Source organism: Tursiops truncatus, chromosome 4, assembly GCF_011762595.2.
Source record: "Tursiops truncatus isolate mTurTru1 chromosome 4, mTurTru1.mat.Y, whole genome shotgun sequence".
NCBI lineage: Eukaryota > Metazoa > Chordata > Mammalia > Artiodactyla > Delphinidae > Tursiops > Tursiops truncatus.
In genome coordinates this window covers 132,345,887-132,416,839 of record NC_047037.1, presented here as the reverse complement: position 1 = coordinate 132,416,839, position 70,953 = coordinate 132,345,887, and the positions used below count along the sequence as shown (strand labels likewise).

General features: G+C 45.4%; 2 protein-coding genes and 1 pseudogene across 8 annotated transcripts; 1 reads left to right on the top strand and 2 right to left on the bottom strand.

Annotated features, from left to right (window-relative positions):
• Positions 1–18,045: 18,045 nt before the first annotated feature.
• IL10RB (interleukin 10 receptor subunit beta) lies at positions 18,046–40,594 on the bottom strand. Of its 5 annotated transcripts, none has more exons than XM_004317373.3 (7): positions 40,433–40,591; positions 39,044–39,167; positions 35,744–35,901; positions 34,333–34,499; positions 30,341–30,488; positions 25,395–25,552; positions 18,046–18,886 (listed from the first exon to the last, which is right to left on the bottom strand). In XM_004317373.3, the coding sequence occupies exons 1-7, from the start codon at positions 40,479–40,481 to the stop codon at positions 18,605–18,607; spliced, it is 1,086 nt and encodes a 361-aa protein (XP_004317421.1). In that variant the 5' UTR covers positions 40,482–40,591; the 3' UTR covers positions 18,046–18,604. The 5 variants fall into 5 exon arrangements, 4 of the variants coding, with proteins under 4 accessions (XP_004317421.1, XP_019778455.1, XP_073660557.1 ...); XM_019922896.2 differs by having other exon boundaries at positions 34,333–34,433; XR_012331589.1 differs by lacking the exon at positions 18,046–18,886 and adding an exon at positions 26,645–26,755 and having other exon boundaries at positions 25,416–25,552.
• Positions 40,595–41,381: 787 nt separating this feature from the next.
• On the bottom strand, positions 41,382–67,586 carry IFNAR2 (interferon alpha and beta receptor subunit 2). Of its 3 annotated transcripts, none has more exons than XM_004317374.4 (9): positions 67,309–67,549; positions 61,215–61,306; positions 59,705–59,746; positions 58,190–58,313; positions 56,668–56,840; positions 54,476–54,636; positions 52,685–52,853; positions 47,188–47,318; positions 41,382–42,823 (listed from the first exon to the last, which is right to left on the bottom strand). In XM_004317374.4, exons 2-9 carry the CDS (start codon positions 61,267–61,269, stop codon positions 42,116–42,118), a joined length of 1,563 nt encoding a protein of 520 aa, XP_004317422.3. In that variant the 5' UTR covers positions 61,270–61,306; positions 67,309–67,549; the 3' UTR covers positions 41,382–42,115. The 3 variants fall into 3 exon arrangements, with proteins under 3 accessions (XP_004317422.3, XP_019778454.2, XP_073660555.1); XM_073804454.1 differs by lacking the exon at positions 41,382–42,823 and adding an exon at positions 42,834–44,793 and having other exon boundaries at positions 67,309–67,586; XM_019922895.3 differs by lacking the exon at positions 47,188–47,318 and having other exon boundaries at positions 42,712–42,823; positions 67,309–67,586.
• A 2,456-nt stretch (positions 67,587–70,042) lies between these two features.
• On the top strand, positions 70,043–70,939 carry LOC101330793 (mortality factor 4-like protein 1 pseudogene; annotated as a pseudogene).
• The last annotated feature ends 14 nt before the right edge of the window (positions 70,940–70,953 follow it).

Genomic DNA, 70,953 nt, shown 5'->3' with positions numbered 1-70,953 from the left:
AGAAACAGAACCAATAGGATATAATACACACACACACACACATATATATATGTATGTGTGTATATTTGTATAAATGTATGTATATATAGATATATGTATATATACATAAAGAAATTTATTATAGGAATTGTCTCATGTAACTCTGGAGGCTGAGAAGTCCCATGATCTGCTCTCTGTAGGCTAGAGACCCAGGAAAACTCATGGTATAATTCCAATACAAGCCTGAAGGCCCGAGAATCAGGAGAGCTGATGATGTAAGTTCCAGTCCAGGTGCAGGAGGAAAGACCAATGACCCAGCTTGAAACGGTCAGGCAAAGAGAATAAATTCTCTCTTTTGTTCTATTCAGGCCTCCCGTGGATTAGCTGAGGCCCTTCCACATTGGGGAAGGCGACCTGCTTTACTCAGTCTACCTACTCAAGTGTTAAATCTCATCCAGAATCCTCACAGGCACACTCAGAACAATGTTTAGCCAAATATCTGGGCACCCTGTGACTCAGTTAAGTTGACACATAAAATTAACTATCACATCTATCTCCTGTCACTAAAATACAAGCCCCAAGAAGGAGGGGACTCTGTTTCCTTCTCTGTTGTATCTCCAGCACCTAGAACTGCATCTGGTTCTGGTTCTGGTTCTGGTTCTGCACCAGATAGTTGCTCAGTAAATATCTGTTGAGTGAATGAATGAAACGAACCCATCTCTCACTGAGAGTATGAGGAACTTGAGGCCCAGGATGGTGCATGGTCAGTGGGCTTGTGGCTGGCTGAGGTAGGACTCAACCCCAGGGGGCTGTATCAGTTATCTATGGCTGCATAACAAATAACCCCAAATGTAATAGCTTAAAACAACATTATTATCTCTGTTTCTATGGGTCAGGAATCCAGGCAGAGCCTGGCTGCTCCTCCGTTTAGGGTCTCTCAAGGTGTCAGCCAGGATGAGGGTCCACTGGAGAAGAATCCACTTTTTCTTTATTTTTTTATTGAAGTATAGTTGATGTACAATATTATATAAGTTTCAGGTGTACACTATCATGATTCACAATTTTTACAGGTTAGACTCCACTTATAGTTGTTTTAAAATATTGGCTGTATTCCCCGTGTTGTAAGGGAAGAATCCACTTTTAAGTTCACAGGGTTGTTGGCAGAATTTAGTTTCTTTAGGGCTGTTATGATCTTGGAGAGAGAGCAGTGAGCGGTCCTGAAGAGAGATCTTAGTTCCCTGTCTAGGAACTGAAGCTGGGTAGCTTGGATGAAAAAAGTAGGAATCTTAGCCGCTAGACCACCAGGGGCTAGAGGCTAGAAGCAAAGTGGCCCTGGCTCTTGCCCCTGTTTGAAAGCAAGAATGTTTCAAGGAGGCAAAAACTGTAAAAACAGGTAAACAGTTTGTTATTAGAGACACAGCACAACATATGGGAGAGCACACAGAGAAACAGTTTACATATTTAAGTCAGAAGCAAGGCAGAAATACACACATGGAGAGAAAGGGTGTGGGCATCCTGAATGAGGGGTGCAGTAAAGAGGCAGTTAAATCATTTATATAGGGCGGTTCTTCCAGGTCTTTATTTACCTTTGGCCAATTATCTTGTTTCTTTTCCCACAGCTGTCCCGTCCTAGGGTCCTCCCCCATCTGCCTGTGCATCTTTCCGCCAAGATGGATTCCAGCATGGGGGCCTGTGGGAGGCTTGACATCACCTATTATGGGGTGGCACCCCTCCCTTTTTGACCCCCAAGGAGCCTGCCTGAGCACGTGCAGCCAGGGAAGTTTTCCTTGACCTCCGTAGGGGTCATCTTATCTGTTTACTTCAGCAGAGCTCAGCTCTCACCACTAACTGTCCTTGGAGTGTCTAGGGAGAACAAAGCTTCAATTTTACTCCGTTTGACAAACACCAGCTGTCCAGCCCAGGGGTCCATCTACCTCCTACCTTCGTTAGCCTGAGGATCTCAAGTCCTTGCTGGCTAGTGACTGGAGGCCGCCTCAGGTCCTTGTCATGTGGGCTTTTCTTTTTTTTTTTAATATTTATTTAATTTATTTATTTTAATTTTTTGGGGCTGCGTTGGGTCTTAGTTGCAGCACGCGGGATCTTCGTTGAGGTATGCGGGCTTTTGTTGTGGTGCGGGGACTTCTCTCTAGTTGTGGCCTGCGGGTTCCAGAGCACGTGGGCTCTGTAGTTTGCGGCACGTGGGCTCTCTCATTGAGGCACGCAAGCTCAGTAGTTGTGGCGTGTGTGCTTAGTTGCCCCACGGCATGTTTGATCTTAGTTCCCTGACCAGGGATCGAACCCTTGTCCCCTGCATTGGAAGGTGGATTCTTCACCACTGGATCACTAGGGAAGTCCCCATGTGGTCTCTTCTACCCTCAAAGGGTGCAAGCTGAGAAGGCACTACAGAGAGTCTGCCAGAAAGATGGGAACCACAATCACCTGTAACCTAAATACAGAAGCAGCATCCTGTCCCCTTTGCCGTATTCTATTAACTCATAGGTACCATCCATACTCAAGAGGAGGGGATTACTCAAAGGTGTGACTACCAAGAGATGGGGAACAGGGGTGACCATCTCAGAGTCTGCCTGGCATAGGTGATTAAGACCACAGACTCTGGAGCCAGACCACCTAGCTTCAAATCCCTGCTCTGTCACTTCTTCCCTGTGTGATCTCAGGTAAATTACTTAACCTCTCTGTGTTCTGGTTTCAACATTTGAAAAATGAGGCAAATAATAGTATCTGCTTCATAGGGTTGTTGTGGGAATTAAATAAAAATGCAGAAGGGCTTAGAACAGGGCCTGCACACAGGATTGGCTCTTACTCCTTCCTGCTCCATCAAGGCAAGTACACACTGTCACCCTCAAAGGAAAGGAAGTCTCAGCTGCCTTGGCTTTCCTGTTTTTTGTAGACCTGTTCAATCCAATCTAGAGTCTGTCCTTGCCCAGATTTCTCCTGCTCAGAGACTTTATCCCCATAGTTTTAACCTTCTGGGCATATTTTTAGTCACAAACCCAGGGCAATAATCCAGCTCATAGAGTGCCAGCCTGTACGTTAGTGGCTGTTGAATGAAGAGTTCTGATCGGCGTGGAAACTAAGGCCGTGTTTGATGTCTTCTTGGCCCAGACACGAGTGGTGAGGTAGCCAGGAGACAGAACGTGAACTTGACTCAGGGAGAAAAATCACACTGAGTCTTTGTTGCATGAAACAGGCTTTTTTTTTTTCCATTTTTTTCCCCCCCAGGGAGTGGACTGACTTGAGCATTGTCTGAACTAGAGTTCAGGATACGAGACAGCAGGCAGTCAGTCCTCAGGTTAGTACCTTGCTGAGGAGAGGGTGGTATCAGGTTCCCATACAATCAGCTGCTTGCCCTCCTTCCCATTTTAAATATTAAAAAGGGGTTATAAGTCTGCGTCTTTATTCCCTTCTTCTTATGGCTGAGTGATATTCCATTGTATATATGTGCCACATCTTCTTTATCCATTCATCCAATGATGGACACTTAGGTTGCTTCCATGTCCTGGCTATTGTAAGTAGAGCTGCAATGAACATTGTGGTACATGACTCTTTGAATTATGGTCTTCTCAGGGTATATGCCCAGTAGTGGGATTGCTGGGTCATATGGTAGTTCTATTTTTAGTTTCTGAAGGAACCTCCATACTGTTCTCCATAGTGGCTGTATCAATTTACATTCCCACCAACAGTGCAGGAGGGTTCCCTTTTCTCCACACCCTCTCCAGCATTTATTGTTTGTAGATTTTTTGATGATGGCCGTTCTGACCGGTATGAGATGATATCTCATTGTAGTTTTGATTTGCATTTCTCTAATGATTAATGATGTTGAGCATTCTTTCATGTGTCTGTTGGCATCTTCTTTGGAGAAATGTCTATTTAGGTCTTCTGCCCATCTTTGGATTGGGTTGTTTGTTTTTTTGAGATTGAGCTGCATGAGCTGCTTGTAAATTTTGGAGATTAATCCTTTGTCAGTTGCTTCATTTACAAATATTTTCTCCCTTTCTGAGGATTGTCTTTTCATCCTGTTTATGGTTTCCTTTGCTGTGCAAAAGCTTTGAAATTTCATTAGGTCCCATTTGTTTATTTTTGGTTTTATTTCCATTTCTCTAAGAGGTGGGTCAAAAAGGACCTTGCTGTGATTTATGTCAAAGAGTGTCCTGCCTATGTTTTCCTCTAAGAGTTTGATAGTTTCTGGCCTTACATTTAGGTCTTTAATCCATTTTGAGTTTATTTTTGTGTATGGTGTTAGAGTGTGTTCTAATTTCATTCTTTTACATGTAGCTGTCCAGTTTTCCCAGCACCACTTATTGAAGAGGCTGTCTTTTCTCCATTGTATATTCTTGCCTGCTTTCTCAAAGATAAGGTGACCATATGTGCGTGGGTTTATCTCTGGGCTTTCTATCCTGTTCCATTGATCTATATTTCTGTTTTTGTGCCAGTACCATACTGTCTTGATTAAAGACGCAGACTTACTAGAGAATGGACTTGAGGACACGGGGAGGGGGAAGGGTAAGCTGGGACAAGGTGAGAGAGTGGCATGGACATATATACACTACCAAAGGTAAAACAGATAGCTAGTGGGAAACAGCTGCATAGCACAGGGAGATCAGCTCGGTGCTTTGTGACCACCAGAGGCGTGGAATAGGGAGGGTGGGAGGGAGGGAGACACAAGAGGGAAGAGATATGGGGATATATGTATAACTGATTCACTTTGTTATAAAGCAGAAACTAACACACCATTGTAGAGCAATTAAAATCCAATAAAGATGTTAAAAACAATAACAACAACAAAAAAAACCAAAAAAGAGGTTATAACTGGTCAGATTAAAACAAGGGAGCCATTCACTACTCTGTTAGTTTCCTGTGGCTGCCTTGACAAATTACCATAAGCTGAGTGGTTTAAAACAACAGAAATCAGTCTCCCACAGTTCTGGAGACCAGAAGCCTGAAATCCAGGTGTTGGCAAGGCTGCGCTCTTCCAGAGGCTCTAAAAGAGAATCTGTTCTTTCCAGCTCTGTGGTTCCAGACATTTCTTGACTTGTGGCCACGTCACTCCAATCTCTGCCTCTGTGTTCACATCACCTCTTCCTCTCTTATCCAAGGAATATGCCCCCCCCCCCATATAAGGACACTTGTAGGGGCATTTAAGGCCCACCCAGATAATCTAAGATAATGTCTTTATCTCAAGACCTTGACCTTAATCCCATCTGCAAAGACCCTTTTTCCAAGTAAAGTCACATTCACAGGTTCCAGGGGTAAGGACCTGGATATCTTTTTAGGGGGCTATTTTTCAGTCTATCCCATCCCTACCCTATCCCGTCCTGCTGCCTGAATAATTCCACAATTGAATGATTGAATGATGCCCATGTGGACAAAGTGGAGATGATGGTCCAGTCATGGAAAAGCTGAGAGATGCTGAAATCGTAGACCGTATGAAGGTCATTTCCAAATGTTTTAGAACAAATTAAGGCTGTCACCAAGGCCCAGTAGAGGAAGAGGCAATGCACGAAAGTGAAGAGGAGTGTAACTAAATAATATTCACCCGTTAATGTTTTTGGAGCTCAGACTCAAAGAGGATCCATTCTAAAGGTTCAAGGTGGGCACACAGCTCCAGGCAAACGTTAGTGACTAGAACCTGCTAACGAGAGTGCCAGGGAGACTAGAGCACCAGAATGAGCCCAGTATCTCCTAGAGGAGAGTTTCTGAGAAGCCACGTTTGCAGCAGGAAGAACAAGCAGGGGCAGGCCCTCTGCTTTGGGTAGAAGGGGTTTTTGAAATGGAGAACCAGGAGGAAGCAAAACTATTTACCTGCTATTTTTGCTTCTGGCTTCACCATCAAAGCGACCTCAGACAGGAAAGCACAGATGGGGTGACAACGTGCTGCTGGGCAAATCAAAGCCGGCGATGAGCATAGTTAAGGGCCCTTTGGAAGGAGCTCTGGCCTCCAAGGCTAGAAGACTTGGCAGACTTCACTGTGGACCAGTGAGAAATACAGGTGGGGAGGCTGGAGAGGCACCTGTGGAATGAGGGCGAAGGAAGCACCAGGAACCCATGAGCAGATCAGGGTCCTCAGATCATGAAATTCTCCAGTTTGACTCATAATGTAGAGAATCCGTTAACCATGGCCCAGAGGATAATTTGAGTTGAGGGAGATTTTGGGGGGTTGGAGATATTTAGTTGAAAAAGTACTAATGAAATTTATCCAATACTGATCTATAGAGCCAGCTAACCAGGCAATCCTCTCTTTGCATGTTTATTCTCTGTCCTTTTCAAGGAGAATCAATAGTGTATATCTCTCGAATCCACTGGATTCAATTCTTGGGCGTTCCCTCCTCCCTTCCCCCTCCCTTAATTCCCTAACCCAGCCTAGACACAGATCCTGTTGCCTACACTCCCCTCACCCCATCACTTTTCCCACTGAGTACGAATGAGGCAGATGAAGACATGGGACCCATGAAAAGAAATCCTGACAGCTCTGGACCAGCCAAGGGCTGACAGCAGAAATTATAAGAGGAAAGAGACTAATTAAGGAAGAGGTAACGCCGAGTTAGCTTGTGGAGGGGGAATAAAAGCATGCAAAGCTTTACCAAGAAATATTTCTCTGTCTCATCGTGAGTGTAAAGGTCATTAGTGGATTGATGGGACCTGAAGAATGGAGAACTTTAAACTCAGCAACCAACTAGTAGCCCCTTTGTTGTTCTAAGTGCTGGGGAAGACAAGGATGTGGTCCCACCACTTTAATAGCTAACAGTGTGAAACCAACGCTGTGAAAAGACAATGTTAAAAGGTGCTAAACTGCTTGGGGAAACAGTCTGGCAGTTCAACAAAGAGCTAAACATAAAATTGTCCAACGACCTAGCAATTCCAGTCCTGGTTATACACTCAAGGGAACTGAAAACACATGTTTACACAAAAGCCTGCTCTACACAAATGTTCACAGCAGTATTATTCATACTAGTCAAAAAGTGGAAACAACCCAGTTGTCCATTAACTGATGAATGGATAAACAAAATGTGGTAAGTCCATACAATGGAATAGTACACAGCAATAAGAAGAAATGAAGTATCGCTACATGCTACAGCATGGATGAACCTTGAAAACATGCTAAGTGAAAGAAGCCAGTCACAAAGGGTCACATACGATATCATTCCACTTATATGACTTGTTCAGAATAGGCACATTCTGTGTCCATTGACACAGAAAGTAGATTAGTGGTTGCCTAGGGCTGGGAGGTGACGGGAGGAATGGGGAGTGATTGCTAACGGATAGGAGGCCTCTTTGGGGGGTGATAAAAATGTTCTGCATTGATAGGGATGATGGCCATACAACCTTGTGAATATACTAAAAAATTTCGGACCCTACACTTTAGATGGGTGAATTGCATGGTACCTGAATTATATCTCAGTAAAGCTGTTATTTAGTTTTTGTTAAATGCTGAAGTTGCAGTACACACAGGATGCTAGGGCAGGACTGAGGAGGGCCACTAATGTGATTTAGGGGTTGGCTGGGAACTTCCTGTGTTCTTTGCACCAATACCGCTAGCGTCGCTTCTCTGTACAGCTTCCTGGAGTCCGCCGGCATTGTGATTAGCCACAAAGTCTTCCTCTGGTTTAAAATAGAAACCATCTGTGTGTCGTTCTCTTGTTTTATTTGGCAAATGCAATCTGTTGTCATTCTTTAAGACCATATTTTCTAGCCGTGAGTTCTACATAGAATCTCTGGTAGGCTAGAAAAAGAACGGGAAAATATTAATTAAAAAAAATTGAAGTATAATTGACCTACAATGCTATGTTAGTTCCAGGTGTACAACATAGTGATTCTATATTTCTCTACAAATATAGATTACAAAGTGATCACCATGATAGAGCTAGTTACCATGACCATGTAAAGTTATTATAATATTCCTGACTATATTTCCCATACTATGCGTTTCATCCCCAAGACTCATGTATTTTGTAACTGGGAGTTGGTACCTCTCAATTTCCCCTACCTATTTTATTCACCCCCATGGCTCCTCCCCTCTGGCAACCACCTGTTTGTTCTCTGTATTTATGAGTCTGTTCCTGTTTTGTTATATTTGTTCCTTTGTTTTTTAGATTCCACATCAAAGTGAAATCATATGGTATTGGTCTGTCTTTGTCTGACTCATTTCACTCAACATAATACCCTCTAGTTCCACCCATGTTGTCAAAAATGATAAGATTTAATTCCTTGTATGGATGAGTAATATTCCATTGTATATATGCCACATCTTCTTTATCCATTCATCTATCAATGGACCCTTAGGTTTTTTCCATATCTTGGCTATTGTAAATAATGCTGTGACGAACATAGGGGTGCATATATCTTTTCAAATTAGTGTTTTTGTTTTCTTTGGGAAAATATCCAGGAGTGGAATTCCTGTATTGTATGGTAGATCTATTTTTAAGTTTTTGAAGAAACTCCATGCTGTTTTCCATAGTGTCTGTACCAACTTACATTCTCACCAACAGTGCATGAGGGTTCCCTTCTCTCCACATCCTCACCAACAGTGTTTTTTCTTGTCTTTTTGATAATAGTCATTCCGACAGGTGTGAGGTGATACCTCACGGTTTTGATTTGCACTTCCCTGCTGATAAGTGATGTCGAGTATTTTTTCATGTTTCTATTGGCCATCTGTATGTCTTCTTTGGAAAAATGTCTATTCAGGTCCTCTGCTTATGTTTTAATTGGGTTATTTGTTTTTGATGTTTCACTGTATGAATTATTTGCTTATTTTGGATATTAACTCCTTATCAGATATAACATTTGTAAATAACTTCTTCCATTCAGTAGGCTACCTTTTTGTTTTGTTGATACTTTCCTTCAGTGTGAAAATGCTTTTTAGTTTGAAGTAACCCCAGTTGTTTATTTTTGCTTTTGTTTCCCTTGCCTGTGGAGACAGATCCAAAAAATATTGCTAAGACTGATGTCAAAGGACATTCTGCGATGCTTTCTTCTAGGAGTTTTATGGTTTCAGGCCTTGCATTTAAGTCTTTAATCCATTTTGAATTTTTTTTGTGCATGGTGTGAGAAAGTAGTCTAGTTTGATTCTTTTGCATGTAGCTGTTCAATTTTCCCAACACAATTCATTGAAGAGGGTGTCTTTTCCCCATTGTATGTTCTTGCCTCCTTTGTCATAGGTTAATCGCCCATGTAAGTGTGGGTTCATTTCTGGGCTCTCTATTCTGTTCCATTGATCTGTGTGTCTGTTTTTGTGCCAGTACCATACTGGTTTTGTTTTTGTTTGTTTGTTTGTGTGTTTTTTGCGGTACGCGGGCCTCTCACCGCTGCGGCCTCTCCCGTTGCAGAGCATAGGCTCCGGACGCGCAGGCTCAGCGGCCATGGCTCACGGGCCCAGTTGCTCCACGGCACGTGGGATCTTCCCACACCGGGGCACAAACCTGCGTCCCCTGCATCGGCAGACGGACTCTCAACCACTGCGCCACCAGGGAAGCCCTGTTTTTGTTTTTTTTAACCATACTGTTTTGATGACTGTAGTGCCTTTTGAAATCAGGGAGCATGGTATCTCCAGCTTTGTTCTTCTTTCTCAAAATTGTTTTGGCTAATCAGGGTTTTTTGTATTTTCATACAAACTTTAGAATTGTTTGTTCTACTTCTGTGAAAAATGCCATTGGTATTTTGATGGGGATTGCATTGAATCTATAGATTGCCTTGGGTAGTATGGTCATTTTAACAATACTGATTCTCCCAATCCATAAACATGGTATACCTCTCCATCTGTTTGTGTTGTCTTCAATTTCGTTCATCACTGTCTTATAGATTTTTGAGTATAGGTCTTTTACCTCCTTAGTTCAATTTATTCCTAGGTCTTTTATTCTTTTTGCTGTGATTGTAAATGGGTTTGTTTTCTTAATTTCTCTTTCTGAAAGTTTGTTGTTAGTGTATAGAAATGCAACAGATTTTTGTCTATTAATTTTGCACCCTCGTACTGTACTGAATTCATTGATAAGCTCTAGTAGTTCTTTGGTGGCAACTTGAGGATTTTCTACGTATGGTATCATGTCGTCTGCAAACAGTCACAGTTTCACTACTTCCTCTCCAATTGGATTCTTTTTAATTTTTCCTGTCTGATTGCTGTGGTTAGGACTTCCAATAATATATTGAATAAAAGTGGTGAGAGCAGGCATCCTTGTCTTGCTCCTGATGTTAGAGGAAATGCTTTCAGCTTTTCATCATTAAGTATGATGTTAGCTGTGGGCTTATCATATATGACCTTTATTATGTTGAGGTATATTCCCTCTATACCCACTAGGTTGACATTTTTTATTATGAATGGATGTTGAAGTTTGCCAAAGCTTTTTGTGCAGCTATGGAAATGATCATATGATTATTATTCCTCAATTTGTTAATGTAGTGTATCATATAGATTGATTTGCAGATATTGAACCATCCCTGCATCCCTGGCATAAATCCCACTTGATCATGGTGTGTGATCCTTTTAATGTATTGTTGAATTCAATTTGCTAATATTTTTTGCAGATTTTTGCATCTATGTTCATCAGGGATATTGGCCTGCAATTTTTTTTACATGTGGTGTCTTTGTCTGGTTTTGGGATCAGGGTGATCCTGGCTTTGGAGAATGAGTTTGGAAGCATTCCTTCCTCTTCAATTTTATGGAATAGTTTGAGAAGGATAGGCATCAACTCTTCTTTAAATATTTGATAGAATTCACCTGTGAAGCCACCTGGTCCTGGACTTTTGTCTGTTGGGAGTTTATTGATTAGTGACTCAGTTTCATTACTGGTAATCAGTCTGTTCATATTTTCTATTTCTTCCTGATTCAGTTTTGGGAGACTATACATTTCTAGGAATTTATGTATTCTTTCTAGGTTGTCCATTTTATTGGTGTAAAATTGTTTGTAGTAATCTCTTATGATGCTTTCTATTTCTGTGGTCTTTGTTGTAACTTCATTTCTGAGTTTATTGTTTTGTGCCCTCTCTTTTTTTCTTGATGAGTCTGACTAATGGTTTATGAGTTTTTATTTTCTCAAATAACTAGCTCTTAGTTTCATTGATCTTTTCTATTTATTTTTAGCCTCTCTTTAATTTATTTCTGCTATGATCTTTATGATTTCTTTACTCCTACTAACTTTGGGGTTTTGTTTGTTCTTTTTCTAGTTCCTTTAGGTGTACGTTTAGGTTGTTTGAGATTTTTCTTGTTTCTTGAGGTAGGCTTTAGCACTATAAACTTCCCTCTTAGAATGGCTTTTGCAATGTTCCATAGATTTTGGATCATTGTATTTCCATTTTCATTTGTCTGCAGGTAGTTTTGATTTCCGCTTTGATTTCTTCAGTGACCCATTGGTTGTTTAATAGCATATTATTTAGCCTCTATGTGCTTGTGGTTTTTGCATTTTTTTCCCTTGTAGTTTATTTCTAGTCTCATAGAACTGTGGTCAGAAAAGATTCTTGATATGATTTCAGTCTTCTTAAATTTACTGAGACTTGTTTTATGGCCTAGCACATGATCTATTCTGGAGAATGTTTCATGTGCACTTGAAGAGAATGTGTATTCTGCTTTTGCATGGAATGTTCTATATATTAAGCTCATTTGGTTTAATGCGTCATTTAAGGCCAGTGTTTACATAGTGATTTTCTGCCCGAATGATCTGTCCATTGATGTAAATGTGGTATTGAAGTCCCCTACTATTATTGTGTTACCGTCAATTTCTCCCTTTATGTCTTTTAATATTTGCTTTATGTATTTAGGTGCTCCTATGTTGGGTGCATATATATTTACAGTTGTTATATCTTCTTGTTGGATTGATCCCTTGATCATTATGTAATGTCCTTATCTCTTGTTACAGTCTTTATTTTAAAGTCTGTTTTTTCTGACATGAGTACTGCTACCCTGGCTTTCTTTCCATTTCCATTTGCATGGAATACCTTTTTTCATCCCTCACTTTCAGTCTGTCTGTGTCTTTAGATCTGAAGTGAGTTTCTTGCAGGCAGCGTATAGATGGATCTTATTTTTGTATCTGTTCAGCCACTCTGTGTCTTTTGATTGGAGCAGCAAGTCCATTTACATTTAAAGTAATTATTGATAGCTATGTACTTAGTGCCATTTTGTTAATTGTTTTCTGGTTGTTTTTGTAGTTCTTTTTTGTTCCTTTCTTCTTTTGCTCTCTTCTCTTGTGATTTGATGACTATCTTTAGTGTTGTGTTTGCATTTCATTCTCTTTTTTTCTGTGGGTATCTATTAAAGATTTTTGGTTTGTGGTTACCATAAGGATATATATAAAATTATTTTAATTTGATGTTCTGTTAAATTAGAATACACACCAAACCCTGCATTTTCACTCCCTCCTCCCCCGTTTAATGTATTTGACCTCAAATTGCATCAATGAGGTCAATGTATTTGACCTCAAATTGCATTGACCTCAAATTTTTGTTTTGTGTATCCCTTAACTATTTATTGTGGATATAGATGGTTTTAATACATTTTTCTTTTAACCTCCTACTAGCTTTATAAGTGGTTGATCTACTATCTTTACTGTATATTTGCCTTTACCAATGAGATTTTTCTTTTTATAATTTTTATATTTCTAGCTGTGGCCTTTTCTTTTCTGCTTAGAGAAGTCCCTTTAACATTTCTTATAAAGCCAGTTTAGTGGTGCTGAACTCTTTTAGTTTTACTTGTCTATAAAACTCATTATCTTTCCTTCAAATCTGAATAATATCCTTGCCAAGTACAGTATTCTTGGCTGTAGGTTTTTTCCTTTCATCACTTTAAATATACCATGCTACTTCCTTCTGGCCAGCAAAGTTTCTGCTGAAAGTCAGCTGATAGCCATATCAGAGTTGCTTTATATGTAACTAGTTGCTTTTCCCCTGCTGCTTTTAAGATTCTCTCTTTATTTTGCCATTTTACTTACAGTGTGTCTTGGTGTGGACCTCTTTGAGTTCATCTTGTTTGGGACTCTGTATGCTTCTTAGACCTGGATGTCTGTTTCCTTTCCCAGGTTAGGGAATTTTTCAGCTACTATTTCTTCAAATAAGCTCTCTTCCCCTTTCTTCTTATCTTTTCCTTCTGGGACCTTTAATATGCAAATGTTAATATGCTTGATGTTGTCCCAGAGGTCTCTTAAACTATCCTAATTAAAAAATTCTTTTTCTTCTTTTTTGTTCTGTTCAGCTTGGGTTATTCCCACTACTCTTACTTCCAGTTTGCTGATCCATTCCTCTGTATAATCTAATCTACTGTTGATTTCTTCTAGTGTATTTTCTATTTCAGTTACTGTGTTCCTCAGCTCTGTTTGGTTCTTCTTTATATTTTCTAACTCTTTGTTAAAATTCTCACTGTGTTCACTCATTCTTCTCCAGATTATTTGTTGTTGTTTTTTTTTTAATATTTATTTATTTGGCTGTGCCAGGACTTAGTTACAGCATGTGGGATCTTTGTTGCCAAATGGGGGATCTTTAGTTGCAGCATGTGGGATCTTTTAGTTGTGGCATGCAGACTCTTAGTTGCAGCATGCAGGATCTAGTTCCCCAACCAGGGATCGAACCCAGGCGCCCTGCACTGGGAATGAAGAGTCTTAACCGCTGGACCACCAGGGAAGTCCTCCAGAGTTTGTTGATCATCTTTATGATCATTACCTTGAAATCTTTATTGGGATTGCTTATTTCCACTTTGCTTATTTATTCTTCTAGGTTGTTTTTTTTTTTTTAAATAAATTTATTTATTTATTTTTAGCTGTGCTGGGTCTTTGTTTCTGTGCGAGGGCTTTCTCTAGTTGCGGAGAGCAGGGACCACTCTTCATTGCAGTGTGCAGGGCTTCTCACTATAGTGGCCTCTCTTGTTGCAGAGCACAGGCTCCAGACGCACAGGCTCAGTAGTTGTGGCTCACGGGCCTAGTTGCTCCGCGGCATGTGGGATCTTCCCAGACCAGGACTCGAACCCATGTCCCCTGCATTGGCAGGCAGATTTTCAACCACTGCACCACCAGGGAAGCCAATTTTTTTTTAATTTTTAAAAATTTTATTTATTTTTAATTTATTTTTAAATTTTTAATATTTTTTATTGGAGTATAGTTGCTTTACAATGTTGTGTTAGTTTCTGCTATATAGCAAAGTGAATCAGCTATACATATACATATAGCCCTTCTTTTTTGGATTTCCTTCCCATTTAAGTCACCACGGAGCACCAAGTAGAGTTCCCTGTGCTATACAGTTGGTTCTCATTAGTTATCTATTTTATACATAGTAGTGTATATATGTTAATCTCAATCTCCCAATCCATCCCACCCTCCATTCCCCCCCTTCTCCCACTTGGTATCCATACATTTGTTCTCTATGTCTCTATTTCTGCTTTGCAAATAAGTTCATCTATACAATTTTTCTAGATCTCACATATATCCGTTAATATATATTTGTTTTTCTCTTTCTGACTTAACTTCACTCTGTATGACAGTCTCTAGGTCCATCCATGTCTCTGCAAATGGCACAATTTCATTCCTTTTTATGGCAGAGTAATATTCCATTGTATATATGTACCACATCTTCTTTATCCATTCCTTTGTTGATGTACATTTAAGTTGCTTCCGTGTACTGGCTATTGTTGAATATTGTAACTAGTGCTGCAATGAACATCGGGTGCATGTATCTTTTTGAATTATGGTTTTCTCAGGGTATATGCCCAGGAGTGGGATTGCTGGGTCGTATGGTAGTTCTATTTTTAGTTTCTTAAGGAACCTCCATACTGTTCTCCATAGTGGCTGTATCAATTTACATTCCCACCAAGAGTATAGGAGGGTTCCCTTTTCTCCACACCCTCTCCAGCATTTATTGTTTACAGTTTTTTTTTTTTTTTTGGCGGTACGTGGGCCTCTCACTGTTGCGGCCTCTCCCGTTGCAGAGCACAGGCTCCGGACACACAGGCCCAGCAGCCATGGCTCACGGGCCCAGCCACTCCGCGGCATGTGGGATCTTCCCGGACTGGGGCACGAACCTGTGTCCCCTGCATTGGCAGGCGGACTCTCAACCGCTGCGCCACCAGGGAAGCCCAATGCTGAAGTTTTATTTGACCACCCAGAAAGTGTGATTTGGGGCTACAAACCTAGTTTTGAGATTGTAACTTCTCAGGAAAGATACTATCTTGCCTCTCCACTCAGAAATAAAACCGAAACCAAAAAGGTTCACTTGTAGTCCCTGGCGAGGGTGTGTAGTAGGCTGAATAAAGACCCTCAAAAGTACCAGGTCCTAGTCTCTGGCATCTGTGAATGTGACCTTATTTGGGAAAAGGGTCTTTGCAGATGGGATTAAATTAAGGATCTTGAGTTGGGTAAGTGATCCCGGATAATTATCTGTGGGGGCCTTAAATGCAATCACAAGTGTCTCTATCAGAGAGAGGCAGAGGGAGACACACATACAGAGGAAGAGCAGGTGATATGATTATGGGGCAGAGATCCGAGTGATGCTGCCGCAAGCCAAGGAATGCTGGCATTTGGATGAGGCAGGAACAGGTTGTCCCCTAGAAACTCTGAAGACTTTTTCGACACATTAAATTCAGCCTAGTGATACTGATTTTGGACTTCTGATGTCCAGAACTGTGAGAGAATAAGTTTCTGTTGCTTTAAGTCACAAATTTTGTGACACGTTATTATGGCAGCCACAAGAAACTGATATAAGGGTGGGATGGGATTCACTTATTCCTGGTTCACCTTCTACAGGGTAGCGGACACTCGTTGGGATTTCAGATTTATGGGGAGGTCTCCTTTACGTCCCACCTTGAGTGAGCCCAGAGCTTTGTCTTCCGTCTCCTGAGTCCTTGTGAGGGGCTGACATCTACAGGGTTTGTCAAATGCCCTCAAGGTGAAAGGTGGTACTTGACAAACTTCTCTAGGTTTCGGCCTCTGAATATTCCTTCCTTCCTTGCTAGGAAACATCTGAAGTGTTGTTTTCCAGCATTTTAGTTGACTTCACCTGAGGGTCAGGGAAATTGCCATCCTGCGGGACAGGGAAGTCTAGATGTAGTTCCCTAAGACTGCTGACATCTTGGGGGCCAAATGGTAGACATGTCTCCTTCTTATTCGTCGTGCAGAGACATGAGCAGATTTCATCATTAAAGAGGCGATCAAGAGACACACAGAGTCATGAGGAGGATAGAATACGAGGGAGACCTCAGCAAACAGCCATCAGTGGTGGGAGTTGGGGATGTATGACGCGGGAGCGGGGGAGGCACTCAGACAGTGGACAGTGCATCTCTCAGTGTGGCTAGAGACCCTGGTGGCTGAGATGCCTCTGATTCCACTCCCACAACACAAAATATGGGGCGGGCCAGGGCAGCACCTCGGGTCAGCTCCTGGCCCTGGAGGACCTGTGCCTTTCCTCGCCCCCGTCCTAGCCGCACCGTGTCTCCCACTCTTGGTAGGAGGTTGTTACACCTGCAGTCTCCAGCTAGTCATTCTCAGGCTTCAGCTGGTCCCCCGAAGGCCTCCAGGATCTCCCAGCCCTGGGGGACAGGTGTTGCTAAAAATCCCTCTGCTGGGGAATCATGCAGAGATGTGATGACTCACTCCTGTCTTTCTCCTGTGCCCACCTGGGTGGGCTTTTAGGACTGGGAGATCCACATCCACTCTGTTTTGCTTTTGGAGGCCTGCTCGGGGTTTGAGTTTGCAACCACTGGAAACTGACTCTGGCTGATAGAAGCAGGAAGCGAGTGTCTCAACCTGATCCTGGGGAGCTCACAGAATCTCAGGAAGGGTTGGAGGAAGAGCCTCGGGAGGACACAGGCAGGAACAATGTCCAAATCAGACCTAGTCTGTTGCTGATGCTAGTTCCCCCTGGCTACTGGATGCTTCTACCAGAACCCCTGCCTCTACTGCTGCCCTGCACCCACCTCCCCATCTTCCAACTGAAAGCTGGACTGGCGCCCCGGTTGTGTGCCTATAGTCCAGCAGCAAGGGGGCTGGAAAAGAGCAGGTGGCATTTTGAGCCCTTAAAAAGGGCTGGAGGGGCTTCCCTGGTGGCGCAGTGGTTGGGAGTCCGCCTGCCGATGCAGGGGATGCGGGTTCGTGCCCCGGTCTGGGAGGATCCCACATGCCATGGAGCGGCTGGGCCCGTGAGCCATGGCAGCTGAGCCTGCGCGTCCGGAGCCTGTGCTCTGCAACGGGAGAGGCCGCAGCAGTGAGAGGCCCGCGTACCGCAAAAAAAAAAAAAAAAGGGCTGGAAATGAGCAGGTGGCATTTTGAGTCCCTTCACACTTGCCAAGATGGAGATTCCTCAAACATATGAAGAGGGGTTTAGGCAGGGACTGGATGAATAATGGGGTATCTCCTTTCCTTCTCTCCCAAGTTAGGTGTATCTACACGTGTACAACTTGACAGCCCTCCCGTCACACCTCCTTCAGGGAGGCAGAGCTGAACTGCGGAAGAGAATTAATTTCTCCCTTGTCGTAAGACTAGCCCCAGATTACAATCAGGGGCGCTAAGAACCCAAAACATGGTGCTCTCTCCTTCACATTATTGAAAGAAATTTAAAAATACTGAACAGGTCAACAAACTTCTGACCTTTTCCCCCATGTTGTCTCTTTTAAAAAATGTCAAATTATTTCAAATAGTGGTTTTTCTATTCTGGGGACTTTTGATGAATCTGCTTTATTTGTCTGCTAGGACATTTGTTGCTGACCGAGGTTTGTGAAGTCAGCCACACCCATGAGATTATGTAGCTGGTAAGGCCAGCTACCGTTTATTGAGTGACTGCTATGTGCTGGCACTGGGGTGGGCATTTTTCACCAAGTGTCACTAATCCTTACATCCCCAGGTACAGATGAGGAAACTGAGAGGTTACAGGCTAATAAGTGTCCGAGGTAGAATTCAAAGCCCAGGGCCTTCTATTCTCTGAAGCTTCCCAGATGCTGTCGGGCCCCTGCGCCTGGCACAGTCCCTGGCTGACAGCAGGCAGGGACTGAGGAACATCCGCTGAATCAATGAACATTAAAGATGGCACACGAGAGCCTGGTTGACTCTGACAATCACACAGATGTAGTGTCATTAAACGAACGCACACGGATTAAACGGAGAATAAGACTTTAATTGAGCACCAGCATTATATACATAAAATGTGTCCGCATAGAAAAATAAATCCAGTCGAAGTGTCCCTGAGAATCCACAAAGTCTGTGCTCTGTACGTGTACAGTGTTTGCTGACGGTTACTTTTGGGTCGAGGCCATTTTTCACATCAGTCTATCGGCACTCTGGTCAGGTTTTACGGCATCTTGGTTTTTCTTCCTCATTTTAAATATTTTTGTTTCTCACCATTTAAAACTTGTTTTTCGTTTTGTTTTTTGGGCCGTGTGGCTTGTGGGAATCTTAGTTCCCCGACCAGGGATTGAACCCAGGCCCCAGCAGTGAGAGTATCGAATCCTAACTACTGGACCACCAGGGAATTCCCTGGAACTTTTTTATGTTGAGTGAGCACATGAGGCTGAAAATCACACCTTCAGTGGCTATTTTTTCAAATCATTAAGGCCTTTATAAGGTGGCTAGTTCCCAAGATGGAGTATTTGTGCCAAGCTCCTTGGTGGTGTGGACGTTGTCCCAGCGTCTGAGGTTCTCAATCCGGGGGTTACTCAGCTGGTCTCAGCCCTTGTTTGTCGGTTGCTCTGATCACCCTCAGAGGCAGGCGTGAGAAGGAGGGGGTCGCTGTGCCCGGCTGAGTGTGTGTCCTCCTTGGAGGTCAGCTCAGAGGACCCCTGCCCAGACAAGGTCCTAAGGCTGCAGCCCGCCCCAAGGTTCGGCTTGTGGCTTTCACACACTTCTGTGATGACGCTCAGTTTGTCAAAAACTTCATTCTCATCAGACAGTGGGAAGGAGAATAAGAGAAGTGTGCTGTGATGAGGGTGGTTCAGAAACTGCAAGAGAAAAAAAAGAGTTACTTATCAAATTTCCCCATTTCTTTTTCTGGGCTCACAGTTCTATACAGAACTCCTGGCTGGAAAACGCTGTTTTAAAAAAATGGGACAATAACAGTACGACACTTCCTCAAAACACTAAAAATAGAATTACCATATGATCCAGCAATTCCACTTCTGGGTATACACCCATAAGAACTGAAAGCAGGGCCTCAGCTCTCTCCCTCTCTCTCTCTCTCTCTCTCTCTCTCTCTCTCTATATATATATATATATATACCCGTCTTCAGAGCAACATTATTCACAATAGACAAAGATGGAAGCGGTCCAAGGGCCCATCCATGGAGGACTGGATAAACAGAACGTGGTCTAGCCATACAACAGAATATTTTCTGCCTCAAAATGTAATGAAGCTGATACGTTACAACATGGGTGAACCTTACGCTAAGTGAAATACGCCAGACAGAAAAGGACAAATGGTGCGTGATTCCACTTACACGCGGTACCTAGACTAGGCAAATTCACAGACAGAAAGTGATGGTGGTGGCCGGGGCCAGGGGCAGAAGGGAGATGGGGAGGTTTTTCTATCGGATACAGTTTCTGCCTTGAAGATGAAAGGAGTCCTGTGACTGGAAGGTGGTGATGGTTGCACAACAATGTTAATGTACTTAATACCACTGAACTGGACGCTTAAAAGTGGGTAAGGTGGTAAATTGTATGTTATGTGTATTTTAACCACAATTTAAAAAATGCGACAGTAAACCCGCATCTCATTTGCTGAGTGATCACAGGTCCCCCTCTGAGAGTTCCTCTTGTAAACCCAGAGGGAGACAGGATGGTCCCAGAGCTGTGGGGCTGATGCCGCCTGGGCATCCTTGCCTCTAGGAAGCTGGGATGCTGTGAGCACGGGGTAGATGTGTCTTGGAATAACAGCTAGTCTCCTGTGCGTCCTCAGGCTGAGCTGGGGGCCCTCTTTGGTGCTCCCCAGCAGCCTGTGTGTCCCTCTGTTTCAGCCAGCTCCGTGGCGTCCGGTGTGGCAGCCACCAGCCACTTGAAACCTGGCCGGTCTGGATCTACGTGTACTGGAGGTGTAAAACACATACCTGATTTTGAAGACTTCGTATGAAAAAGAGAATGTAAATATTTCAACAATTGAAAAAAATAATTGAGTGCATGCTGAAATGATATTTGGGATATATTGGGTTGCATAAAATGTATTATTAATATTAATTTCCTCTGTTCCTTTTTACTTTAAAAATAACCGTGGCTACTAGCAAATTTAAAATCTATGTGCTTTGTTTCCATCTAGCCCGTTTTACGAACGATGACTCATGGTGTGTCCCTTCCAGCAGACGGGCTAGTTACAGACGGGAACCAGCGTCTGATCGTCCTCCAACACTTCAACCGTGAAGATGCCCATGTACGTTTCCTGAAATATCTGCCAAGTGCACATTCTCCACTTTTCATCCTTGTAGGTTCACCGAGGCTCTTAAATCTTCAGGACGAGGTGCAGAAACGTTCCTTAAAGCGTGGCATTCATTTTTAACTTCTTCCCCTCAGTTGGTTCCACTTTAAGGGATCAGTTAAGCCTTCCAAAAGTAATTTCCATAGCTCAGCCCTGGGAGATGACTTAACCTAAATTCTACCCTCCCCCACCCCCACCAGCCAACCGAAGGGAAAGGCAGGGGTCAGGGATTTCGCCCAGGTCCGTTGTGCAAAGGCGGTAGCTGCGGAGAGGAGGGACCTCCCCAAAGGCTCGGGTCCAGTGGAGCCACGGGAACACACTGGAAGCTACCTTGACTCTCCTGGGAGACAGGAGAGGAGAGGACAAAGCAAGACGCGCTAAATGTCAAGAAAGCGAAGGGCAGGCTGGTGGCAGGCTCAGAGTATCCGCAGTGGGTAAACCTCCCTATGGCTTTTTCAGCTAAACGTCTCCATCCCCAGCAAATCTCCCTCAACTCAAAATTAGCCTCTGGGCCAGGGTTAATGAATTCTCTGCATTTTGAGTCAAACTGGAGAATTTCATGATCTGAGGACCCTGATCTGCTCGTGGGTTCCTGGTGCTTCCTTCGCCCTCACTCCGCTGGCCCCTCTCCAGCCTCCCCCGCCCACCCATATTTCTCACTGGCCCACAGTCAAGCCTGCCAAGTCTTCTAGCCTGGGAGGCCAGAGCTCCTGCCATCTGACCCCTTAATTAAACTCGCCTCTGGCTTCGGTTCGCCTGGTCCCACACTGTCCCATCTGTCCTTTCCTGTCTGATGAGCCCCTCTGATGGTGAAGCCACAAGCAAAAAGCAGGTACACAGTTTGGCTTCCTCTCGGCTCCCCACGTACAGAACACCTCCTACGCTGAGCGAAGGGCCCGCCCGTGTGTCCTTCCTGCTGCGAACAGGCTTCTCAGAAGTGCACCTCTAGAAGACGCGCGTCTCATCCTGCTGCTGCCGCAGTCTCGCTGTCACTCTCGTTAGAAGGTTCTGGCCGCTCTGAGTCTCTTGCCTACAGTCACGCGGTCCACGTTCTATCCATGGCAGGAGCTGTGCTGCCCACACTTGTTCACTGGAGCTGAAACAGCTCCCAGCCAAGTCCCTGTCCAGGAACTGCCCTCCGCAGAAGGGAGCTGCCTTGTACGAGTCCTTCCCAGGGGCAGCCCGGACAATGGACTGGCTGGTGTGGGAACAAAGGCCTGACGTCAGTTACCACGACAACATATTAACAGGCCCAGGAAAGCAAGAAGTGGCAAGGCCTCCCTAAGAGACGCACTTCAGAGGGTGGGGGAGTCACCCTGTGAAGAGTCAGGGGCCTGTCACATCAGTTTTAGGGACCCCACGGAATAGGGAATGCCAGGACATCCTCTCCAAAGGAAGGGACCGTTATTGTGTCTTACCCGCCACCCCTGCCAGGGAAGCACGATGCGAGGTGGGCCTCTGGGTTCTGGGGGGGCAGCACATTCCACACCAGGAATATGGCTCCTGGTGTGAGTGATACAGAAGGCTGCCGGCTCTGAGGGGGCCTGGAGCAGGAAAGGGCCCCAAAGAGGGTATGGGCTTTGGAGCAAGCCGTCCTAGCCACACCTCACGCCGGCTGATGCTAGGGTATGGCCTCACCTCCCAGTGACATCTCAGCTGAACCCAGTGAACATGAAGAGGCCGTGAGAGCCGGCAGATCCTTGGAGGGTCTGCGGTGGGAAAAGAGGCTGAGTGGAGTTTATGGCAAATCCCAAGAGGAGCATCACTGTGTGGCCACTACAGTTCTGAGGCCAGGCTGGCCACCTGCAGCCGAGAATTATACACTGTTTGAAAACAGCTCTGGGAGTATTGGCCATGGGGACTTGGGAGAGACAGAGCCTTGGGCCACAGGACACCAGGTGACCGTGCCACCTAGAAGTGACCCTCACGAGGCCTGTCAGACCCACCAGGTCCTGAGGTGGGGTCAGAGGGCACACGTGCAGGCGGCCCGGCCTCCCCTGCATTTACCCCTGCTGCACCAGTACATCTGCCTCTGTTCACACCATGACCGCGCCGGGGGATGGGTCCTCATGACCAGGAGAAGCGGGAAGAGGTCAAACGTGGCTCACAGGGAGGTCAGCGTGGCACACGGGCACAAACCAAAGATGGCCCACAGCTGCACTGGAGCCCCAACTGGGGGCCCTGATGGCAGTGGGGGGGAAGCTCCCAATAGGCAGAGCTCCGGGCCGTGCATCTGGTCATCCCCTTTGTGTGGAAAGAAAAGTGGTCCAAGATCAGGTACTCATGGAATCCGAGGCAGGGGCCGACGGCGAGGCTGGTGGTCAGGGGCCAGAGGAAGGGAAACTGGAAGGCCAGCACAAGGGAGTCCGGAAAGAGGCGCGTGGATGGACTGTGGGAGCAGCTCCAGGCGGGGAGGTCTCTGGACCACATATGAACTCCGAGACCCAGAGAGGGGCCCTCTGCCAGTGGAGCTCTGTCAGGCCTCAGCAGTGCCAGCCACGGCCCTGCAGGATAGGGACAGCCGATCATTCCCGAAACAGGTGTCAACTCCAGTCAGAGTACACTGGTGCCCCTTCCAGAGTCCATGCCTCAGAATGTGACTTTATTTGGAGATAGGTCTTTACAGAGGTACTCAAGTTAAAGGAGCTCATTAGGGTGGGCCCTGATCTGATCTGAGGAGATTCGGACACAGATGGGAGAACGCCATGTGACGATGAAGGTGAGATGGGGGGACGCTTCTACAAACTAAGGAACCAAAGGTTGCCAGCAGCCACCAGCAGCCTGGGGAACGACTGGGAACGGCTTTTCCCTCACAGCCCTTGAAAGGAACTGACCCTGCTGACACCTGCATCTTGGGCTTCCAGCTTCCAGGAACTTGAGACAATACGTGTCTGCGGTTTAAGCCGCCTAGCGTGTGGTAATTCTGTTATGGTGGCCCGTGCTGACTGACAGAGACCTCACATTACATCATGTCAGGCCATGGGACCCCATGACAGCAGAGGAGGCCAGGAGTGCAATACCCTGATGGTATCGCATGCGGGGCCACCCACCCAGCGTCTGCCAGCCTGGAAGGACGACGGCTGGCCCGCTGAAGGTACGGGGGGAGGGGGGGACTGGGAGTGGTACCAGCTTGGAGACGGTGCCCTGTGAGGACCGGCCATCGTCCTCCAGCACTGGGCACGCACTGAGAATCAATGACAGTGTGTGATAGTGTGTCCCCAAGAAGTAGAGTACAGGGGCTCAGGGACCGAGGGGTAGAAGTAGGAGTGGCCCTGCCTGCCATCACTCCCGCTGACCCACTTGGGGAACTGGTATCCACGCAATCTTAGGCTCTGTGAGCTCAGAGCAGGGGTCAGCAAGCTACGGCCCAGGGGCCGAAACCAGGTTTCTTTGTACGGCTCAGGAGTTAGGCACGATTTTAGAGTTGTAAGTGACGCCATTTAAGTGGTTACGTAAGTGTCTACATAATATCTCAATCTTGGTCTCAAAGCCTAAAACAGTTACCATCCCAGTGGGGGACATTTCCACCAGGAGACACAGTAGGGATCCCATCGAACTTTAAGTGATAGCTGCCACCTCGTCATGCCAGGATCCTTGTGCCGAGAAACTAGCCAGCAAGGAAAGGAGTCGCCACACGGGTCATCAGGAGGAGAAAAGGCTGCTGCTACGCGATGGGAGCACCCGGCTGGGTGATGGGGCACCTCATGGTATTGGGACTTCCCCTGCCCAATTCTGATGGCAAGTGGATAAGCACAAGTGCCCAGATTCCTGGGGTCCTGTGACCAGGGGCTCAGTCCTCGCAGAGCGGAGGGTCTGAGTCACCCCGTCAGGTCAGTAGCCTATGTCAGCAGCGGCTGGTCAGGGGAGAGGGGCCTCTAGAAGGAGAGCCGAGCAGCGGGTGTTACTTGTGCCCGTGGGACCAGCTGCAGTGATGGGGCTGGACCCTGTTCCGTAACCTTGTAATCTAAGAGATCGACTTAGCTCCTCGAGAAGCTGCGCCCGTGGGTCCCGGTGGTTTATGGGGTGGGCTGGAGTGGACGCTGCAATGCGCCACCCAGATGTCCTTCAGGAAGGAGGAACTTGCTCCCCTGGCTGCTGGGAGTGGGGCTGCCTCCCCACTGAGCGTCTCCCCCAAGGTTCCCGGGGCTGAAGGAGCTGTCACATCTAGTTACACCTCCTTCCTGGGGGCACCCACACCCAGCCCAAGGGTAATGTGGGCCCCGGGCCCTCTAGCCTCAGCCCTGGACATCTCTACCACAGCCCCTTCAGGACTGGCATCGTATCCCTCATCCCATCCTGCTGCCCTCTCTCCCGCAGAGGTGTTACTCGCAAGGCTAGCTCCACTAAGACTTCTGAATGCAAATCTCCATTTTGGAGTCTGTTTCCTGGGGAATGAGACCAAAGACAGGATCATTTGGGGCTGAGCCTGGCACATTTTCATTTCTAAGTGTGAGAGTATAGGCAGGATGATTTCATTTCTTTAGGTCACTTCCGTCCTACAGTCTCTATCCAGGTACATCCTTTCTTCTTCCCAAACCTTTTGAAAATAGCTTTCTTGAAAAAAAAAAAAATTGCTTTCCTAAAGTCTCGGACACACATCCCGTAATTTCAGTCGCTCTCAGATGTCCCACAGCTGAAACCGCACTTGCCCCTCCTCCCATCCTCTGCCCATGGCTGTTCGCGGACACTCAGCCTACAGTTTTCCCTCTCTCATCGTTTCTGCTCCGAGCTCTGCTTTATCTCTTCCTGTCCCAGGACCATCACCTTTGCTCCCTGATGACTTGGGGCTCGGGGAAGGGAAGGTCGGAGAAGGAACAACATCCAGGTTGGAGGACGGGATTCGGAAAACAAACCTTTACCCCCTCCCGTAGGGCTGTTCCATGAGCTCAGACTTCCCTGGAGTGGCACCAGGGATGGGACCAGCGCGCAAGGTGCATGTCATTCTCCAGGAAACCACGCTGTGCTGAGTTAGGCGGCCCTGACTTAGAAGGACAACTTCTGGTCAGCGTTTCCGAATCCACACCTGGCTCCATCCTGCTACCTACCTCTTTCAGGTGCTGTGGAAGAGAATTCCTCGGGGGGATGGCATGCTTGGCCTTCTTGTAAACGCACCGCAGCAAGACGAAGCAGCCAGTGAGCGTCAGGAGGGCGGTGCACACTGAGGCTCCCAGGACCCCGGCCACGATCCAGGTGGGGGCGATTTCTGCAGGGACAAGGGGCTGGGTCATGTTCTTGTCAGGCACAGATTGGCTGACAGTGACCGAAACACTATTTTCACCATCACAATCCAATGGTAACCCCTGACCATTGGGGGGACCCACACGTTTGTCTCGGAAGGCGTGAGGAGGAAACCCAGCAGCTGTTCGAGGATCCAGAGGTTTTCAAGTCTCACCCTTTCCTGTCTTCCTCCAAGCTGGGTTTCTGGCATGATTGCTGGTACACACACAAAAGCAGCGGCCGCAAGAACTCTGACCCACTTTACCTACTCACAGGGTAGCAATCAGCTCCCTGGTGGGGATAAAGCTCTTCTGCCTTGAAGCAGAAAACACGACTCCCTGGGCCCCAGAGCCCCGCTGAAACACACGCGCTACAGCGTTCTGAACTGAGAACTGCACAGATGACCCCACCTGATCCCCTGCACTCAGAGACCTCCCCCAACAGTGTGGTCGCCAGCAGCCTAAGGCTGAGCTCTGGGACCACCCAGCACCCCCTTGAGCTCCTCTCTGGAAAAACTCAAGGCTACCAAAGGAATTTACCTTTGTTCTGCCAATTCTTGACCTTCCTTTCTTAGTGCATTTTCACAAAAAGCTCGGGACTGTAAATCTTTCCTCTGTCCCTTTGGGACCTACATGTATCTCCTACAACCAAGGAGCGTCTTTCTCAAGGACCTGAAAGCCATTTCTTTGAAATGTCATCATCGGGAAGGAGCGAGCCCCCGTCTAAGAGTTCCAGTGGGACCTACCCTGGCATGGTTGGTGACACTATGATGAACCCCTGGGGGACAGTGCCTGGGTCTCCTTGGGTCTCCAACCCAGACATTTGAGCATCTTAGACAAGGACATTCCACAGGCACACCTGGTTGATGGTGACAAAATTCAAAGGATGCTTTTGTGACTCACCAAGAGGGGGAAATGGGGAAGGAGAGCAGACACTGTTTCACACAGGCTGTGAATTGTGGGAGAATCTAGTGATCAACACCCTCTATATAAGGCTCTCTAACTTGTTTCAGTCTGTCTGATCATGCTGTCAGGTGGACTCCCTTTCTGTTTCACAGGGAAATCGTGCCTTTGCTTACCTATGGGATTAATCTGTAGAGTGGGCTTAGATGTTACTTCCTTCCTGTCATTTACTAGCTGAGCAACTTTCGGCAAGTTACTTCACCTCTCTGGACCTTCATCTTCTGTCTCTGAAAGGGGAGAAGAGCCTTTCAATGCTCTCATTGAAAACTTGTGAGGTTTAAATGAGAGAACTATGTTTAAAAAAACCTAAAATGAATGTTTGACAAAAGCAGATTCTCAGTGGGCTATACTTTTCCTTTCCTTTTTTTAAAAAAATTATTTATTTATTTATTTATGGCTGCATTGGGTCTTCGTTGCTGCATGCGGGTTTTCTCTAGTTGCGATGAGCGGGGGCTACTCTTCCTTGCGGTGCGCAGGCTTCTCATTGCGGTGGTTTCACTTGCTGCGGAGCACGGGCTCTAGGCACTCGGGCTTCAGTAGTTGTGGCACGTGGGTTCAGTAGTCGTGGCACATGGGCTTAGTTGCTCCGTGGCATGTGAGATGTTCCCGGACCAGGGACTGAACCCATGTCCCCTGCATTGGCAGGCGGATTCTTAACCACTGAGTCACCAGGGAAGCCCTACTTTTCCTTTTCTTTTAAAAAATGTTTGGGGGCTTCCCTGGTGGCGCAGTGGTTGAGAGTCCGCCTGCCGATGCAGGGGACACAGGTTCGTGCCCTGGTCCGGGAGGATCCCACATGCCGCAGAGTGGCTGGGCCCGTGAGCCATGGCCGCTGGGCCTGTGCGTCCGGAGCCTGTGCTCCGCAACGGGAGAGGCCACAACAGTGAGAGGCCCGCGTACCGAAAAGAAAAAAAAAAAAAAAGTTTGGATTTTGTCAGTTAATAGGTGATCACTTAAGAGTCACGAAATATTTGAAATAGTTCTCTTTTCGGTCAAAGTGTGTGCCTCATGCCATGTTCCATGACATAAACCTGAAGGAATGTTTAAACGCATGATTTTAATAATGTCCTTATTAATAACGGCAATGACATCGAACCCATATTGCGGGCTCACTCTGTGCCTGGCGCTGTCCTGGGTGACACCCTTTGATTCCCCTCATTTTGCAGATGAGGCGGCCAAGGCATCAGGCAGTTCAGGATGCGCCCCACACCACTCATTACGCTCGAGTTCACAGCAGGGAAGGACGGGACACAGGACAACCGGGCATGTACTCAGGCCTGGGGAGAGCAGTTGGCAGGTGTTTAGAGGAAAGAGGGATGATTCCAAGGTCAGGGATTCTAGGGATTCAAGCTGGGTGGGGATCCCCAAAGCACAGAATTCTGATTCAAGCACAAATGATTCATGAAAGGAATAAAAAGATAAGCTCTTTTTATTTAACGGTGCTGTTGAGAGGCTTAGCCAGGGCAGGAAGAACACAGGCAGGTCGACTCAGCCTCAGATAGAGGCGTGGCACTGGACAGGGAACTACAGAAAAAGAAAGGAGACTGACAGAGAATTCCCTCCAGAGAGACAGCAAGACTTTCCATCTTCTATATGGCTCTGCATTCCTGAGAAAATGTGCTTAATATGATTGGAGAACAGCTTCGGATGGCACTGAAGAGATCACGTGCCTGGTTGAGGTGAAAGATTCCTAGATTCAGGCAAGTAATTTGTGCATTTACAAAACGAAGGAAAAAAACCCAACAAGAAGATTCAGGAAACTCCAGGCTGGAAAGCTTGGTGTGATATCCAGAAAAAAATACAGACATTCTGGAATGGATGGTTAAGTCGCTAATTACAAATACTTAAGAAAGATAAGGACAATCACAAAAAATAATAACATGAGGCCACCGAGAAGAAATTGGCTCAAAGTGGCTGCCTTTCCTGTTTTGGATAGGGTTACTTGTTGGTAAATTACGGCACATTATGGGCTGGTTTTTCCCAAGCTGTTTTCCTTGGAATGCTCATCCTCAAAAAAGATGTTGAGGGCTTCCCTGGTGGCGCAGTGGTTGAGAGTCCGCCTGCCGATGCAGGGGACACGGGTTCGTGCCCCGGTCCGGGAAGATCCCACATGCCGCGGAGCGGTTGGGCCGGTGAGCTATGGCCGCTGAGCCTGCGCGTCCGGAGCCTGTGCTCCGCAACGGGAGAGGCCACAACAGTGAGAGGCCCGCGTACCGCAAAAAAAAAAAAAAAAAAAAAAAAAAGACGTTGAAAGATCAAATATGCTAAAAATGCTAATATATAGGGTGACTTTTCTGAGAGAGAAATGCGGCGTACCATCATTTCCAAGCACATCTGACTACCGGGCTCTTGTTTTGAGAAATATCCCATAACCACTCATGGGACACGGTTGTGACAGTGCTGCACTTGGCACTGGGTGTCAATTTCAGGTCATATTTGCCAAAGTCTTACATGGTGACTTTGTGGACAGTAAAACCAAATAGCTCACATAATAGTCCACTAGATTCAGATGGATTGGTGACCAGTAAGCAACTAGTTAGGCGGTCTAGAGGGAGGTATATCCTAGACACACCAACAGTTTAAACAACGAACTGGTAAGGACCCTGAACCTCCTACCAGCAAATCAGTTGATGAGACGAAGCAAAACAGGGAGAGAAATATGTTCAATGACAAAACCCAACATTCACGAAGAACTTGGTAAGCTGAAATGATGAATCACTGTGACGGCAGCACTGCAGTTGCCTCAGAATGGCAGTGACGCAGAAGATGAAAAGTTTTACTCTCTCTCTGGAGGGAATTCTTCATTACGCTCCTTTGTATTTCTGTAGCCCCCAGATCAGCACCTTGCTTCCAGGAGGGCGTCCGTAAATGAAAATGGTCAGGAGCAGACCTGCGTGTATGCATCCTTTTGTGGTCTGAGCTGGCGGAACCTCTGGACATCTTTAAGTGACAAAAAGGCCCCAAAGGGCCTGACGTTTGTACACAGACATCTAGGCCACAAGTTTTTATCATTCTGTACGCCAATGCAATGCATCCGTACAAAATTACTCAGTGTCTAGGCCAACTGGTACCCTCCCCCTCCCTCTTTTCCTCCTTCCCTTCCTCCTTCCCCATGTTTTTTTTTTTAAGAAACACCAAGCGTGGAGGCACTCTGCTAGACACTGTGGTACACATCATATGTGGGGGACTGTGTTGAGGACCTGAATTCACGAGGAACCCTAAAACCAGCTTGCTGAGGACAGTGAAGGGGTTTCCAAACTCTTCCCATCACGTGCCTGAAGGAACTGGAGATGCGCAGCCTCGGAAGGAAAGGCTTCTGGCGGGGGGTGTCAGGGCTCGACCTTGGCTGGGTGGGCTTGGGAGGACTGAGACTTGCTTCAGGGGGCCCAAGAGGACAGAACGAGCACACTGGAGGCGGACGCGTGGAGGGAGACCTCAGCTCCCCGGACGGAAGGATCTCCCATCCATCCCTTTGGTCTAGGAGTGAACGAGCTGCCTCAGAAGGTGGGGTCTCCTTCCCAGCATGAGGCGGTCAGTCGCGGCTGAACTGGGTGGGAGTTTGAGCTGGATGACGATCTCTAAGGAGCCTTCCGGCCCTCACACTCCCGGGGAGTCTCTAAAGCTACTTAAGATGCTCAGAGGAGGGACTTCCCTGGAGGTCCAGGGGTTAGGACTCTGTGCTTCCACATTAGGGGGCGTGGGTTTGATCCCTGGTCGGGGGGCTAATATCCCACAAGCTGCATGATGCCCTCCCTTCAGGAAAAAGATGCTCAGAGGAGACAGAACTGTAGACGGTGCATCTCGAGACTCACCGTCAGCGGTTGTTTGCTCACAGACAGGCTCACTCCACTCCCCGGTTTTGTTCCGATCAGGAAGAAACCCTCGAACTTGAACACAGTAAGTTGTCTGTGACTCAAGATTTCGGAGGACCTTGAAGTCATACTGACCAGTAACTGGAAACTAGTAACAGAGACAAAAATAAGAACATGCCTCAGCAGTGAAGGGACGTCATCTATTCTCCCCCGCCTCCCCGCCCCACTTACTCGTTATAATCTTTCCTTCAGGCTCAAAATAGGAGGATGAAGGAAGCAGGTGCTCCTCCTGGGTCGTCTCAGGGGCCCCGGAGACCATTCTGAGGTCGGGGTGGGCAGGGCAAGGACTGACCACGGTCCTGCCAAACCACCTCATGCCCTGAATTCTCCAGTTTAAATGACAAACAAGCCATCCCACTTCCTTTTTTAAAAAAAATAAACCAGTTGTATGGGTTGAATTTCGCCCCTCCCAAATTCGATGTTGAAGTCCTAACCCCTAGTACCTTCAAAAGTGACTTGGTTGGATAGAGGGTCTTTGTGGATATAATCAACATAAATGAGGTCATTAGCGTGGGCCCCAATCCAATACGACTGGTGTCCTTATAAGGAGAAAATTTAGACACAGACGTGCACACAGAATGCCACGTAAGGATGAGGCAGGGATTGGGGTGATGCCTCTATATACTAAGGACCCAAAGATCGCCAGCACCCACCAGAAGCTGGGCGAGAGGCCTGGAACAGATCCTTCCTCATGGTCCTTAGAAGGAACCAATCCTGCTGACACTTTGATCTTGGACTTCCAGCCTCTAGAACCTTGAGACAATACATTTCTGTTGTTTCATCCACCCAGTTTACAGTACTTTGTTAAAGCAGCCCTGGCAAATGAACACACCAGTCATCTACAGTAAGACTCAGTGTGATTTTCTGGTGTGTGAACACACCAGTCATCTACAGTAAGACTCAGTGTGATTTTCTAAGTCCAGAGCATGTTCCTGACAAGGCTGCCTGGGGGTCTCCTCTGAATCACTTCTCCATTCACGAACCTGAGCTGCCCGCCCCCAAGCGGCTCGACTCCCCTCGAGGGCACACCCCTCAGCCTAACTCTGGTGGGGGCGTCCCAGACTCATCTTAGTTTAATTTAAATATATCATAATTGATGATGTATTTCTGAATTTGAGAAACCAAAATAGTTTACAGCAAAATCAAGGGAATTCAAAGAGTACATACTGCCTGTATTTCCAGCATGGTTACAATTTCCTCACAGAAGGGCCTTATGAAAAATCTGTTACGTGAATAGGAGCTGCAGTAGAAAGTGAGCACAGACTCTGTTTTTACTTTAGTAATTGGTTACTTTTCTTTGGGGGCTGGGCCTGCTGACAGCTTGATTCCTTTACTGTATAAGAAGCTAAGCTCACTGAAGGTGAGAATTGGATTTTACCAATTGAAAACATGAAGAGTACAGTATAACTTCTAATCATTAAAAGCAGAAATAAAAACAAAAAACCCCTGGCTTTCATTTCCAGGAACCCAATATTTCTAAAACCTTACAATGCATTTTTTTCAAGGCTAAACTCAGAGGTTGACATGTCAGAAGCATACATGGAAGAGGGTGGCACGGATGTGAGGGCTTTTCTAGCCTTTTTTCGCTTCTGGACAACTTCTGATTTTTTCTCACTTTCTCCCATCAGGAAGAAAGAATTTCTAAAAGCTTTTAATGCTCTTAGCTCGGCGACCTAATATGGCACTCTCTCAGAGACACCTGCATTCTAAAAGGGAACCATTTAATCTTATTTCTTTCGGGCTGCTGTAACAATACCAATGACTGGGTGGTTTATCAACATTTACTTCCCACAGTTTTGGAGGCTGGGAAGTCCAAGGTCAAGGCACTGGCAGATCTGGTGTCTGAGGAAGGCCTGCTTCCTGGTCCATAGCTGGGTCTTCTCAGGAGTCCTCACATGGTGGAAGGGGCAAGGGAGCTCTCTGGGGCCTCCTTTATAAGGGCACTAATCCCATTCACGAGGGCTCCACCTTTATGACCTAATCACCTCTCAAAGGCTCCACCTCCTACTACCATCACATTGGGGATTAGGTTTCAAAGTATGAATTTGCAGGGGAGTGTGGGTGGGGTGGGGAGAGGGGGAAGGGAACACAAACGCTGAGTCTACAGCACGTATAGACTGGTAAAGGTGACCCTGCAGGCACAGTGAGGGAGGCACTGGGGAGCAGGCAGCCTTTCCAACACTCCGTGTGTCACACCAAAGTCTTCCACACTGCAGGCAGAGTGAAGGCACAAATATGTAACCATATGCCTGTCCTGAGGGCATATTCTAGGTAAGAAGCTAAAGAGATAAACTGGGTTTTGAATTTCATGCCTGGGGCAGGAGGCACTCAGGCCTGGTAACTGTGGAATCTGATCCTTAATCACAGCAGGCTGCAACCTCCAGGAGTTACCTTCGTACCCCAGACTTTGGCAGGGACACTTGCATCTGATAAGTGACCATAAAACTTTCTGTGTTGCTTCCTAGGCACACAAATCCTGGGGCCTTGACTATAAGCAAAATCATCTATTCTGTGAAGAAGGCAGATACCCTGCATCAGTTAACGAAGCCTTTTTAAAAACTGAAGTATAGTTGATATACAATATCTTATTGGTTTCAGGTGTGCAACATAGTGATCTGACATTTATATACGTTGCGAATTGATCACAACAGAGCATTTTTGGGGGAGGGAGATTAACTTGAGATTTTTGGGGGGCTACATAGTATGTAGATATAAATTTAATTACATCATTCTTCAGACAATATGCATGGGTGACCCTTTCTTCCCAAACGCTTGAGAATCAGTGATAAAATCAACATTTAATGCAGAGGAGATAACATACGCATAACTTAACTTACATAAAATATACGTAAGTTAGTTTAGGACCACAGATGGCATTCAGCTCAGAAGCACTAAGTGTAAGAGTTGAACAAAGATGAATGAAAATAGTCTTGACACGTCTACACAAGGGCACGGGAACCTCACGTATTGACCATACCCATTGTTCAGGTAATGGGACAAGCTTACTTTTTTCATTATGTCATTAAATTCCTCAACAATCCTATAAAGTAGGTTATTATCCCCACTTTATTAACGAAGTGGATTATATGCTCATTTTGCAGACCTGAGAAGCTGAGGTCAAGAATGTGACTAGAGTCACACAATGGCAGGGGCAACGTTCCAACAGGATCTTTCCACTCCCAGCCCATGTTGTGAAAGGCACTGTCCCTGGAAGAGGAGGAAAGCAATGGGGAAAAGTGGGGTCAGTCCAGTAAAATGTGACACCCACCATTCATCCAGGGCTGGGGCTGCCCTGGACACGGACTTGACTATTCTGTGGTGTACTGGGGCCTCATGCCATGCAACAGTAGACATTCACTGATCACCTGACTCCGCTGACTCCAAGTTCCACCAGCCAACAGCTGAGTCAGCTCTGCCTTCTTAGGCAACTTCCCTTTGGGGAGAGAAAGGCCTGAGCTCCTGCACCAGCACCCAGGAAGCCTGCTCTGTGCATTGCCCTTGTGGAATGGGAAGCATGACCTGACATACCGGCCATCCCCCACAATGGGAAGCTTCTGGAGCTCAAGGACCAGGCCTGAGATCCTCTGGACCAGTGGTCCCCAACCTTTTTGGTACCAGGCACCGGTTTCGTGGAAGACAATTTTTCCAAGGACCAGGGGCAGGGGGGTGGTTTCGGGATGATTTATTTATTGTGCAGTTTATTTATTTATTTATTTATTGTGCAGTTCATTTCTATTATTGTGCAGTTTATTTCTATTATTATTACATCAGCTCCACCTCAGATCATCAGGCATTAGATCCTGGGGCTGGTCCCCAACAGACCCCTGCTCTGGACCATAAGGTGCTGCCACCTGGCAAAGCCTCCCTCCGACCAACACTGAGCAAAGGAGAGGGAGCTTACATCTGCAATGCATGTGATTCGCCGTGCTTACCTTTTCGTCTGAGCCATTTTTCCAATATTGCACATGATAAGTCCATGAGTTATAAATATTCCTCATGCTCCATGTTTCAGGTTCATTCTTAATTTTCGGGGCTAAGAAACGCATATGTAAAGAATTAGCAAGTGCTTCTACTTGGATTCTGGGAGGTCCGATAATGGCTAAGTATGAGAACAAAGCAAAATGACAATCAAAATTCACATGTTAAAAACATCAACATTTACTTTTCGTAACTGGGCAGACCAACTGGGCTACTGAAGTACTCTGCCCTGTGATACACTGCTGAGGTGATGCTGACAGACGTGGCTAAGGAGGATTCTTGGATTTTGTTGCTTAAAAAGAAAAAAATCTATTAACCTTTGCCTTCATTAATCAGGTTTAGTCCATTTATGTTTACTGTGATTTGATATATTTGGAATTATTCCAACTACATTACTTTGTGTTTTCTGTAAAGAGTCCCATTTTTTTTTTTTTAATTCCTCTCCTCTTTTTTTCTTTCTGTTGGGTTGAATTTTCTCTGTTTCCATTGTTGGGTTGGAAGCAACAGATGGTATTTCTATTTTTAGTGTTGAACCTATATAATTAAACCACTTTCCAGCAAATACATTTTCCAACAAAGTCTGAAACTAGATCTTCCCAGACCAGGGCTTGAACCCATGTCCCCTGCATTGGCAGGCGGATTCTTAACCACTGCGCCACCAGGGAAGTCCTGGGCAATCCTTCTAATGCATCTCTCGATCTGCTCTTTGGAGGGCTGCACTTGAGTTCTGTTCATGAGATTCTTCTCCTCCTTATTCTCTCAATTGCTATCTGGTGGTTTAATTAGTTTTCAATTCCTGATGTTCTAATGATGTTCATTTTATGACCTCTGGTGGGTCCCCATGACCTTCCAGCTCTAACCCGGGAATAGCTTTTTCAATGCCGACCAGCCAGCCTGACCCAACCCATCTGCCATCAGCTGTATCCGTCCCTCTGTCCTTCATCCCGGGCCAGCTGGTCTTTCTGCCTCTACACCTGCCTAAAATCAGTCTTTATTCTTCTGCTGATTGCATCACATTTCTTTAAGTCATGATTCCAAACTGACTTCCTCCTCCAAAATTCAACACACAAATCCTTCTAGTTTTTCTCATTAACAGCGCTGGCTCCAACTCGTTTTTACCCTCGAGGCATTAAAGTCATCAAATTTATATTTAATTATCTTATTGCTTTATGCCTATCCTGTCCTATCTCTCCCACAAACTTCTTTAAGGCCACAGCCCTTTTTATTTCATTCCCTAAGCTCCTTGTGCAAGGCCATCCACTTGGTGGGCACTCAAAGAACTCTTGCTGACGGGCCAACCAAGGGGGAAATGAAATCAAGGCAAGGTGATGACATAACAACAAAATCAAAACCAAGATGGCTTACTGTCATCCACAGGACAGAAGGTGATGTTTATCCAGTCTGAATGCTCGTCTTCAAATTGAGCCCTGACCCTCAAGGTGTGGTCACCGTACTTGGAAAGACTTGAGAAATCACATTCCGTCAAGACAGTACTTGTGCATATATCTTGGAATTTCCTGTAACTACAAAATCAGAAGAAATCATGAGAGTTCTAACCTCAGTCGCTCTGAGGCTGACTGACGCTTTATTCTTCTGCTACCAAAGGATAATGGAGGATAACGTGAGGAGAATAAAGCAAATTCTTTACTGTCAATTTCAAAGAATACTATGTATCGTTCACACGAGCATTTTCCAAACTGTGCTCCATGGAACCTTAATGATCCTTGAGGTATCATAAGACTTTCAAAAACAGTCCATCCCACAGTCAAACAATTTGGGGCAAAAACTGGGTGAGACATGAACAGGTGTCTGTCTTCACAACAGAACTGCTCAGAGACTTTCATATCCTAGTAAAACATGTCTTTCCAAACAGGGGTTGAGTATTCAACATATTTGACCAAGAAAGCTGCCTTCTTTAACTATGTATTTCTGAAACTTGTGGGGCATGGTTTGTGAAATGTTGATATTCACAGATTAGCCAAAATAAGTGTATCATAATGATTTCAAATAATGTCTTGTAAGTGACTATTGTTCAGTTACGCTGGAAAAATTATAAAATTCGTTGACCTCAGATCTCCAGCCCTGGCACCAACCCCTGAAGGGAGGGTGGCAGAAACATGAAGTGGAAGGAAAGGAATGTTTGAGAATACCTACCAGGTACGTGTAACTTAACCTCACAACAGCCAAAGGAGCTATAATTAGCTCCGCCTGAGGTAAGGAAATCCAGGCTCTGGTCGTGCAAAAAGTAGGAATCTTGTCTGACTGGCACCTTCCTGACTTTGTGCCAAAACCAATCTGGTTACCCTAAGAGGTCATAATGAAGATGACGGTGATAACAATAATAACAGCCAACACTTGTCAAGCACGTAGGTGTCAGGTGGGGCACTGATTTCGCAGTATTATCTCACTGAATTTTCACAACCCCAGGAGGGCGGAAGTGACATCACTCCTATTTTATAGGTGAGGCCCAGGTGTAGAGAGCCTAAGACGCTCCCCCATGGGACTTGGGTCTGCTTGACTTCAGAGCCCATTGCCTCAGGCACCACTCCACAGTCCACGGCACTCTTAGGAGGCAGAGATAATTGGGCTTATGCTATTTCACTGTCTGCTTTTTTCACTTAATAGACCACAAACATTTCTCTAATCAATCAAGTCTCCGTGGCTGCCTAACATCCCATCGTTGGGGAAATCCAAGGGTCATTTCATGAAGGGGGTTTTCTCACATGCGGCCATTTCTTTCCATGCATTTAAACTAATGCATGAATTGGGTGGAACACAGGAGTATTGCAAGAGTTGTTCTGCAATAACTTCCGTTTCACTAGGTCATTTTTATTGCACCTACAGATATTTTTCTTCCCATTAAGTAGCTAATAGGATCTATTCCCCATATTTACATCTAATTGTTTTAGATGTTTCCACATTCAAATCACCAAGCCATCCTCTGAAGTTCCCTCCACCACCGGCCAGCCCTACCCAATGTACACATACAACAAGAATTTGTACTGTGCAACTGCTCAGGTTAAATTCTAATCAAACCTTTTCCAGAGCCACAGAAGGGTAATCAGATTTTTCAGGATCAAATTTCTTCCACACCCAGCACGTCTTTTGTTTTCCCCAGCACAGGCCATGCTTGGTCTGCAAGTCTATGCTGAGGAGACCTGGAACCCAGGTATCCATTCTTGGTTATTGGGAGCTCTCATCTAAAAGACAAACACCTAAAACCAAACGCCTCTACTCCAATGGCAAAGAAGCAAAGAACAGAACAACAAGAAATAAACCACAGGGGAGGGGGACAGACAGAGAGGGAAGCTCATTTTCCACAGTGAAATCCCTAGAGCTATCAAGACAGAGTGGAGAAAACACAGACGAAATTATAAAACCAGTCAGTGCTAGAAAATACACCGCAGGAGAAAGATAAATCTCAGAATGATGCTTATTAATTAAGTCCTTGGGGAAACTGACAAAACTGGAATATGGCCTTAAAGGACTGTATCATTGGTGAAGTTACCAAATCTTGATAACTGTACCACAGCGATGTGAAAGGTTATCCTTGCTCTCATGAAGTACACAATGAAATATTAAGGGGCAAAAGCAAGAAAATGTGGCGAACCTTAAAAATTGGTGAATATAGGCTCTTTGGAAGTTCTTTGTATTATACTTGAAATTTTGAAATGTTTTGTTACCTGGGAATTATTTCGAACTAAAAAGTTTAAAAAAAATGTAAACGAGGATTATCTTATTCATCTTTCTCCTTCTTCTCTGACTTCGCAGGCCTTGGATATGTTTGTAAAATAAAGGCCGGGTGGGAGGAGTGTGGGATCCGTGGCATCTGAGACCCCCAATTCCTCCCTCCTCGCTGAAGGAGCTGTCTGCCTTTGACGAACTTTCTGAGTCACATGGGAAGCAGGTGTGCGGCTCACTGGCCTTTGGCTTCCTGTTGCTGTCTGCACCTGGCACAAAGGTGCGTCATCTGCACTCCAGCCTGTGGTGTACAGTGGCAGGCTGCCAAGGGAGGGCTGGCGACAGGCTGGGCAGGTCCTGGGAGGTCAGAACACCACTGAGGCAATCGTGGTTGGTGATACCTTCCTTCATAAGCGTCTGCCCAGCAGCTGTCTTACATTCAATTTCAGAGTAACTGAGTGCTCACTATGCAAATGACCTGCACCCCTCCAGCACTGGGGTGTGCAGTTTATAACCTACTGGAGGGGGTCGGCGGTAAGTGAGCAAGGGGCTTCCTGCCTGCTTTGAATACCTCAGTTTTCTTGGATGGCTTCCACTGTTGACTTCTAGCAACACTACTCTAATAACTGGAAGATGGTCACCACTGGCATTTGTCTCTTAGAAAACACTCATAGTGACAAGCCCGATATGTTCGCATTGCGGTAGGCTGCCACTGTGGCCGATGACACTCACCATCTACATGATAAAATGTCTGTCACACCATGAACCATCACAAGAAAAAGGAAAAAGGAGTTTACTTGTCTGTTTTCAGAGAACAGCGCTTTCACAAGAATTTCTGGGACAGAAAGAAGAAGGCCAGGAGAGAGGCTCCCCCTGGGCTGTCAAGGTCACTGGGGTGACAGCAGTCAGACTCTCTCCTTGGTCTGGCCCAGTGACCAGTCCAGCCAAAGCCACCATCCTCTGACAAGAGCACCCCAGACTTACCTTTGGTACTGAGCTGTGAAAGTCAGGTTCCCCTTGGGAAAAGCAGGCGACTCCCACTGTAGAATGTTCCTGAAATTAACTGAATTCATTCTGACATTTTCAGGAGGTGGCACCATTCCTAATGCTGTAAAAATAAAGGGGAAAAAGTTGGCAACTCTCTTCCTCTAAAAGGCTGTCCAAGAAAATAACCATATCCCATACTCAGGTCTTCCCTATGGCGCCAAGTCTTCAAATGGGCATGTGGGTGAAGGAGAGACATGCTTCAGCTGTGCTGAGGAGTCTAGATTGTATCTGAAGAGAAGAAATTGCTAAGGGGAGGAGGATAGTAAGAGTGAAGTGCGGATGGCTGAGGGTGACCTGGATTTGGGTGGTGGTAGAAAGGTGTGAAGGGGTGGGTAGATGGATTTTAGATATATTTCCAGAGGTATAAAATCTAGGTTTCCTAATACATTTGGTGTGAAGAAGTAGATGTTAATATCCACTCCTGGCTTAAGTACCTGATGGCCTGACTGGAGCTGGGGACAGGGAAATCAGGAGTCCCAGTTAGAATTTGCATTAGGTTTGAGATGTGAAGGATACGTAAGTCGGTATATCAGACACAGCTGGATGAATGAGCCTGGGGCACAGAATATAGATCTGGGCTAGAGACAGAAATAGTTGTTAAACTTTTTAATAGAAAACGCCAAACATACAGAAAAGTACAGAGAAGAGTATATTAAACCGCCACCGGCCCATCACCCAACTAATGCCAACAGATATAAATTTGAGAGTCCTGAGCCCATAGCTGGTATTTAATGCTAGAGTTCTGCTGATACCCCCTAAAAGGGATAGTGTAGGGGAAGGAGAGAAGAGGGCTCGGGCATGAACTTGGCTGTATGGAGATCTGGTAGAGGGGGAGGATCCCAAATAGAAACAGGCTGGTAGGTAGGAGGGAAACCGGAGAGCAAGGTACCCTGGAAGGCCAGGGATGAGTTCATCAGAAAGGAAGGAGGGATCCATAGTGCTGTTTGAACCTGGGCTAGCAATTTAGAGCAGGACAGGAAGGGTTTCACTGGATTTAGAACTCAGAAACAATAGAGCTGCAGAGTTGAGGGGCAGAATTCAGATCTTGTGGTGCTGGGGACTTAGTGGGAGGCCCTGACGGCCCGCCCAGGCACTTAGTCACTTTGAGTGCGCCTCTGGGGTCCGCTCAGGGGTCGTCTTTGGGGCCATCGCTGCCCGACGTCGTAGCCGAGCCTCCTGGTTCCCGAGCGCACCTCGGGTCGGGACGCAGCGCCAAGGCGGGGCCGGGTCTCCGCGCAGGCAGCCCGGCTTGGGAAGCGCGCTGGGCGCGCGATTGAGCCGACACTCCGGAGAATGCCCGGCGTCCCCTCCCCGCAGCCCCCTCACCTGACACCAGGAGGCAGCCGCCCAGCCAGCTCCGGAGGCTCTGCGCCATGGTCGCGCATGGAGCCCGGGAGGGCGCTCGGCGGGCCGCGGGCAGCCACCGGGCACCGGGGTACGCGCCCCTACGCCCGCTTCCGCGCCAGCGTAGGGAGCTCTAGTGCCCCCGCCCCGAGGCTGCTTCCGGTAACCGGCGGGGCGGGGCGACGCGAAGCCCCGCCCCTGCCTCGGACCCCGCCCCCGCGCGCCAGTCTCTAGAGGCCGTTGTCACCCGATTGGCAGATTGGCAGGGGCAGGTGCAGAGGTGGAAGGGCACTATCCTCCTCCAGGTGAGTGGAAAACGGATTGTAAAACAGATTGCAAAACTGTGCGTGCCGTGTCCCTATTACCTTAAATGCATGCTTTGAAAGGAGTCGCAAGTTAAATAAATACACTCCAACGCCAACCCAGAGGTGATATCTGGATGGTGGTGGTTTACACCATGCAGTATTCCCCAAGTTTTCTCCAGGGAACAGGCACGGCCTCTGTAACTCCTCTCCCCGCAAATAAACTGATTTTAAAGCACTCCATTAGCAAATCCAGTTTGAGAGGGTCTTCTTTACCGTAACTCCCCCCTCCCCCCAGGGATAAGCAACAACACAAAGCCAAGTCATTTCTTTGTCAATAATCGTTTCTCTCACAACACTGCTGAGTAAGGCCTAATTTCCTCTTTTTCAGCTCTGCAGTGGTGAGGTTGGAAAACCCAGAGCAGGGTAAGTACCAGGGGGTGTAAGACACTGCCTGACGTCTGTCGCTAAAACACCTCACATGAACTTGAACGCAGGGAGGGAGAATGTGCCTTTGGCCCCCATAGGCCACTGCACAGAGTTGGAGGGAGTTTTGTGCAACCTAGAGATGCCAGCAGAACCACACATCCGCTGCACATATATCCTGTCTAATAAGAAACAACTCTGAAGACATTCCCAAATTTATATTAAAAAGCGTGTTTTCTTTTTTACCAATCTCCAACCATTGTACAAAATTAAATCTTAAAATATGACACAGAGATCCTGTCCCTCTCCCTTATGCAAATGTTTCTGTATTAGTCACCCGGCCCGCACTTGGTGTGTCTGTCTTCCTCACTCAGATTGAGGAGGGTTGTGCAAGGGGCTGAGAGTTGAATTTTCAAGAGTGTAGGCGACAGAATATCATCAGGGAGGTGCCCAAGACTTGGCTGGACCTTCCCTACTTCTAACCCAACCCGAAGCCTGTGCTTCTGTTTCCTGGTGTGTGCCACTCCTTTCTCTCCCGCAGCCCAGCCTCCCTCCGCTTTTTCTGCTGCTTTCCAGCTCTTCCCTGGAGCCTTTGGTAAACAATGCTGACTGCTCCTGCTATAAACCCTGCTCTTTACTCTGGGGAACATGATGCAGAAACATTAGACATCCATGAGAATAAAGGGAATGGGCAGGGCCTTTTCCCTTCAAAGCAAATCACTTTGAACTGGTAAACAACACACTGAATGATAACCAGAATACTCTGTTTCCCACCTCCCCTTCCCCCAGACTGGGAATTTGCACAGATGATGTCACCGGTCTCCTAATCTTTCCGTCGGAGAACACTTGGAGACCCCAAAGGAGCAAGTGCGGGTGCTGGGAGGGACAGCACCGGAGGTAGGAGGTGTCCAAGTTAATTAAATATTTCTTGATTCATTCATCTCATTACATAACCATCCCCCATGTCAACATCCGATTCGGAAGTGTCACTTTCATCAGAAGGAGAATCTTCAGGCCACGGATACTCCGCGGAGGGGCCGGGGAAGGGCAGCTGTGTCCCTTCTCCACTGGCCACCAGAAGAAGGTTCGATTCTGTCTCGTCGGGGTCCTCTAGCACAGCTGTCTCTTCTGGACCAGATGCTAACATTGGAGTGACTTCTGAGTCGTCGTTGTCCTCAAGGGCCCTCACGCACACAGAGTTCAAATCCACATTGAAGACAATTCTGTCCCCAGACCCCTCCGTGGGGCTGCTGTCCTCCTCGGAAAAGGGGTCCTGCAGCAGGTTCCCTCTCCCCTGGTAGCCCCTACTTGTGCATTCCGACTGCCAGGGGCTGGGCCCTGGTGCCGTCAGGGCCTCAGCATCAGCCTCGGGCTCGGGCAGGTCACGCTCCTCAGTAGCCGGGTCACTGCAGTCCTCCAAGGTGGCCGAGGACACAGAGGCGGGCCACAGCCTGCCCGTTAGTCCGTGCGTGGTGTAACCACCTGCGCTTATTCGGGGGGCTGCTTCATCATCGCTGTCACTTTCATCATCATAATTATAATTCCACACTTTCTTCTTTCTGTTGATGTGAATGAGCTCCACGGTAGCCACTTTTTCCAACGGAGGCAGCTCGGGAAATACCCAGACTGACAATTTATTAAAATTCTTTAAAAAAAAACAACAACAGAGGGGATCAATTCTGAGTGTTTGTTCTTTACTTTTTGACATCATAAAACTTAATGAGGTTAACTACACAGTGATGGGGAAGGCGGTAATGAGGACGATGACAAAAGCAACGACAACAATGGCTAATGGTTACATAGTGTTTACTATTTGCAGGGCACTGCTTTTAGTAATCTACACACGTTATCATTCATTTTACCCTCACAACCGCTCTATGAAGTAGGCTTACTACTCTTATCCCCACTTTACAGATGAGAAAATGAGGCAGAGAGGTTAAGAAACTTGCCCAAGTTTCACAAGTTTCAGGAATACTAAGTGGTGGAGGCTGGGTTTCAAACTAGGAGGTTGCCTGCAGCAGAGACTGGCCCACGCCTTCCTACTGCCATTTCCTCGCTGCTTCTTGCTTATCAGGGGAATCTATCCATTTAGTCTGGATAGATTTCAGCCCTGGATTGCTGACATTCTTAAGGGTATCAAGGAACTGTGAGTAAGGAGAGATTCTAGGGAGCCGATTCCACTGGGGTCAAAGCCCTCTGCACTGGAGGACCTTAAAGAGGCAGGTGACCCCTAAAGGGTCAGAGATGAGAAGAGCAGGGAGACTGCAGCTTGCTCTGAACCAGCACCTCCAGGACACAGAAGGTGAGGTGGGCTAAGGAGACTGGCTACAGTGGGGTCATGCTGAGGAGGGTGGTCACGAGATTCCTTTCACAGACCTGGAATCATCAATGACATCCTCCTCCTCTCTATTCTCTTGCTCAGGCTGCCCAATTTGACAAGCCTACTCTTCCCTGACTCTCTCCAGACCTAGCCTTGGGATGAATTGTTCCATTGGGTTGCTCATCATTTTTCTTATTGATTTATGGGGGTTCTATATATAATCTATAATCTAGATGCCAATTATTTGTCGATTATCTATGCTATATGTAATTTCCCCCAGTCTCTGGTTTAACATTCTACTCTCTTTATGATAACGTTTGATGGAAAGAAGTTCTCAATTTTAATGTAAGAAGATGTATCACTTTTCTTTCTTCATGGTTTCTGCTGAATCTTCCTTGCCCCAAAGTGAAAATCTCCTTTACTGCCTTCTAAAACTTTTAACAGTTTTGCCTTTCACATTACAGTCTTTAATAAGCCTGAAATTGATGTTTGTGTATGGTGTGAGGTAGGGATCCAATTTCATTTCCCCCCATATAGGTAACATTTACTGACCTGTCAATCCTTTCCCCATTGCAATTCCTACTTGTCATTAGTCATGTTTCCACATAGGTGGGTCTGTCTCTGGGATCTCCATTTGACTAGATCTTTGATAATGCTTTTCAATAAGGTTAGATAATTTTCTCCACAATGGGCTTATGACATCTTCTGTTAGATATCTTCCTTGTTTTTAAAATATTTTTATTACCATTGTAATGGTATTATAAAAATGGTATGTTTTCATTTAAATCGCATTATTCCATTTAACTGTATGATTCCAAGTTCAAAACCAGGTAAAACTAATCTATGCTGTTAGTAATCAGGAAAGTGGTTATCCTGGAAATGGGCAGTGACTAATAGGTAGGAGAGACTACTGGGGAAGCTGGTCATGTTTTCTTTCTTGATCTGGGTGTGAGTTATGTGGGTACATTGAGTTTGTGAAAATTCACAGAGCTTTTTGCTATGGTTTGTGTACTTAATTTCTTGGATGTTGAAAAGCAACTTATATAAAAATATATTTGTTTTCTAAGTGATTGTTGCTAATGTATAAAAATGCAAGCATTTTTATATTGATTATTTTGTGTGTAACACATTGCTAAACTTATTAGTCCTAATACTTCGTCTCTAGATTCTGAATTTCTTACTTAGCCAGTCATATCATCTATAAATTATCATTGTCTCTTCCCCCATTTTTCAGACTTTAAGCTCCATAAGGGCACATTTTTTGTTTGCTTTATTCACATCTAAATCCCCAGCACCTATAACATGTAGACACACAGTAAATACACAACACGTATTTGTTAAATGCAAAAGAGGAGAAGGAGGGGAAGGGGAGGAGGATGGAAGAGAGAGAAAAGACAATGTTTAAAATTTTTAATATCTGTTCTTGATTAAACATACATACACAAACATACTAGACCTAGGGTGTTCTGTTTTACTATTCCTAGAGTTTTTACTTAAACACAGAGTAACAATTTTTAATGGAGAAATACCAGGCGGACACAAGATAACAATACCTCCTGTCATTACTTGGGGTTAACAAAATAACAGGTATAAATATAATTGGCATATAATTTGGGTGCATTTTAAGGATGGGAAGAGCCCCAGGGAGACCTGGGAGGAGGGTTAGTAATGAGTTTAGGTAATTCAGGCAGATTACCTAGGAGGTGATGGGTGTGGTGCTAGGGGCCTTTAAATCTCAAGGCTGCATGAGAAATATGATTGGGAGTGGGATTTACCTAAGACCTCAAGGCCAAAGCAGTACTTGGCCAACGGAAGAGTTGGAGTAAAGGCTGAGAGTAAACTTGCAACTGAACACTAACATAAAAGATTCAAAATATACATTGTTAAATATACAAAGATAAAAGTTACACTGATAGATAAAAACCAACCATTCTTGCAATACAGGGATCACAGTATGGATGAAATCCAACACAGAGCAATTTCCTTCTCATAAGCTACAACCAAATGCCACCTAGGTTCAAATACTAATTGTAAGTAAAACCTCCCAAAGCACCCCTCCCCCCAAACAATCCCTCCCCCAACCCAACCTGAATAAGAACAAGAGAAAGAAGCGTACATCATCCATAACAAAGAATGAAATAATGCCATTTGCAAAAACTTGAATGGACCTAGAGTTTATCATATTAGGTGAAGAAAGAGAGAAAGACAAATATCATATGCTATCACTTATTTGTGGAATCTAAAAAAAATGATTCAAATGCACTTATTTACAAAACAGAAATAGATTCATAGACATAGAAAACAAACTTATGTTTACCAAAAGGGAAAAGGGACAGGGGTGGGAAGAGATAAATTAGGAATTTGGGATTAACATAAACATACTACTATGTATAATGTAGGTAAACAACCAGGACCTACTGTATAGCACAGGGAACTATAGTCAATATCTTGTAATAACCTATAATGGAAAAGAATTTGAAAAAGAATATGTATATATTCTTCCTGTACACTTGAATCACTTTCTGTATACTTGAAACTAACACAACGTTGTAAATAAACTATACTTCAATTAAAAAAATTTTAAAGAAACAAAAGAATTAGAAAATAAAAAGCCTACACTTTTATCACCTGTGGAGGGATATTTATTTGTGGCTGTTAAAAAAATTAGAAGAAGAGGGCTTCCTTGGTGGCGCAGTGGTTGAGAGTCCGCCTGCCGATGCAGGGGACACGGGTTCGTGCCCCAGTCCGGGAAGATCCCACATGCCGTGGAGCGGCTGGGCCCGTGAGCCATGGCCACTGAGCCTGTGCTCCGCAACGGGAGAGGCTGCAACAGTGAGAGGCCCGCGTACCGCAAAAAAAAAAAAAAAAAAAAAGAAGAAGAAGGTGAATGAGTTCAAACGTAGAAAAATAAGATATTTCTGATAATTTTCTAATGTAGAAGGAAAGTGACACGATAGGGAAAATGAAAAATGATGGGCAAAGCGCTTGAGTCAAAGCACATGAGGAAGCTTTAGAAATATGTAAGATCAATACCCAGACTTGGCTGAGTGCTAAAGGCTCTGAGCAGGAAGAATATGCCTCGGGAAGCAGAGAGAAAATACGAAGACAGAATGGCTGGTTTCACTAACAATGCACACAAATGAGAGCAACTCTGGGGGACAGTTATACTGCGATAGATGAACAAAAGTAGAAAAAATGATTAATGCCAGCAGAGCTTTGGAGAAAGGTGTCCATCTCTATGTTGACACTAGCATTATAAATTAATCCTTTATATTTTTATATAAGATAAATTCACTTTGTGTATCTATTCCACGGAAGTAATCCAAACTAAAAAGACAACCTGTATAAAAATGTTCATTGCATTGTTCATAATGGCCAAAGACAGACATTGAAAGGAAAAGAAATCAATCCAAATGCCCTACAGTTGAGAAGTGATTAAGGGAAAAAGGAGACGTTAATAACAATGGAAAACTATGTTGATTATTGAAAATCATATGTGGACAAAGTATAAAAAGAAAGCAGAAAATTCAAAATAGAGGTTTATAGGGATGGAAAGGAATCCAGAGTAATAAAACACCTTGATGTTTTGAGACAATGGGGTTTTCTTCTGTGTAAATATTTAAGCATATAATGAAAATTCTTAAGTTAAAATGAAAAATAAAGACAGGAATTAAAAAAAAAATACCTACCAAAACTTTGGGGAAATTATTTCTTACGCATATGTAACCGATCCGTTTCAGCATCATTACAGTGCTTATGACGACAGCAGCCACTAAAAACAGAGTAATTATTCCTCCTATTGTGGCAGATTCTGATGACTCTGTTGATGAAAATTAAATGGCTGTATTTCAAAATAAATCCAATGAACAATTGCAGTTGGGAATAAATGTACATTGATCTGGCGGTGGAGGGGTTTATCAAGGGGGCAAAAGTTGGAAAAACTATTGTTAAATACCAAAGAATGGAAAGTAATCCAAGGACACATTTTAAAAAATTGATAAAAATTCAGTTTCTAAAAGTAAAATTTCTTCCAGTAGATAATTATGCTCTGTAACTGCACTGTCCAATATGGCAGCCACTAGCCACATGTGACCATTCAAGTGTAAATTATCAAAATTAAAAAAAAAAGCTTTCTGAGTCATACTAGTCAGGTCTCCAATGCTCAACAGGCACAGTTAGCAGGCACGGCAGGCGGGGAGGAGTGGAAAAGGGGAGTTTTTCTGAAGACAACAACTGCGTCACCCTGAAGCTGGACTTTGGCCACGCCAGGAGCCTAGAACTTGCTTTGTCCTCTTAGGAGTTCTCCTTTAGTTTCCTGTCAACATTACTTTTGGAAAATCTCAATTTTCTGAATGAAAATACCTTTCTTCCATAAGTCCAACTGGACTGAGAAGAAATCAATAGTTACATAACTAAGGCTCTCTTAAATTTCCAGAAAGACTTTTCTTAATATTAATCCTAGAGCCACAGCCTCAGGCAAAACAAATACAGGAGAGGAAAAAGTAAAGGTGGCTCACATATTTTTAAAGTCTTTCAAAAGGTTAAAGAATGAACAGAAAGAAACTCGGGGAAGGTCTGCTCCCTCCGATGGCAGAAGATTCACAAACCCCTTTCATTCCCATCAAGAATGAATGGGTCATCTTCAAAACATCTACAAACAAGACATGCTGGAGAGGGTGTGGAGAAAAGGGAACCCTCATTTACTGTTGATGGGAATGTGAATTGGTAAGACCATTATGGAGAACACTATGGTGGTTCCTTACAAAACTAAAAACAGAGTTACCATATGATCCAGCAATCCCACTCCTGGGCATTTATCCAGAGAAAACCATGATTAGAAAAGACACATGCACCCAATGTCCATTGCAGCACTATTTACAATAGCCAGGACATGGAAGCAACCTAAGTGTCCATCAACAGACGAATGGATAAAGAAGATGTGGTACATATATACAATGGGATATTACTCGACCAAAGAAAAAGAACAAAATAATGCCATTTGCAGCAACATGGATGGGTCTAGAGCTTGTCATACTGAGTGAAGTAAGTCAGGGAGAGGAAGACAAATACCATATGCCTTTATGTAGAATCTAAAAAAATGGTACAAATGAACTTATTTACGAAACAGAAACAGAGTCACAGATGTAAGAAAGAAACTCATGGTTACTGGAGGGAAAGGGGGGGAATAAACTGGGAGATTGGGATTGACATATACACACTACTGTATATAAAACAGATAACTAGTGAGGACCTACTGTATAGCACAGTGAACTCTACTCAATACTCTGTAATGACCTATATTGGAAATGAATCTAAAAAAGGGTGGATATGTGGATATGTATAACTGATTCACCTTGCTGTACACCCGAAACTAACACAACATTGTAAATCAACTATATTCCAATAAAAAAGAAGAATGAATGAAGGCATGTCATATCAATGGCAGTTCTACAATCAGATCTAGCCATAAAGGCACACCTTTATAATACAAAATTCTTACACGTATAGAGCTTACATTCCTGAAGAGGATTCTGTGAACCAAAGTGATTTCTTTGGAGAAGCAATGATGTCATGGAATTCTGACCCATGGGTCCACCCCTCCTCCTGCCTCCACCCTCTACCTGAAATTGCCCCCCTCTCTGCACCCTTTCTGCTTAATTTTTCTCCGTAGTACTTACCATCACTTGACACACACTATATTTTATTTTTTAATCTTGTTTCTCTGTCTCCCAATATAAGATCTATAAGCTCAGGAATTTTTGTCTGTTTTGTTCACTGCTGTATCCTCAGTATCTAGAAAAGAATCTGGCACCTAGTAGACCCCTGATAAATATTTGCCAAATGGGGAATTCCTGGTGGTCCAGTGGTTGGAACTCCGTGCTTGTAATGCAGGGGGCACGGGTTCTATCTCTGGTCGGGGAACAGAGATCCCGCAAGCTGTGCATGCATGTGGCACGGCCAAATAAGTTTTTTTTTTGTCAAATAGATAAGCACAGCTTTCCCTCAGGACCTTACTGAAAAAACCCAACCAATTAGTTTAATGTTTGACAAAGGGGAGACATTCCTCCAGCTCTCTGGACTAAATTCCCCCATATCAATACTGCCTTAAGATACCAGTGTTCACCACTGAGTCCCAGTAAGTTAACTCTGATCCCAGGTCATCCTTCAAGAATTCCCCACCTGAGTTTGGCTAGTTGAGGGTGGCTCACACGGCCAGTTTGGATAGTGAGAGGGGCCACGTTATATGAACCTACTTGGTTCCTGAAGTTTCAGACGAGAATTGGGACATGAAATATTTGGATAGTGAGGCATACCTGTACGTTAACTGTCTCACGTAATGATAAAAATAATGGAGGTTGACAATATGCAAGATGATGTGTTCACACCAAGGAAACATGAAGTGATGGGACTGCATGCTGCTGCATGACCATTTCTTAGTGGGTGAAACAGAGAAAAGTCGGGGAGAAACTGAACCATCACAGAACAAGGATATCAACTTCCAAAGAAGCAGTGCCTTTAGTCAGGCTTGGATTCACCTAAGTGCAGACTGAGTTTCAGCAAACCACTGTCTGTCATGCCATATTACTGGGTTTTTTATTGCTGTGATATTGTGATTTATAATAAGAAGTACATATTTAGTCTTTGTCCCCAGTTCTGAAACCCTTAGAATTTCCTAAGTGATTAGAGCAAAGAAAGTGAAAGGAGCATTTTTTGTTATTCATAACAAGCCCCTCTCAACCTCACTTGGTTTACATTAAGGAGATGATTTTTGGAAAGTCCCAGAGGATGGGCACTGGTTGCCAGGGGAACCGACCCTGTGATTTAGAGAGTTGGAACTTTCAGCCCCACCCCTTGACCTCTGGGGAGGGGAGAAGTGGGAGGTTGAAGTAATTGCCAATGGCCAAGGATTTAATCTGTCATGTCTACATAAGCCTCCTTCAAAACCCTAAATGATGGGGTTTGGAGAACTTCCAAACCTTGCCCTATGCATCTCTTCCTTCTGGCTCTTCCTGAGTTGCAACCTTTTATAATAAACAGGAATCTAGTAAGTAAACTGTTTTCCTGACTTATGTGAGCCATTCTAGCAAATTATCAAAGCCAAGGAGAGGATTGTGGGAATCTCCGATTTATAGCTTGTTGGTCAGAGTCCACGTGACAACGTGAACCTGCGACTGGCGTTTAAGTGGGGGAGGGGCAGTCTTGTGGGACTGAGTCCTTAACTTGTGGGATCTGACGCTTTCTCCAAGCAGATGGTGTTAGAATTGAGTTAAATTGTATGACGATGAGCTGATGTGGAAGAAGTGTTTGGTGTGGGAAAAAGCCCCCCACAGATTTGTAGTACAGAAGTATTCTGTCGAGCAGAGGAGAAATAATTTCTTCATTCAATTGGTTTCACAGTTCTGTTTGTTTATAAGATCATGGTATAGTAATAATAATAATAATAATAATAATACCTGGCCTTTGTCCCTGGTTCTTGGCACAGAATTTCAAAAACCCCTGGAATTTCCTCAGTGATAGAGTGCCTTTTAGGGACCATATCTGAGTTTATGTTAATGAGCTGAACTTCTGGAAATTCTGGTCCCACCCCTGACCTCTAGGGAGGGGAGAGGGGCTGGAGATTGAGTTAACCACAAATGGCTGATGATTTAATTAACCATGCCTACGTAATGAACCCAATAAAAACTCTGGACAGTGAGGCTTGGGGAAATTCTGGTTGGTGAACATATCAAAGTATAGAGAGGGTGGTGTATCCCGTCTCTGCAAGAACAGAAGCTCCCGCCCTTGCAGCCTTCCAGACTATGTACCTCTTCATCTGGCTGTGTATTTGTATTTTCTATAATAAAATGGTAAGAGTAAGCATAGTGTTTTCCTGAGTTCCATGAGTCATTCTAGCGAACTATTAAATCTGGGAAACTCTGAATCTGTCGCCAGGTTGGACAGAAGTGTGGGTAGCCTGGGGACCTAGGACTTGTATGGCAAGTTGTAGGACTTGTAGGACTTGCTGGCATCTGTAGCGAAGGCAGCCTTGTGGGACTGAGCCCCTTAACCTATGGGGCATGCGCTAACTCCCTGTAGTATCAGAAATGAATCGAATCTCTGGACACTTGGCTGATGTTGAGAACTGGTGTTAGAACACAGATATGTTCATTTGTTTGGGGTTTACATTTTTGTAGGCATGAAGAATCTATATGCAGTTTTAGGTGTGCCCATAGGTAACTGACATTATATAAATTATTGAAGCTAAAGTCATGAAATAAAATTGGCCTGTGTATCATTCCTTTAAAATTAGCCTGTGTAACACTTGATTCTGAGGAATACTAGAGAACAAAATCACACGGCCTGGAGTTACAGCAAACACCAGGCACCCTGATGTGTCAGGCACTGGTTAGTGAAGCTCACTTCAGACACAAGCCATAGCACTTACAGTCACTTCCTTATAAATCTCGTCTTATTTTATGTTTACTCTGGTAGATCAGAGCATTAAAGAAACGCTCACTGGGCTTGGGAAATTCAGAAAGGCTTCTTTGCGGGGGAGATTTTCCTTTTTGGCAAAACTGTTGGAGACCTAGTGACTTCCCGAGAGAATAATCAGCAGTGGATGTTCCTAAGCCTGAAGGACTGTTCTCCCTGCAAATTCCTCCATTCGAAGGAAGGTTCGGGGAGCATGCTGTCTACTGTTCTGATGCTTTGGTCACAGAAGGGCTTTCAGCATTCAGCAGTGACTATCTCATTCACACTGGCAAGTTTCTCTTTCATCTATGAGCTACAGCCAACCTTCCTGAGAGCCAGGCCACATATATGAACCTGACCACATCCATCATTCTACCCTTTGATACCTCTGCAGGCAGTTGCTTCGGCAACCCAGCCTCCTCCAGCACTTGGCTTGAATAATGGCCGGGCTAAGGGCGCACAGAACTGAACTTGATCCTGACTCCCTGAAATAAAAGCATTTCCACTTCAGGAGGATTTCTGACGTTAAAAAGGAAGATACCTGATTGTCCCCATGGTATGGCAACATAAAAGTGACTTTACCACATGGTAGAGACTGACTGACAGAAAACATCTCGGTGATGTGCCTTGGTTGGAAGAAATGCCTGTGCTGCTCCACGACTTTCAGATTCTTTTCTTGAAACAGGTTTTCCCTCAGAGTAAAAGCAAAACATGAATTTTCAAAAACTGTCGTACCTGATTCCCATCCAGGTTGGAAGAGGGTACATTTTAAGGGAGATCTATTTATTTTTCTCGGATGTTTAGGCTCGAAATAAACAGATACACAGTAGTTTGTTTTTGGAATTAACTTGTCGATGATATAAATGAAATTTTCAGTGACGTTTCCATTTATTTGGGGTTTATGCTATAAAAATAAACAAAAACATCAGTAAGACTTTAAGTGAGAATTTCATTTAGACGCAAGCCTTAAGAGAGTCTTTAGAGATTTGTCTTCAAATCTTAAACAGGGATAGAAATATCATAGGCTTGGCAAGAAAAAGTATTTTATCAGTTACTTGGGGCAAGCAATTTATCACAAAACTACATGTACGTGTATACACACACATACATGCACACGCACACACACAGGCACACATACATTTTTAAACCATGAAATCTAGTCTAGCAACTTCCTTTTACAAATGAGGAGGAAAAAGTCCCAATGAGGAATAAAGGTCTCCATGATGTCATGTTTGCAGTAAGATAATCTTGCAAAAATAAGAAAATAAGATTATCCTATTTCATTAATGATACGTGTCTATACTTCAGAAACTGCTTTTATACATATTAACTCATTTGATTATCAAAAGAGTCTGCAGGGCTTCCCTGGTGGCGCAGTGGTTGAGAGTCCGCCTGCCGATGCAGGGGACGCGGGTTTGTGTCCCGGTCTGGGAGGATCCCGCGTGCCGCGGAGCGGCTGGGCCCGTGAGCCATGGCCGCTGAGCCTGCGCGTCTGGGGCCTGTGCTCCGCAACGGGAGAGGCCACAGCGGTGGGAGGCCCGCGTACCGCAAAAAAAAAAAAAAAAAAAAAAAGAGTCTGCAAAGCAGGCATTATTCCCATTCTCCAGGTGAGGAAACTGCAGCTCAGAGTGGTTAAGTAACCTCCTCAAGGCCACACAGCTTATCTGTGGCAGAACTGAGGCTGATGTCTAGTTTCCCTGTCTTCTCCTTAAAAACACTTTGCCTCTTCTTCCCCAGCTACTTCTGTTCCATTTTGGAATTAAAGAGATGATCTGAAGGTTCTTTCCTGAAGAATAACTTTTGTATAATGTTTTATAGTTTTCAAAGTACATCCTTACCAGTAGTTTTATAAATGAGGATTTCCACCAGCTCAAATACAGCCTTCTATAATAATATTTTTCTGCAAGTTTATATTTGAAAGGAGGAGGAATTATTTTTGAACACCCCGCCCCCGTAGCAAACTAAAAGCTCATGCCTGGAAAACAAGCAATGAGGAAGAAAAAGGACAGAAACCACAAGTGTCATGGTGAGAGGGCTGTCCTCGAAGGGAAACTGCAAACCGACAGTGGAGAGTCAGAACCTCTGGGTTGCATACCTGGCATAATCGTTGCGGCCATCGTGTGATTTTAAGTCGGCAACGTTTGCTGCCTGTTTCACCGGAAGCTCCCTCCCACTGTGACGCGTAGGCGTAGTCCCTGCTCCTCTCGTGCTCATGAGATTCCGTCCACTCTCATCTCCTCCCCCAGACATTGCTCCCTGCCATGCACGCCCCGGAACATGGCTTCTTCACACGAACATGCTGTCATTTCTTCCATCTTAAAGAGTCCCTCCCTCGACCTCACTTTTTCCTCCAGCTACCACAGCATCTCTCTCCTTCCCTTTATAGAGAAACTACGGAGACCTCTTTCCTGAAGTCAGACCACACAGAAGCCTAGACCCTTCAGTTTTAATTGTTCAAATCATTACAGATTTTTTTTTTTTTGGCAATGTATTCATTGCCAACTCAGTACTGTTTTGACCACTTACCTTCTTAACGGTCCCCCCTGATTGTTCTTCAATTAATGCTAAGTAAAACTGTAATTCTTCCTCATTTAGTATCTTGGGAGCGACAGACTGAAATTTCACATTGACACTGATGTGGTCTGTAAAACCAACAATCTCAAACTCTGGTGGGTCCAAAGGCAGTGCTTAGAAAACAAAACAAACCCCAAGGTCAGTCAATAAACAGCATAACCGTAATGATACCACTGTCATGATACAACCATACCTCTTTACAACTGTCTTTTAATTCCCCGTGGCCCTCGTTGAGGTGTGGGTTATATATTCTTTTTATTGGTGAAAAACTGAGAACAATAAAAGTGAAGTGATTTGTTCACTATTACCACAAGAAATGGAACACAGATTTGGGGATGAAAGGCAGTATTTCCCCAATGTTCAGGTTGTATTCTAAACACAAGAGTGAAAATGACTTCTTCTCATATAATAATAACACATAAACATTGCAGAAATATCAGAAAATACAGATAGGATTGTCTCTGAATGTGGTTAATCCTCTTTTGTCCATGCTGTACGTGTGTAAACATATCTACACATATAAAAACTGAACGAGTGTACACACACACACACACACACACACACACACACACACACACATCTAAACTAAAATTAAGTCCTTCTTACACTGTTTTGCATGGTATATGTTTTCACTTAATTTATTTCATAAACATATTAATGTATGTTTATCTACATCATTACCTGGCAAACTAGGGCCCGTGGGTTAGCTTCTGCACAGCCTGCAGGTTTGGAATGGTTGTTATTTTTGAAAGGGTTGTGAACAAATGAAGGATATGTGACAGAGACCATACATGGCCCACAAAGCCCAAAGTGTTTCTTCTCTGGCCCTTTATAGAAAGTCACTGTCCCTGATTCTTCATCATAGTTTTTCACAGCTAATTCTATTCCACTAAGCGGCTGTCCCATGATTTAACTAATTCACTCTTTTGAACATTTCGATTGGCTCTAAGTTTTCTGAATAGAATCTATACATCAATGAGTATAGATTATAGCTCTAATTCTTAGAGCTCAACCTTTGCATTTGGCTGTAATCATTTCTTTAGGACAAATTATTAGAGGAATTCTGGGTTAGAGCAGACACATGTTAAGCTTTTCAATACGTACTGCCAAACACCTTCAGAAAGGCTGTCAAAGCACGCTCCCTGCATTTCCTCGAAACCTGGGTATTTACACACTTTTAATATTTACCATTTTGAGTCTTGAAAAATGAGATCTCATTACTCTTTTAATACACATTCTTTAATGGTCTGAGTACCATGTTCTATAAGTTGGGCTATTTCTTTTCTCTGTGGACACATACACAAACAGGCAAGTCCACAATTCCAGAGAATCTCATAAGTATCTAAGTTTGCCACAGCAGGATTCAGTTGTCATCTGAATACGTGCTTTGCTAAGCACATATATGAGAGTATACACCTACACAGCCTTTAACAGGACCCTGAAGTCGAATCTTTCTCTTGGAAACAGGCTGCAGATCAGGACACTGAAGAAGTGATGGAGTCTGGCTGAGAGCCACTGCCAGCTGCTCTGTAGCTGTTAACACAAGTGCCCATGGGAGCTGACTCCAGTTGTAGGGAAAGAAAGAGAGGGCAGACCCGCTCTTGGGATCCAGTCTTCTCTGAGTCTGGGCCCCGCGTGCGCACACACCTGGGCGTTCACACGTGCAAGAGCTACTGGGCTCTGATCTGGGGCAGGGGCTGAAGTATTAGGAAAACATTGGCCCAAGGAGTTGTGACAGCTCTTACAGGCCATCCGAACTCCGTTCCCCACTTCCTGTCGGGCTGTGAAACAACGCAAAAGGTAGCAGCTTCTATACACCAGAAATGAACACAACATTGTAAATCAACTCTACTTCAATAAAAAATAAATTCAAAAGAAAAACAGCAGCTACTACTGCCTGAATGCCTGCCTCGTACAGGCATGGATGCAAAGGACAGGTTAGCATTCCACTTTTTGGAGAAGAAAACGGAGGCTCAGAGAAGAAAAGTCACCACTCCACGGTTACAGAGTTGGAAGTAGCAGGGCCAGGAGGTGAACCTTAGCCCTGCATCTAAAACACCTCTGTAGAACTTCCAACTTCATGGCAAAGCACATAACGATGATCTTGGTGATGATGATGAAGATAATAAACAAGATTGACTCACTGTCCATTGCCAGGAAGAAAGAGCCCATACAACTGACCAGCTCTGCGTTCCCTCTGAATCCAACCACTTTGGGGATGTACATCTCTGTCATGTTTACCCACACATCTGTTAGGTCACAGAATGATCTTGTGATATTTGTACAGTCCCCAACGATCTTCATATCTTCCTGTTTACTTTGAAAGGCAAAGAAATGGTAAAAGAAAACTTTAGCATTTATGGGACAAGAAACCATTAACTGCAAGCCCCACTTCCACATTCTCGTCTAGCTCTGCTCAAATGTCCCTGTGTTGTCATCTGCCCTCACAACCTTATTTCAAATGGCACACCTTACCCTGTGCCCTCCACCCCTCTCTCTTGATCCCTCTTTCCTGTCTCTACTTTTCTTCATACCATTTGCCACCGCCTGCCCCATTATATCTTTGTTTACTGATATCTCTGCCTACTTTCAGAATGTCTGCTCCAAGAGAGCAGGGATTTTGGTTCATGGTTTGACCCCTGGCATGTAGTAGGTGCTCAGTAAATATTTGCTGTATGAAAGAACGAGCAAATGTTGGGCGTTCATGGCAGAGGCCCCAGATCTCCCGGCCCCTACAGACAATCATGGATGCCCCTCGCTGAGAACCCCTCTCTCTCTGGCTGAGGACCACATGGTCCAGTCCTAAGTCAGCCTGTGCTATATGGGGACAACACAGACATCTGCTCTCTTAAGCTTCAGAAAGGTAGGTGGGTGATACATGTGACTGCCTAACGCAGGGAGAAACTTAACGACTTTAGCAGGTACCAAAGAGAAACCCACAAGAGGCCCTCCAGTGGGTCAGTCAGCAGCAGCAAAGAGCTATAAGCCAAATAAACAGCCAACAAAAGGACACCCCGAAGGGCTACTGGATCAAAGTAATGGCTTAGGAGGGTGATTGTTAGACGTGGGAAAAAGAGAGCCAAAGAGGGCTCCATCCATTAGGTCATGAGTCCCTCAGCAACCCCTAAGTAGGAAGATTAGCACAGAGAGGCTGCACTCTGCGTGGGTTAGTGACCAAGCCAGACTTTGGACCTGGGCCTGTCTTAGTCTGGACCACGCAGCTTTCTGACGTGCCACATGCCTCCCTGAGTAAAAGAAAGTAAACACAACCCATCAATATGGTCACCAGATCTTTGGACTTCTGTCCTCAGAAAATGCGGCACTTTTCAACACCCAGACTTACTGAGTTAGAGAAATAATTGTGACAAACAGACACAATAATTATTTTGCTTCTGAGGCTTTGACATGTAGAAATCAGCTTTGGTTCTAAATGCAAGCTTTGTCAAAAATAACTTTGGGTTGTTCAAGTATTCAGTGTAATTAAAAATGGATGGGTCTTTTGTCTTTAGACTTTTAAAGCTCTGATTAAAATACCGAAATTGAGAAGGGGCGAAAGAGGGGGAGAGAGAGAAAAGCTCTATCACAAGTAAGATCACCTCTTCCCCACTCCCCACATTATAGAAAGATAATATATTTAGCAAGAGAAAAATGAAATGTCAAACCAACCTCATGATGGTGTACCACAATGTATAGTGAGTTGGTACAATTGAATGGTTTTTTAATTCCCATGATAAGACTGACTGCAAATTTCGTAATGTCATCTTTAAAGTGCAAGATTCATCTGAAAAATCTAAAGGGAACAAGAGGAGAAAAAAAAAAAAGAAACAGAGATTGAAATTTGGAGCCCAGCGTTGTACCTCGGCCACTGTTCAAACTGTCCCTTGGGATCTGGAGCCCGACGCTTCTAGCAGAGAAGCCCTCCCAAGAGCCCTGGGATCTTGGAAACACAGAAGGAACTGGTTTGGCTGGACACGAGAATCTATTAATACGATTAATAGATAAGCAACACGTTGTCAGGGTGGACAAGCTTAGGAAACAGGAACTCAGCGCTTGTAAACAGAATTTGGGCTCACCCAATTGTCACTGACTCTCAGCGGCTGTTTGGATCAAAACAACCTATGTCATCCTGGGCCACCCCATCCTCTCAAGTCAACCCTCAACCCCTGCTCCAGTCCCCCTAAGTAGCTTGGCCCATGGCAAGCTTGGCCTCCTCTGAATTCCCCATCACAGAGAGGAGAGGGAGAATGTGTGTCCAGATTGAATCTTCCATTTCATCCCCAAGCCTATGCTGAAGTATTGATAGGTGCTATGAACACACCCATTTTACAGACTGTGAAATTGAGAAGTCGAGTTATGTAATGTTAGGTAGCTGGGAAGTGGCAGCAGCAAAGGAGACTTCACAGCTACACTTGTCAAACCCTGCCTTATACGGTTAAAGTTTCCTGTGGTTAGGACCTGGGCCTTGGCTTTTTGGTTTCTAAATCTTCATCCCCCAGGACTCATCACAAGGCTGGATACATATTTAATGCATAGTGGTGTTCTGTGGACAGGTTTATATGTAGGTAAGAAATTTAGTTTAAAAAAATGTGTTTTCCCTTATCTGGTACCAGGTACCAGGTAACAGGTGGAAGAATGCAAATTAATGGGAAATTATTTCTGGATGATTTTTTGTTTGGTACAGTCTGTGTCTCCTCATTCTTCCATTAGTGAGAATATTAAGAGGTGAATATTCTTTTAAGGGGTTTAAAGATTAACTCTAGTGTTAATTTCTTATAATAGTTTTATGAGACAAATGTGAAAAACAGTACTGGCTAAATTCTCCTTTAACAGGGAAAGTTTTTTTTTTTTTTTTTTGTGGTACGCGGGCCTCTCACTGCCGTGGCCTCTCCCGCTGCGGAGCACAGGCTCTGGACGCGCAGGCTCAGCGGCCATGGCTCCGCCGCATGTGGGATCTTCCCGGACCGGGGCACGAACCCGTGTCCCCTGCATCGGCAGGCGGACTCTCAACCACTGCACCACCAGGGAAGCCCAGGGGGAAAGTATTTGAGGAAAAAGATTCAAACAAAATGGCAACAGATCTGGGATCAGGAATCATATTTCCCACACTTTTGACTTCTAAATGGTCACTCCAACACTCTGACCCTTACACAAAATTTTGTCAAGCCAAGAAAAATCTCTTACCAGGCAAAACATACGAAATACCAAACATGAGGCTGATGTGCACTGGGAAGAAGAAAAACATGTTAGACAAGCAACAACACTTTCACCAGGTTCAATTTACGATTGCTACTCTGAGTCTGGGATTCTTCCTCACAGATGTATTTATATTGGATTGAGACTTTTCTTGCGCTAAAGAAAAAAAGCTCAAGTAAACGGTTCTTTTTTTGCGGTACGCGGGCCTCTCACTGTTGTGGCCTCTCCCGTTGCGGAGCACAGGCTCCGGACGCGCAGGCTCAGCGGCCATGGCTCACGGGCCCAGCCGCTCCGCGGCACGTGGGATCTTCCCGGACCGGGGCACGAACCCGTGTCCCCTACATCGGCAGGCGGACTCTCAACCACTGCGCTCCCAGGGAAGCCCAAGTAAACGGTTCTTAGAGAGCTGACTTTGGTATCAGCAGCTCGTTGTCTAAGGATGTTTCGTCCTGACCGGATCCAAAATAAGATGTCTGGGAGCTGATCCTAGTCATGAGGGTTGGTTGGTTGAGGGACTGTCCTGAGAAGCAGTCATCTGTCTGGAACAATTCTCAGAATATGAATAAGCATGTTGCTAATTAAAGGATTTCCAAGGTAAAGATATTTACCAGGGTTGGTGGAAGAAGAAAGGTCTTGGTGATGGGAAGCGGGGATTCTCATGTGTTTCCTGGATGTCACCACAACTTGGCGAGTCGGGGGGCGGGTTAGGGGCATTTTTAGTAGGTGGGGGAACAAGGCTGTCATATACTCTCCAATGCATGGCACTTGTCTGGGGAGAAGTGACCAACTCATGGCTACCTTACTGATAAACTATGGAACAGATGACACAGTGATGCTGAAATAGAATCAAAAGAATGGTAAAGAAAAGGCACACATGAATAGGGCTATGGAGAAAGAAATCAATAATAAATGAAGTGTGGAAACAAAAGTTCAGGGATGACTTTTTGGTTTTGTGTTGAGGAGGGAGATAAGGCGTCTGGCCTCTTTCCAAAGTAGGAATATAGTGATAAACTCCACCCTGGATTAGAATGAGGGTATTAAGGGAAATTACTCTTCAAATTACAGTGAGGCTAACCCTGTTCATTATTGAGCCTTAAGTTAATTATTATTTGTTTGTTTTCCTAAAACAACAGTAGGGCAGAAACCCATTGTGAATCAAACCATTAACGGTTGTTTCCTATCTACATTCCAACTGGCTCTTTTTTATTTTTAACATCTTTATTGGGGTATAATTGCTTTACAATGGTGTGTTAGTTTCTGCTTTATAACAAAGTGAATCAGTTATACATACACATATGTTCCCATATCTCTTCCCTCTTGCGTCTCCCTCCCTCCCACCCTCCCTATCCCACCCCTCCAGGCGGTCACAAAGCACCGAGCTGATATCCCTGTGCTATGCGGCTGCGCAGCTGATACTGGATCCTCAAGGCAGGGAAATCAATTGGCTACTCCCTAACAGGGTCCCTGGCAATGGAGCTATGAGAAAAGTAACACTTACCCATGGGATACAAATTAAGTGGTCCAACCGCTGAGACATTCTGGCTCAAAACCATCTTTGTTATTTTATATGTCCTTTCTTTACTTTCACATCTGAAAAGCAATCAATATTAGGTGATCAAAATTCTGAAGTGTCTCATTAAACTGCAAAGATAACGGGCAAAGACAAGACAATGAAAGATCAGCAGGAGATTCCTGATTCCAGGCCCTTCTGGGAGCTGGACCATTTACCCCATTACACGAGCAGCTTTACCTCAGCTTCTGGGACCAATTCCCTACCTAGGCAGGTAGAAATTTTAAATTTAACTTTTGAACAGATAACATAGTCATTTGGTTCCAAAATTTTAAACATACAAAAAAGTAAATAGTGAAAAGTCTTGCTTCCTTCAGAAAACTATTTTTATTTGTTTTTTTGGTGAGTTCTTCAGAATATCTTCATGCATAAGCAAAAACAAACATGTACTCTTATCCCCCCCAGCCCTTTTTTTTTTTACACAGAGATAGCATATACATTCCCTGTCCAATTCCTGCTTTTTCTACTTAAAAATATATTGGGGAGATCTTTCTACATCAGCACCAAAGAGAATTTCCTTGTGTTTTTAAATAGTTGCATAGTCTGCTCTATGGACATACCATGATTTATATAATCAGTCCCCACGACGAACATCTGAGTGGCTGCCAACTGTTTCTGCAACGGATAATCTTGGAAATGCCTTATTCTGCACATGTCAAGTCTAAGTGTGAGAAAGATTCCAGAAGTAGGATTGCTAGGCCAGAGGGTGTATCAGTCAGGGTCCCAGCAGGAAACAGCACATTCAAGTTAGGATAATTTGAGGAAGATTTTAATCAAGGGACTATTTACTATTGTGTGAGCCAGATGCAGGCCAACCACAAGGAGGAGTGTAGTATCTGAAACTAACAACAGCAGGGGTTCTTACCATCCTGGGCTTGAGGCGCAGGGGGAAGATATCAGCACTGGAATTTGGAAGGAGAGAATCCTGTGTGAGGAGCTAGGATGTAAGCCGACCCTAGGTGACTGTGCAGCGAGGGGGCTGAGGGATAAACGTTCCTCACTGTCTTCTCTTACCTGGGGCTCCCCATTGGCTGAACCCAATCAGAAGTCACAGGACAAGGCTGCGGGCAGCTGTACCCATACAAGACAGGATCCCAGGGCACAGGAAAGGGTGGGCAAGGTGGAGGCTGGGTTTGCAGGGGCAGACAGAAGAGACCTGGCACAAGGGGCCGTTTGTAATTTTTCCTGCTTTTCTTCGGCCGCACGGCGTGTGGCTTGTGGGATCTTAGTTCCCCGACCAGGAATCGAACCCGTGCCCTCTGCAATGAAAGCGCAGAGTCCTAACCAGTGGACCACCAGGGAAGTCCCTGCATTTGTAATTTTGATCGAAACAGTCACACTCTCGCCACTTGTGGCTGTAACAATGTACACAACTGCCTGCGACGTGCGAGAATTTCTGCTTCCCCACAAAGGAAGTGCTTGTGGGGATGGGTAGTGATTATGATCGTGATAACCATCAAGCTCTTGGATTTCTAAAAATTAAATTCATAAATGCAAAGTTGTCTTCGGACTAATATTCATTTTGTATTTCTCTTATTCTGGGTAAGATTGAGCATGTTTTCATAGATGGAAGAGCTATTTCCTTTCTTGTTATCTGTCTGTATCTTTGTCCATTTTTCTATTGAGCTGTTGCTTTTGTTTCTTATTGGTTCGAAGGAGCTTTTAAAGTATGAGGGAAACTGGCCCTTTGTGATATGAATCACGTCTTTTTTAATTTTTCTCTGCCGTTGTCACTTTTCTCTGTCACTTTGATTTGCCCGTGCTATCTGTGTTTTTTTAATTATTTTTTTTATTTTTTATTTTTATCTGTGTTTTTTAAACCATGCAGAAACTTCTGGGTTCTATGCTTTCAGATTTAAAGGTATTTTCTTTCTTAGCACCTGCATTTTGAGTTACAGCTAGAAAGTCTTCCTCCCTCCAAGGTGAGAAAGGAATTCTTCAAACATTTTAAGGAACCCCCAATCGGTCTCATTCCTTCTCTCCCTCGGAGCTTTCGTCTCCCTCCATCCAAACAACTGGGTGTTCTTCAGTCCCCCAAAACACGGAGGCAGTATCAAGCCCCGAGTCAAAATGAAAATGGGAGCATGCCTTGAAGTAGCAAACTCAAGAAGCAAACCAGACTCAGGAAGGTAGCAAGGAGGAAGAGGGGGTCCCCCCAGGCACACAGCCAGCTCAAGAAGCACTCTCTCATGCACAGGGATACTCGGGGCCAGTGCCACTCCCCACAGGTGCACACATGCACTTGCACCTGAAGGATGCTGGGAACCCTCTCCTGTTGCCACCCAGCACACCAGCCTGGGATGGGCTTGGGAAAATCAAACCCTGAGTCTCCCCTTTCCAAGGATCTGCCATCCCAATCCATGGCGTGCTGGTGACGCTGAAGTGTCTTTAAACCTCTGCTCCTGGCCACGCTATGTACCTGAATCAAGGCTGACCTAGAAACTTCACCCGCGATGGACCAGCTAGCCACGCCCTGGGTGAGGCGGGCCGGGGGCAGCTTCCAGTCTGCCTAGCCTACCCTCCCTGTACACATGCCAGGTGGGCATCAGTGCAACATGGGAGTCTCCCACTGGATGCAACCCAGCTGCTGCCCCCATGAAGAGTGTCAACAGTCAAGGGGTGTAGAGAGAGAGGCCAGGCAGGATCCCCATCCTGCAGAGAAGGGGCGAGTAAGACCCAAGTGTGAACTGAGACTCCAAGCCTGCCGTGTGTTCCATTGTCCCACCAGATTTCACTAACAAAACACAAGTTCCAAGATAAAATGATTAAGAATTTCAAGACAACCACAGGAGAGCAATCAACCAAGTGTGGGACTCTTCTACATGCAGGGCCCCTGGGGACTGAAGCCGGCCCCGGCTACAGCGATGAGAGTAACGAGAGCTTCAGGAAGCCTGATCTGGTTGGAGTCTGGGAGAGTTTTAAGGAGCTTCATGAACAAATCCAGGCAGGATGCCAAGATGGGAAATTAGATTTTCCAAGCAAGCAAGCATCTAGTACCAGAAGCCTAACTGGAAGTGGAGTATGAGTCACCAGGAACAAAGAGAGGGAAGAGGCGTCCCCTGGCCCAGTGCAGGACAGCAGGACTTCTAATTGTGTAGTAGTGTGTGTGTACTTCTCAGCTGCTGAAGACAGGGAAGGTTTTGCAGATGCAGAACAAAGGCAAAGATGTGATACCATCAGAACAAAACAGAGGAACCAGAGGCCACAAGACAGATGACCAGATAACAAGGGAGTCACACGCAAAGTGGCATTCTACAACCCTGGTGCGCCCATCACCTAGGGAACGTCCACAACCGTGCAGGCCCTCTGCTGAGGAGTAATGATGGGAGATGACATCACATCTCACAAAGATATCTCTGTGGATGTTCTGAATGGATACAATGTTATGGGATAAGTTGACGTGCCTGGATAGCTCATGGGTGGTAGGTGGCAATTTTGACTTGGAATCTTTTGGATTTCTCTAGAAAACCCTGGTGAGACCTGATAGCGTGATAGTCAGGAGGACTTTTTAATGTGTTTCTAGCTTGAATTCAAGTCTGCTGTTTCGTGTGCTATGAAATGCCAGTTGTAATTCGGTGATTCTTCACTTGGATTAAATGCTCACGTTCGCACTTAGATCTGGCTTTTGCACAATATAAAGGAGAATCGTAAGATTCATGCTAGTAATTACATTTATGGTTTTTTACTTAGAATGATCTTCAATAGAAAAAAAAAAGGGCAAGTTGAGAGACACCATTGAAGAAAAGAAAAAGCTTTATATTTTAGTACCTTTGGTGGTACTTTTTCCTACTTTTTAATCCAATGGGGCCCTGCATTTTAATTTTGCTCTGGGCCTTGCAAATTCTGCCACCAGCCCAGCCTGTAGTTCACTGCTGCCTGACAAGAAACCAAAGGCTTAGGTTGAATTCAAGGCTGCCACCAGCCTTTCCAGTGTTCCCACTACTGTCCCACACAAGTGCGGAGCTCTGGGCAACACATCACATCCTGCTCTGACACTCCCATCACCACCCACCCTGCCCCCTCCCCGACTCCCCACCCAGCAATCCTTGCCATTGCTACCCAAAGAAAAAACTATCCATTTTTAAGGCCCAGCTCAAAGAGATGCAACCTGGGCAAAGTGATTCTTCTCTGAATTTCAACTCCTCCTAAACAGACAGACAGACAGACAGACAACCCTCACGGAACTTGCTGCCCCCTATTCTCCTGGTAGAGAGCAGAATGCTGTCTTTTCTCCTACCCAGCACAGCCTGACACCTTGCGCATCTTTGCTAATCAACGAATGAATGGATTCAGAAAGACTCTACAAATAAAACTACATACTTTTTCTCCTGGATATTAAAAAAATAGATACAAAAAAAAGCACAAAGAAGAAAGTAACAATCATCTTTATTTTTACCACCAAGCACCAACCATTGTTTACATCTTGGCATATTTGTTTCTAGTTTATGTCTTGTTTTGGTAAAAATACTTCTACACGCTCATTAAAAAAATTAAAAATAATGTATAAAAGTAAAATCCCAGCATCCTGATATTTCCGTCATTAACATTAGGTGAACAGAATCCCAGAGATCTTTCTGTGCATAGACACACACAACACACACACTCACACAGATGTTTCTGTCTAAATTTAATTTTACTTGGAAAAAAAACTGAAGCAAAGGCTGAAGAAATTGTTGACATTTAAATGATTTCCATAAGAAAGAATAGCTCCCTAAAATATCCCTCTAAAGTTAAAGAAAATTACAAGACATCAGGAAGTTGGAATATGATCTGTTCACAGCATTCTAACTGTTCGACCCTGTTTACCGATCCATGCTTTCAAACAAGAGAACTAGGACTTCCTTGGTGGTGCAGTGGTTGGGAATCAAGTCATTTCCTGCGACAAACTGGTCAAACCTTATCACAGATGCGCATATTACTAGGAAACATTTTCTTTAGAGCAAATTTTGCTATGGCCTCGCTTCCACCCCTTTTGTCTCCAAGCCAGAACGGTAGGGTGGAGGATACTTTGAAACCTGTCCAAGATGCGGGACAAGCGACGGAAGGCCTGTTGGTCTCAGCTGCCGGGGTCAGTTAGTGTGACACCTGGGGGAGGGGGGGACTCCAGCCCTCTCGCTGGCTGCACCTGCCTCTGCACCTCCCACCTCGTTCTGCTCAGTTTCTAAGACTTTTTGCCAAACAAAAGCAAGGAAATCAAACAAACATTAAAAGAGAGACAGACAGACAGACGGGACATCTAGAGTTTCTCAAAGCCATCGCTAGCCACACAAGTGGGTTGATGGATCCAATTAACTGGGTTTAACTGGCTTCTTTGGTCAGGGTTGAAACGCGAGCGTCGACTCGCACCCGGTTCCTCATTCCTTCCCGACCCTGGAGGGGGACCCACTCCTGTCCCCGCGACGCTGTCCCATCGCCCCGTCCTCCCTCCAGCTTCCAAGCGATGGGTCTGAAAGGACATAGGACACTCCAGCTCCGGTGGCCCCTCCGTGACCCTCTTTCGCCCGGGAACAAGGGATGGCTAAAGTCAGTTTGCTCTCTTGGAGGGCGGGCGGAAAACCCCGGACCGGAGACCCGAGCCGGTAACTCAGTTTTGCAAGGCGCTGTGGATCGAGAGGCGTTTTACTTTTGAACTTGACAGTGGCTCTCATCTCGCAGCGGCCCGCACCCTCGGTGTGGCAGGTGGTGGAGCCGCAGGGCTGGGCGCGTGAAGACGGCTCCCAGGAGGGGCGATGAGCGCGGGACGGCCGGCCAGGGCCGAGGGCAGCGCGGCCGCGGGGGCCCGTCAGTGGACCCACTCCAACGACCCGCCGGGTCGCGGGGGGCGTGGGCAGGCGGCGGCCCCCGGGAGAAGGGCGGCGGCAAACCCCCCCCACCCCGGCCCGGAGCGTCCGCGGGAGCCCGTGGAGTCCGGGTCGCGGGAGAGACAGGAATCTGGAGAGGGATTCCGGGAAGTGGCTGGGGGGAGGCGGCGTTCGCCCGGTCCCCGTCCCCTGTCCCCGCCACCCCAGTAGCCTCACATTACCTCGGCTGTTTGGCCTCGCCGTTGTCCTCGGGGTGCCAGCCTCGGGCGCACCCTCCGCAGCCGGGTTCCGCCGCCACCCCTCCGCACCCCTGGTCGGCGCTCGCGACCAGGACGCGCGCGGCTGGCGGCCCCTTCGGCAGTGACGGCTGTCGTAGGGCAAAGGCGAGAGAAGTGGCGGGGTGGTGGCCCTCAACCTCCGCTCCGAGGATGCCCCGGATAGGTCCTCGGGGTCTCCTCCCCGAGAGGTGGAGCAAGTCTTTAGTGCGGGTGCGCGCGCCGAGCGCCGGCCCAGAGCGGAGAGCTCGGGCCCGGGCGGGGCGGGGACACCAGATCTTGGTAATTTACCCAGATTTATTAAGACGGCGCCTTCCGCCGCCACCCCTCTTCCATGTAAGCTCCACTGGGGAAGAGAGAAAGGATTTTGGCTGTTGTGTTTACAGCAGGGCTGGAACAGTGCCTGTCACTTAGAACAATACCTAGCACATTTATCTACTCAATAAAAACGTGTTGAATGAATGAATGAACGAAAGACCGAACGGGCTCTCTCCTGCACCACCCCCTCTTTACTAGTTCCACAAATTGCTCAGATCATAATTCTCCAATCAATAAAACAGGGATAAAAATAGCTATCATTGAGTCGTAAAAGCTTGGTATAGTTCCAGGCTCAAGCAGAACTTTGTAAACATGGTAAATATTGGCTCCCTCCCCCTTCTCTGTGGGTCTTTCCTCTGTGCTCCTGGTTGCCCAGTCCTCCACCGATCAATGTCTTTGGGGGTAGGTAGAGAGGAAAGACAGTCCCTCATTATTTTGTTTACCTATCATTTATATCCCATCAATTTCCAAAATAGAACATGAGGTAGCTTTCAGTAAAATGTATGTAAATTAAAAAAAATTATTTCTATTTATGTTTTGGCCGTGCCCAGGGGCATGCCAGATGCAGGATGCTAGTACCCCAACCATGGTTGGAACCGTGCCCCCAGAAATGGAAGGGCGGATTCGTAACCACTGGACCACCAGGGAAGTCCCAAATGTATGTATATTTTAAACATTAAAGCTACTGAAATATACATGTTAAAATCCTTTTGAAGGAGGAGAAGAAAAAGAAAAAACAACTAACCATCTAGGTAATTCTAATTGAGAATTCAGTTTCACTTTCAGTTTTCTGACAAGGAAGGAGTACGATGTTTCACACTTTTTGTAGATGTTAAAAAAGAACATTTTCATCCATCAAATTAACTAACATTGGCTGTTGCCCCTCTGTACGAAAGGCACAGAGACGATCATAAGAGGATGTCAGACTGCTTCACATGTTACCCTTACTCTTCATTCAAGAGGAACAGAGTTCCCACCAGTCCCATAAAACCCGACGGGAACTCATCATGGGGCCTTGGTCCTCTCAAAAGACATTCAACATTGAAAATATTTTCAGCAGCAGTTTAAGAGAAGATGCAGAAATAGTCTCTGAAAGTGGAGGAAAGCCAATTCAAAATTGCATGTACCTTTTTATAAAGACATATGCATATATTACAACTAAAAATATATCAAAATGTTAACTATGACTAATTGAAGATTGGGTGATTATATATGATTATTTTTTTCTTTTTACTTTCTAAATTTTCTAGGTAAAAATTTTTACTTATACAATCAGGGAAAAGATTCGCTTAAAAACAAATGCTGGACTTCCCTGGTGGCACAGAGGTTAAGAATCCACCTGCCAATGCAGGGGACATGGGTTCGAGCCCTGGTCCAGGAAGATCCCACATGCCGTGGAGCAACTAAGCCCGTGTGCCACAACTACTGAGCCTGTGCTCTAGAGCCTGTGTGCCACGACTACTGAGCCCACGTGCCACAACTACTGAAGCCTATGCGCCTAGAGCCCATGCTCCGCAGCAAGAGAAACCACCGCAATGAGAAGCCTGCGCACCTCAACAAAGAGTAGCCCCCGCTCTCTGCAACTAGAGAAAGCCCACGTGCAGCAACAAAGACCCAACACAGCTGAAAATTAAAAACAAAAACAAAAACAAAAAACAAATGCTGTCCACCCCAAGATGTAAAGAGTTTAGTATTTGTCACTCCACTCTTCACAAGAGAAAAGCTGAACCAATGGTAAAATCAACTCTTCTTAGATCCATTAGTGAATGGAGGTCACAGGGCAAACTGCAGCCCCCAAAACTGGAGAGACGGGCAAATGCAGAGAATCAGTAGACAAGGAGCAGAAGCCTCAGAAAACAGGAAAACAAACCGTGCTTGACTTACTGCTGGAGGCTGAGCATGGACTAGCTTGAGAGTTAAAAACTCCTGGGGCGGGGCGGGGCGGGGCGGGGCGGGGGGTGGGGCTTTTCTGATGGCGCAGTGGTTGAGAGTCTGCCTGCCGATGCAGGACACATGGGTTCGTGCCCCGGTCCGAGAAGATGCCGCGGAGCGGCTGGGCCCGTGAGCCATGGCCGCTGAGCCTGCCGCGTCCGGAGCCTGTGCTCCGCAACAAACTCCTGGGGAAAAATCGGCCCGGATGTAGAGCTGGAGGTGCCTGAAGGCGTGTCTGACGCGGAGCTGGGCGGGGTAGAGAGTAGGGGACAGTAGTCGTCGAGATGGTGGGAGAAGGAGGAGGGGGCGGCAATCACTTAAAATTGGTGCCGAAGCAGGACCGGAAGCCTAAATTCCAGGAGGATGAGAGAGTGCTGTGCTTCCGTGGACCTCTTCTTTATGAAGCAAAGTGTGTATAGGTGGTCATAAAGGATAAACGGGTGAAATACTTTATACATTACAGTGGTTGGAATAAAAATCGAGATGAATGGGTTCCAGAAAGCGGAGTACTCAAATACGCGGACACCAATTTGCAGAAACAACAAGAACTTCAAAAAGCCAGCCAGGAGCAGTATGCAGAGGGGAAGATGAGAGGGGCTGCCCCTGGAAAGGAGACTTCTGGTCTGCAACAGAAAAGTGTTGACGTGAAAACAAAAAAGAACCAACAGAAAACAACTGGAAATGGAGATGGTGGTAGCACCAGTGAGACACCCCAGCCTCCTACAAGAAAAGGGCCCGAGGAGACCCGATTGTTGAAAATGAGGAAATATTCATGAACAGAGTTGAAGTTAAAGATTCCTGAAGAACTAAAACCATGGCTTGTTGATGACTAGGACTTAATTACCCGGCAAAAACAGCTCTTTTATCTTCCTGCCAAGAAGAATGTGGATTCCATTCTAGAGGATTTTGCAAATTATGAGAAATCTCGAGGAAACACAGATAATGAGTATGCTGTTAATGAAATTGTGGCAGGGATAAAGGAGTACTTCAGTGCAATGTTGGGCACCCAGCTACTCTACAAATTTGAGAGACCACAGTATGCTGAAGTTCTCACAGATCACCCCGATATGCCTATGTCCCCGGTGTACGGAGTGCCACAACTACTGAGATTATTTGTACGTATTGGAGCAATGTTGGCCTATACACCTCTGGATGAGAAGAGCCTTGCTTTATTACTGAATTATCTTCATGGTTTCCTAAAATACCTGGCAAAGAACTCTGCAACTTTGTTTAGTGCCAGTGATTATGAAGTGGCTTCTGAATACCATTGGAGAGCTGTGTGAGGTGCTTATACTCACTCATGTTTGGATCTCTGTAAACACATTTTTGTTTCTTAGTGCT

What these genes read in the sequence shown, in the direction of transcription:
- IL10RB (XM_004317373.3), bottom strand. Translation starts at nt 40,481, where the DNA reads ATGGCGCAGAGCCTCCGGAGCTGGCTGGGCGGCTGCCTCCTGGTGTCA. An exon ending in CTTCTGTCCTGTGGATGACA is followed by an intron (nt 34,500 to 35,743) that starts GTAAGCCATCTT and finishes TCTCATACTTAG; the next exon opens with CCATTATCGGACCTCCCAGA. An exon ending in TGAGCAAACAACCGCTGACG is followed by an intron (nt 25,553 to 30,340) that starts GTGAGTCTCGAG and finishes TTGTCCCTGCAG; the next exon opens with AAATCGCCCCCACCTGGATC.
- IFNAR2 (XM_004317374.4), bottom strand. Translation starts at nt 61,269, where the DNA reads ATGGTTTTGAGCCAGAATGTCTCAGCGGTTGGACCACTTAATTTGTAT. An exon ending in ACTTAATTTGTATCCCATGG is followed by an intron (nt 59,747 to 61,214) that starts GTAAGTGTTACT and finishes TCTTCTTCCCAG; the next exon opens with TGCACATCAGCCTCATGTTT. An exon ending in TTTCTTCCTGGCAATGGACA is followed by an intron (nt 54,637 to 56,667) that starts GTGAGTCAATCT and finishes TTGTTTTCTAAG; the next exon opens with CACTGCCTTTGGACCCACCA.